Here is a 72,089-nt window from a genome sequence, read left to right on the forward strand (position 1 = left end):
CAAAAAGAGACATGTACCAAAATGTTCATAGCAGCCCTATATACAATAGCCCGGAGATGGAAACAACCTAAGTGTCCATCATCGGATGAATGGGTAAAGAAGATGTGGCACATATATACAATGGAATATTACTCAGCCATAAAAAGAAACGAAATTGAGCTATTTGTAATGAGGTGGATGGACCTAGAGCCTGTCATACAGAGTGAAGTAAGTCAGAAAGAGAAAGACAAATACTGTATGCTGACACATATATATGGAATTTAAGAAAAAAAATGTCATGAAGAACATAGGGGTAAGACAGGAATAAAGACGCAGACCTACTAGAGAATGGACTTGAGGATATGGGGAGGGGGAAGGGTAAGCTGTGACAAAGTGAAAGAGCGGCATGGACATATATACACTACCAAACGTAAGGTAGATAGCTAGTGGGAAGCAGCCGCATAGCACAGGGAGATCAGCTCTGTGCTTTGTGACCGCCTGGAGGGGTGGGATAGGGAGGGTGGGAGGGAGACGCAAAAGGGAGGGGATATGGGAACATATGTATATGTATAACTGATTAAATTTGTTATAAAGCAAAAAAAAATAAATAAATAAAGATGAAGGGAAAAAAAAAAAGAATAAAATTTTGCCATTTATGACAAAAAGAAAAAGAGGGGTCCGGATACCTTGAGGGGGGTTTTGGAGGACGGGCAGAGGTTGGGTCAGTGGCAGGAGATACCATTTACCCCTGATTTCTGGGACAAGTGCACGCATAGGTCTGACAGTTACTTGTGTTTTCCTTCAAACTGGTTTCCTTCAAACTCCGATGATGACATCAGAGGCTTCCGACCTTCCCGATTGGATGGACCAGACTCCTTGGTGCTTGGCAGCAGTAGTAGACAACAGAATCTCGCCAGAGCTTCTCTCCACTGACAGTTGCCCCGCAGCTTGGAGAAGGGACGACCACTTGTGTTTAGCCCAAGTCCAGAAGAAGAGTTGGGACAAAGCAGAGTCTAGGCTTCGAGGAAGGGAAGAGTCTGGGAGACATCATGGACAATCGTCAACCGACTTCCCAGGCTGAGGAGCTGAATTCCCAGTCCAGCTCTTCAGGGTACCCCCTGGAGTTGACTGTCTATGAAGAAAGCCCAGGACCGTCAGGTGAGGGAGCTGGCATGAGAAGGAATTTCAGAGATTTGACCAGTAAGGAGGAAAGGGTACAGAGGTCAGGAAGGAGCACCTGCATAAGGTGCCTATGAAAGAAAGGAGACGTTCAGAAAGCCAGGGATTGAGGGAGGAGAGCACAGGAGCTGGGGACACGGAACACCTGGGGAGCAAGAAACAGGGTTAGGAGATGAGATCCAAGGATGAGAGAAGAGGAGAGAGGAAACAAGGGGAGGGTTCTTTTTTTTTATTCCTGGTGGGAGAAATTATCTACCATGAGAAAGAGTTTCGAGGACGGGAAGCTGGACAAATGACAAAAAGAGTCAGGGGAGGGATAGGTAGATATGGACAGAGAAAGATGGAAAGATGACTTGGGGCAAGGTCAGCGGTCTGTGAGACTGGAAAGCACGGGGGTGCTTCGGGGCGGGAGGCGGAGTCGGGGTGGGGTTGGGTGGTCACCAGTGACTGAATTCCCAAGACGAGAGCATCATACTGTAGTCTCTTCTCCTTCGTCAGCTCCCTGGGCTGGTTGCAGCCCCCCGCCTCAGCGCCCCGGCTGTAAGAGGAAGAGGTCAGTGGCGTTCAGAGCGGAGGTGGAGGGCAACACGGCCGCTGAGGCCCAGGACACCTGGGTCGTGGAGTCGCTGAGTGGGCTCAAGATGAAGCTGAAGCGACAGCGGGTGTCTTCAGTGCTGCCTGAGCACCACGAGGCCGACACCTGGGTCGTGGAGTCGTTCAGTGGGCTCAAGATGAAGCTGAAGCGACAGCGGGTGTCTTCAGTGCTGCCTGAGCACCACGAGGCCGACACCTGGGTCGTGGAGTCGTTCAGTGGGCTCAAGATGAAGCTGAAGCGACAGCGGGTGTCTTCAGTGCTGCCTGAGCACCACAAGGTCTTCAAGTGGATGCTTGGTAAGGACCCACCGCCCTGCCCAGCAACCTCCAATCTTATACTTGAAAAACAAACAAACCAAAACTTCCCATGACTACACTTTCCCAGTGGAAAAGAATTCCCTGCTACTTGGTGCGCTCTCCGTCCCTGGCGGACTGTCTACGGATAAAGGATACGGGGGACACATAAAAGATACAGGATGAGGTTAGACTTAGAAATGATACAAGACTAGGTTAGATTTAGAAATGATACAGGATTAGGTGCGCTTGGTTTCAACTGTACCCGAGACTCTAGCTCTTACTGGCCTTTTGAATCTTACTGGCATGTTCGGGGTGGGGGGAGGAGGGGCTGACAAGCCATCTTCACCCCCTGACATGACTGTCAATTGAGACACTGGCTGAGAGTATCTTGATGCCCTCTGCAGGTACGTGAATGCATGATGAAGGGGCATCGCTCCCTGTCACTCGGCCCCCCCAGAAGGGGAGTCACCCCCTTTCCTCCCACAGTGAATGGTCTTCCCTCCCCTCTTTCCGTCAGCTTCACCCTGGGCCACATCTTGGCATTTCCCCAGGGGGGCGCGGTTCACCCTCTTGGCTCTGGAATGCTCCCACGACAGCCCTGTTCCCACTGGCAACATCTGCCCTTTTTTCACAGAGGATCCTGTCGTTAAGAAATTCCTCGCCTGGGACAAAAACCTGGAAGTATCTGACAAGGTAAGTCACCCACTGAGATGGATTCCTGCTCCAGCGCCTGTTCTAGGTGGGCACGCTGGGTGCTTTCTACACCCACGTTTCCACTCCCCTCCTAACCTCATGCCTTGTCAACACTTCCCTCCAGGGGCCTCGAGGTCCCCTCTGGGATCTGAGCCCCAGGAGTGCCCCTTTGGTGGTTGCTGCCTAAGTCCCCTCTCCTCTCAGCTCCTGGGGACTCGCCTTGGCTCCGGTTCAGCGAACACCGTCCTGTGCCCGCGGCCCTAAGTCCACGCCCTCAATCCCACAGCCTCCCATCCTTGGAGCGCCGCCAACTCTGACCTTCTGTCCTCTCCCCTTCCCCAAATAACCAGGCTCACCCCACACGGGGGTCTCTCCTCCAAGTGGCACCACCCATTCCTCGTCCCCTGCTCCCTTCTCCCTCCCACTCTTTCTCCTCTTCCAGGATGTGACCTCTCTCCTACGTTTTTTCCCCTCTTTCCATCAGTATCTCCTGTCGATGGTGATAGCGTATGTCAGCCGGGCCGGGCTCTCCCCCTGGCAATTCCAGAGAATCCATTTCTTCATAGCTCTGTGAGTACCTTGCTCCATCCCCGCCATCAATATTCAACACCCTGGGAGGGCAGAGGGAGAGACGTGGGGCTCTGACCTTTCATCTATTTTTTTAAACCCCTTTGTACTGACTCTAGGTGTGAAAATGACAGGATTACGGTACCGTGGTTTCTTTTTCAAACCATGTTCTGTTTTTTATAGCATTCATTGTCAAAACAAACTACCCTAATGTCAATTAAAACACTGAAAGAAACAAAGCAAAACGCGAAACTTTCCTAAGAGGAGAGGAAGAAAGAACTGACACCATCCTGCCCCCGAGTAACAGACTTGAGACGTTTCCGGTTCGAATTCTCCGGTCTCGGGTCTTCCCACATCAGCACCAAGTGTGATTATCTTCCGTTTCTGCGTTCCCACGACAAATGCCACAACTGGGGCCCGTATCACATAGCGCGGATTTGGTGTCAAATGCTCCCCACTGATGTTTCTTCCAAGTCTCCCAAGTCAGTTGGCTCTATTTGCCTGAACATCCTTCCAAAACACAGGTCTGACCGCTTCACACGATTTCATTGGCTAATGACATGCCAAATCAAGGCCAGAGTTCTGCGTTGGGATTTAACTCTCTCTGCAATCTCCAGCACACCGTCCTGATACTTTATTCCTGTGTTTCACTGCTCCTTCCAAATACCCTGCCCTCTAAGTTTCTATTGAGCTTTCTATCCAGGTATCTTTGCCATACATTTATCTGAAGAAAACGACCCTATCCTTAAAGTGGGTTCAAACACCAAAACCTTCACGATGCCCGATCTCCCTAACTTCTGCATCCCAGAGGCACTTTAGTTCAAATTGTATTATAATGTGATGCTTTGCATTATAGTCATTTCTTATCTCCCCACTTCCCCTTCCCCGGTCCCACTAGACTAGACACCATGTGGAAGGCAGGTCTCGTCAAAATGTCAATGCATTCCCAAAACACTCAGCACAATTCTTTTCATTGGGCAAATGTTTGTTATTGTGAGACTTCCAGGTAATCAGTATTGCATTTGGCCATGAGATAAAATGTTCATTCATTCATTCACTCATTCATCTAACAAACGTTATAAAGTACACCCTACATGCTGGGGAATATGAGGTGGTGGGAACAGAGATTCACAAAAGGCTGTTGAATTCATGCATCAATATGAACCAAGCCCTAAATGTGCCATCTGCTAGGAGAGGGATGAATGCAGAAACAGATCAGATCAGCTCCTGCCCTCAGGAACTGTACATGTACCTACAACATAGGAAGAGAGGTGTGTGCACATAAAACAAGTTGAAGGGAACGGGGGGTTTGGATCGTGTCCTCATCATCAAGGTGTGAGAGGCACCCTTCCGAAGGTCCTGCCTGGCAGTGGCTCCTTGATGACTGGGCGGCTCCCGGTGACGCTGGGCAGGGCTGGGTGGGTCGTGTGAGGATGCTCAGCCTGCTTCTTTTCTGGGAAGCTGACCTCAAGTGGAGGCCCTTCCTGTCCTGATGACAGCGACCTGATGTCTTTCCCCAGCTATGTGGCCAGCGACATGGAAGAGAACAACCAGGCCCCCAAGCAGGCCATCGTTTCGTTCCTCTATGGAAAGAACAGCTCCCAGCATGCCTTGTTCCACAAACTGCGTTCCCAGTTCATCCGTTCCGTGGGCTGGAAGGCACGGGTCACTCGGGAAGAGTGCGAGCAGGTGGGTGGGCTGTGGCGGTCTCGGGGAGGGGGAGGGACGGAGAGGAGGTGGGGATCATGGGGGACTCGGTTTGGGACTTGGGGACAGACGAGAAAGAACCGGAGGCGGGGCAACGGGAGGCAGCGGCATCCTCACTGCCAGGGGCTGTTTGTCTTTCCAGATCCAGGCTTTTGATCCAGAGCTCTGGGTGTGGGGAAGAGGTCGCGCCCTCTTGCCCCAGAGGCCCCAGGACCACGCAGGCCTGAGGTCATCGGCCTGCGCAAAGGTAGGTCTGCGTGCGCAAAGGTGCGGGTGGAATGACGTGTTGCCTACTGAGGAAATCGGAGGAATCCCACTGCTGGACCCGCATCACCTCTCACGCTGTGAAGGGGGCCAGCCAGGCACACAGCCACATGCCGACTCTGCGCCAGCCACGGACTGACAGCCACACACAGACACCAGCACCGCGGGGCCCGTGGGCACCAGACCTCGGGGAAACCAGTTTGTCCCAGACGCATGGGTCTCACTGAAGTTATTTCACCCAAAGCAATTGGGTCCAAATAACAGCTTTGACGAGATGGTGATTGTTTTCCATATACTGTGTTTCCAGTTTCTCTTTTTCATTCATTTTTGGCCTGACATCCCTCAGGGTTATGGGTTCTAGCATTTATCTACAACAAAGTAAATGTCTACAAACAGGATATTAGATAGAACAGCCCACACGTTCAATAAGAAAAGATGAACTATGACTAGCTTTATATTCATCCAAATTTACTTTCAAATTGCCTATGGCCAGATCACCTGTGACTCTTTATTCCCCCTGGCTCACCACTTCTGGACCAATGATTCCTCTAGTACAATGCACCTTTTCCCCCTCACGTTTATGGTCAAGGGGGTTTATCACAATGACTGAAGGTTAAGGAATGCCATCTTCAGCATGGCTTATTACAATTGACACATTAGAGTTCTAGATGTGGGCAGAGGATTGAGCAAACATTTGGTTTAAATCTTGCAAACTAGCTGTCTTAGTCCATTCAACCTGCCCTACTACAGACCGCGTTGCTTAGAAACAACACAGCACGGTCTCTTTTACAAGGGCAATAATCTCATTCATGAGGGCTCTACCCCATGACCTAATAACCTCCCAAAGACCCCACCTCCTAATACCAGCACCTTAGGGGTTAAGATTTTAAGATTTCAACATAAGAATTTTGGGGGACACAAACATTCAGCACATAACACTAACCAAGTTTAGGGCTCAGTATTATTTAAACATTAGGATCCAGGGACTTCCCTGTTGGCACAGTGGTTAACAAACCGCCTGCCAATGCAGGGCACACAGGTTTGAGCGCTGGTCCGGGAAGACCCCACATGCCGCGGAGCAACTAAGCCCGTGCGCCACAACTACTGCGCCTGCGCTCTAGAGCCCACGAGCCACAACTACTGAGCCTGCGTTCTAGAGCCCGCAAGTCGCAACTACTCAGCCTGTGCGCCTAGAGCCCGTGCTCCGCAACAAGAGAAGCCGTCAGGAGAAGCAACGGAGAGTAGTCCTCGCTCACCACAACTAGAGAAAGCCCACACACAGCAACAGAGACCCAATGCAGCCAAAAATAAAAGAAAGAAAATAAGTAAATAAATGAAAACTTAATAATAACATAGACATTAGGATGCAGGGTTAGGGTTAGGGATCCGGCCTCAGGTCTCCTGGTCCACGATGTTGACTTGTCAGTGATGTCTGTAGTGTGCTTCCAAGTTCAGAATTTAAGTGGTGCCAAAGGACCAAGGTGAGTTAAGACTAAAGCAGCATTCTCCAAATGCCAGCTCCCTGAGCAGAATCCCCTGGAGTCTGGGCTATAAAGCAGATTACTGGGCCTGACCTTGGGTGTATTCAGTAGTTTTTGGAGTCAGGGTCACCAAAGTCCAAGAATCGCACTTGAAAACAATGAATGGTTCAGGACTGGGGTTCAGAATGGAGAATTTGAGATAAAACTCCAATCATAAATGAGTCTCAATTCTGGTTAGAACTGACTAAGAATGTGAAAACCTTTATATCTGGACAGTTGCCACTTTGAAATCTGACATCCTTGCTCCTTCTCTTACTTCCAGATCACAGAGCCCAGGAGAGATGAGGATGTTCAACAAGAGGTCAATCCAGACACTGATGACAGCCGTGAAGAAGGAAGGGAGAAGCCTCTTGTGCAGATCATCGAGAAGAAGCCAGCATCTTCTAGAATGAGCGGAGGCGACTTTTCGTGTTATACTCCTAGGAGCGGGGCGTGCTTCTAGGAGTCTGTGGCAGGACAATAAGAAAACAGGGTTTATTCAGATTCCACCCTTTTGGAAGGCACCACCTCAATTTTCAGATCATTTCATTTCTATCTCCCCTGAGACGAACATTGGAGGTCCCATTTTTTATACACTTGTTTGCCCCAGTCTAGAAGCATTTGAAGGTGGAGTGTAGCGGCTCAGAATAGGAGGGAATAACATTAAAATATATAATTAGAAAAATATATATATATATATATAATTACAGCCACAGGGTCATGACTCATGACTTAAGTTTCACTGGCTTATTTTGAAAATGTCACCTATAAAATTATTGTATTTTTATATTTTATATTTATATATTTATTTTAAATAGTTTTGAAATAGTCTTCATTTTGAAACATCTTATTACTACAAACTTTTGTGATGAGAACTGTAGCTGTTGTATATTTACACATATATACAATTTTACTCACATTTTCAAGAGAGATTGTTGATTTTATCTATTACATATTGCCATTCTACTTATAGCATAGTGGGTATTTCCTCCCAATTCTTGTAAGCATAAATTTGTATTTTTTTAGTTCTCATTATTGAATTGTGGGAATTCAGTCGTAATTTTTTAACTTGCCTCAGCATGTTGGTATGTTATTTTAGATTGTTCAAGAGTACCGTGCGATGCAGCTTTTGGGGAACTACAATAAAGATGAAAGTCTTCTCACAGTCAGGATGTGTGTGGTCATTACCAGTCGGCTTCGCCTCTTTGTTGTCCAACGAGGTGTTGCTTAATGGCGTTGTGATTATCCAACCACATTTCTTAACTCTGAAAAATAGTCCTCAATTATTTTTCATGTAGAGAAAACTACAGAAGATGAGGCAGGTCTTGCATCATTCAGGACTCCAATACTGAGAGACAACTCTTGGGTAAAAGGAAAGATAGCTTTATTGAGGAAGCCGGCAGTCCAGAAGAGAGGTGGACTCATGTCCCGAAGAACCAACTCTCCCCTCCTGAAGTTTTGCTTGAGGACTATACAGGGAAAAGAGAAAGGGGCTACATGTTGAAGAGAGGGTTACAGGGTGCGTGATCAGCTCACGGTCATTCTTCTGATTGGTCAGTGGTGAGGTAACGGGGACTCAACAACATCAGCCTTCTGGTTCCAACTGGTCTGGGGTCTACGTGCTTGTGGGCAACATGCAGTTAACTTCTTCCACCTGCTGGGGGTTTCAGTCTCTGCCAAACAGCTCCAAGGACGTGGCTCAGAATATTACCCAATAGCCCTTGAGGAGGAACTAAAGGTCCTTGACTTTGTTTAACAGCCAAGAGATGATTATTTTGTCTTGGCTGTTTTTTCGGCCTCGCCACGCAGCTTGCAGGATCTTAGTTCCCTGATCAGGGATCGAAAACAGGCCTCTAGCAGTGGAAGCGCAGAATCCTAACCGCTGAAGTGCCAGGGAGGTCCTGACAGTAGACTTTAAAAAAAAAAACCAGACCAAAAGGAACACAGTTTTAAGGAAGCTTAACTTTCTCAGAAATGCAGAAATTTTGTTGTGCATTTACTTTCTTTCTTTTTTTCCCCCAATACATTTATTTATATATTTATTTATTTTTGTCTGCGCTGGGTCTTCGTTGTTGCACATGGGCTTTCTCTAGTTGCAGTGGAGCGGGGGCGACTCTTCATTGCGGTGCGTCGGCGTCTCCATGCGGTGGCTTCTCTTGTTCCGGAGCATGGGATCTAGGCACGTCGATTCCAGTAGTTGTGGCTCACGGGCTCTAGAGGTTTTTTATGTTTTGCAAGTATTCATCAAATGTTTATTGCTTGAATGAATGACAAATAATTTCTTCCAACAATCTTCAAACTGCTTAACACTATGACAATATTTAGCGTTTCAAATTTCACATGACCTTAGTCTTTCCGTGCTCTAGTTTCTAAAAGCATGTGGGATCTTCCCGGACCAGGGCTTGAACCAGCGTGCCCTGCACTGGCGGGCGGATTCTTAACCAAGGAGCCACCAGGGAAGTCCCTGTGCATTTATTTTCAAAAAAATAATACGGCCGGATGAATTCAGAACTAGGTGCAGAAACCTCTTCCAGTGAGATACAGAATCTCTGCTGTTTAGGCAGATTTAGAGAACAACTTTTCCAACCACAATACTCCATGAAAAAAATTTATCATTTGTACAGAGAGAAAACCAAACTCCAGCTTTGCATCAATATAATATTTGCTACTAAGAGAACCATAAGCTCTTTTTTGAAAATCTCTGGAATAAACATCAAAACTGAGCTGCCGGGCTTCCCTGGTGGCTCAGTGGTTGAGAGTCCGCCTGCCGATGCAGGGGATACGGGTTCGTGCCCTGGTCTGGGAAGATCCCACATGCCGCGGAGCGGCTGGGCCCGTGAGCCACTGCCGCTGAGCCTGCGCGTCCGGAGCCTGTGCTCTGCAACGGGAGTGGCCACAACAGTGAGAGGCCCACATACTGCAAAAAAAAAAAACAAAAACTGAGCTGCCTTCGGCTCAGACAAATAAAATTCCCTTTCTACCCGTCTCCTACAACTTTCTATACTCATTCAGGTTGTGTCCTTCACTATCCTCTTTCTGGTGCTGGAACAATCAGTCATTTTACTTTAGGACCAAACTATTTTTGTTCCTGTTAATAAACAAAACTACATCGCATTATCTTGCATACAAAGTTGTACCTCTCGGTTGCTGGAACCAAGCAGGACCATGCAGGGCCCTTCCATGTCCCCTGCCTCTTGTTTGTAAAATAGCTGCAGTCTCCCAGGCCTCCCCTGAGTCACCAAAGAACAGGTTCAAGCAGTTACTGATTAGGACAACAGCAGTCACAGAATCTTTACTTCCTCCCGAAGGACATAAGTAACAGTGTCAGACACACACTCCTAACTTGTTTTGCAGATACTAAAACCACTACAAGAGGAGAAAGCTAACTGTATGATGACCAGACTGGAGCTATGACACAAGCTGCTCCATCTTGAGCAGACCTGAACCAATGGCTTACACAATTCCAGGAACTGGCCTCAAGGAAATGGGAACAAACCAACACTGGAATTGAAGATTAACTGTGCCTGAAACAATCAACATGACACTGACCACACCGCTGCACGACCAATTTCAAGATGATGGTCAGAGCTGACTGTGCTACTCTGCATGGAGCCCCCACCGGCACAGCCCAGAGACTTCCCGTCTTTTCCCTATCAACCCCTTTTCCCTCTCATTGGCAACTGGGAGATGGTATTGGGGACACTAGCCCACCATCTTCCCAGGTTGCCAGCTTCCTGAATAAAGCATCTTTCTTCTTCCACCAACCCTTGTCTCTGGAACACTGACTTCTGAGCAATGAGCAGCTGAACCTGAGTTCTCTTCCAGCCGATAACATCACTATGGGTCAAGTCTCATTCATAGTATATTAATACTAACTTTGAACCAAAGTTACTTCCATTTCACAAAGAAAACTAGGAGTGAATGATTGACAACTGCCCATCACACATCAGCATTTCAGGCTAGCAGAGCTCATGAACACACATAACACAACTTTACACAGCCACAAACATCCCTTACACAACTTATTCAAGTGGCAGAGACAAACACATTCATTAACACACCCACAGACAGAGCCTCTAGGTAACAAGTAAACATATGCAGCAAGAGCATATAACTTGAGATTATGCTTAGTAATCAATGCCTCAGGTTTCTGTCTTGCTTAGAAATGACCCCGGTATCCAATGATTATCCAGTAAGTAACACAATTTAGTAGCAGTTCAAGGGTTTACGTAAACTGAAGATCTTGGAATTTATCGACAAGCTAACACAGTAGAAAACATAGTTACTGTTGAAAGAAAGTTTGTCAGAATAAAAACTAAATGTGGTTAAACACAAACTTACATTTTTCATAACCTTAAACATTAAGTAGAAGTAATATGAGCTTATTTGATGGGCACACCTATATAAATTTAGGAAGAACACACCCAAGTAGAATTGTTTTAAATGTATGCCTAATACTGATAAATAAGATACGAATAACTTTTTATGAAACCAAAAATATTAAACTAGCTTCATGTGTCAAAGATTTACCTAAATTATGTAAACTTGAAGTCTTTAAATTTCTGAGTTGATTTTTTTTTTTGGCTGCACCGAGGGGCTTGCTGGATCTTAGGTTCCTGACCAGGGACTGAACCTGGACCCTGGCAGTGAAAGCACCGAGTCCTAACCACTGGACCGCTGGGGAATTCCCTGACTTGATTTCAATAAGAATATTTTTCTAGCACATTTAAAGTATTAGAAGTTCTAATTCCTTTCTCTCTGAGAATTTTAGGGATATATAATTTTTATAAGCACATTTGTATCTTTGTAAGCCAATCAGGACAGAAACCCTTTAATTTAACAGACTCTACAATCTACTTTAATAGATCCAGAAGTAGGAAAACATTACATACTCGCACTGTCAGAGGTAAAGACCTTTTTGAATTACAGACACACAGACATACAGAGAAATGGAACTTTTACCTGCAGTTTTAAGTCTTAGACTTGGGTCAGGAATAAACAGTCACCAGTCTAGATATTAAAGAGCCGTTCTCATCCCATTGGGCAAGAGATTCTTAATTGATTTGAGCTTGTCAAAGTAGACAAATAGACAAACAGAAAAGACTAAGAAAAGACTAACAAACTAGATCCTCTGTTACCTCTCACCTAACTGAGATTAGTTCTGTAGAAACTTAATCCCTTTAGAGACCATCAAGTCTTCAAACGACAGAGCCAAACTCAGAATCACTGCTGCAACAAATGGGGAACCACTTAGCTGGAATCTGAAAACAAAGGAGAAACACAAAAGTAATAGAAGGGGAAACTAAAGAAACAGAAAGTGAGCCAAGTTCAAAGGCTGCTTGGGTTCACCCCTGGGAGAGGAGACAAGATGTACCTGGGCTTCACTGCCTCATGAAATACACCACTTGTTGCTGGGCTTTTACAGCTTTATTTACGTAGAACTGATATACAAAATCTAGCCCATGTTTAATGTATATAACTCGATGAGTTTGGACATATGCACACACCTGTGATACCATCACCACCATCACGGTAATATACTCATCACTTCCAAAAGATTCTTTCTATCCCTCTGTGTGTGTGTATGTGTGTTAGAAAGACGTAACACAGCACCAGGTACATGAAAAGGTGCTCAACATCACTAATCATCTGGGAAATGCAAATCAAAATCATCATGAGATACTACCTCACATCTGTTAGAATGCCTACAATTTTTTATTTTTTTTTAAAGATAAGAGTTGTCAAGGTGGTAGAGAAATCGTAACCCTTGCATATTGTACACAGGAATGTAACATTGTGCAGGCACTGTGGAAAACAGTATGGAGTTTTCTCAAAATCTTTTAAATAAAATTTCCATATGATCCAGCAATCCCACTTCTGGGTATACAGGCCCAGCTCAGAGACACTGCAGCTTCAGTTCCAGAACACTGCAATGAAGCCAATACCGCCAATAAAGTGAGTCACATGAAATTTCTGGTGTACCCGTGCATGAAAAGCTTCTGTTTACACTATACTGTAGTCTGTTAAGTGTGCGACAGCCTTGTGTCTAAACAAACAATGTACATACCTTTATTGAAATATACTTTGGGGAAGAGAAATATAGATAAATGGAACAGGATCGAAAGCCCAGAGATAAGCCCACGCACACATGGTCACCTTATCTTTGATGAAGGAGGCAAGAATATACAATGGAGAAAAGACAGCCTCTTCAATAAGTGGCGCTGGGAAAACTGGACAGCTACCTGTAAAAGAATGAAATGAGAACACTACCTAACACCATAACACAAAAATAAACTCAAAATGGATCGAAGACCTAAAGGTAAGGCCAGACACTGTCTAACTCATAGAGGAAAACACAGGCAGAACACTCTATGACATAAATCACAGCAAGATCCTTTTTGACCCACCTCCTAGAGAAATGGAAATAAAAACAAAAATAAACAAATGGGACCTATTCAAACTTCAAAGCTTTTCCACAGGAAAGGAAACCATAAACAAGACAAAAAAACAACTCTCAGAGTGGGAGAAAATAGTTGTAAATGAAGCAACTGACAAAGGATTAATCTCCGAAATATACAAGCGGCTCACGCAGCTCAATATCAAAAAACAAACAACTCAATCCAAAAGTGGACACAAGACCTAAATGGACATTTCTCCAAAGAAGATATAAGATTGCCAACAAACACATGAAAGGATGCTCAACGACACTACCCATTAGAGAAAGGCAAATCACAACTACGGTGAGGTATCAGCTCACACCACTCAGCATGGCCATCACCAAAAAATCTACAAACAATAAATGCTGGAGAGGGTGTGGAGAAAAGGGAACCCTCCCCCTGCACTGTTGGTGGGAATGTACATTGATACAGCCACTACGGAGAACAGTATGGAGGTTCCTTAAAAAACTGAAAATAGGGCTTCCCTGGTGGTGCAGTGTTTAACAATCCTCCTCCCAATGCATGGGACATGGGTTCGAGCCCTGGTCCGGGAAGATCCCACATGCCGCAGGGCAGCTAAGCCCGTGTGCCACAACTACTGAGTCTGCACTCTAGAGCCCACGAGACACACCCACTGAGCCCGCACGCCACAACTACTGAAGCCCGCATGCCTAGAGCCCGCGCTCCACAACAAGAGAAGCCACCGCAATGAGAAGCCCGTGCACCACAACACTGAAGCACCTGCTCGCTGCAATTAGAGAAAGCCCGCGTACAGCAACAAAGACCCAACACAGCCAAAAATAATGAATAGATAAAAATACATAAATTTATACAAAAAAAACCCAACTAACAATAGAACTACCATATGATCCAGCAATGCCACTCCTGGGCATATACGCTGAGAAGTCCATAATTCAAAAAGAGACACGTACCACAATGTTCACTGCAGCACTATTTACAATAGCCAGGACATGGAAGCAACTTAAGCGTCCACTGACAGATGAATGGATAAAGAAGATGGGGCACATATATACCATGGAATTTGACTGAGCCATAAAAACAAACGAAATTGAACTATTTGTAGTGAGGTGGATGGACCTAGAGTCTGTGAAACAGAGTGAAGTAACTCAGAAAGAGATAAACAAATACCGTATGCTGACACATATTTATGGAATCCAAAGGAAAAAAAGTGGTTCTAATGAACCTAGTGGCAGGACAGGAATAAAGATGCAGACATAGAGAATGCACTTGAGGACACGGGGAGGGGGAAGGGTAAGCTGGGACGAAGAGAGACAGTGGCATGGACACATATATACTACCAAATGTAAAACCGATAGCTAGTGGGAAGCAGCCGCATAGCACAGGGAGATCAGCTCAGTGCTTTGTGTCCACCTAGAGGGGTGGGAAAGGGAGGGTGGGAGGGAGACGCAAGATGGAGGGGATATGGGGATACAGGTATACATACAACTGATTCACTTTGTTATACAGCAGAAAGTAACACAACGCTGTAAAGCAATTCTACTCCAATAAAGATGTTAAAAAAAATACTTTAGGGACTTCCCTGGTGGTCCAGTGGTTAAGAATCCGCCTTCCTACAGGGGGCGCAGGTTTGATTCCCTGGTCGGGGAACTGAGATCCCACGTGATGTGGTGTGCAGCACAGCCGAAACAAAAAGAAAATTAAAAATACTTTACTGCTAAAAAATGCTAACCATCATCTGAGCCTTCGGCGAGTAGTAACCTTTTTGCTGATGGAGGGTTTGAAATAGTGTGAGAATTACTAAAATATGACACAAAGACAAGAAGTGAGCAACTACTGTTGGAAATACAGTGCCAACAGACTTGCTCAACAAAGAGTTGCCGCAAACCTTCAATTTGTGAAAAACACAAGATCCGGGAAGCACAATAATTATAATAGAATATAATGTAATAGAATATAATACAACATAATATAGCCTGTATATTCAAAGATAAGGAAATCAATATCTAGAAGAGATACATGCACCTCTATAGTCATTACAGCATTATTCACCAGAGCCAAGATAGGAAAAAAAATGCAAATTTTCATCCACAGAGAAATGGATAAAGAAAATGGGGTATATACATAGGATATTATTCAGACTTTCCTATTAGAAGGAAATCCTACCAGTTGTGACAACGGGGATATAAACAGAACACATTATGATAGGTGAAATAAGTCAGTCACAGAAGGACAAAACTGTGTGTTTCCACTTATATGAGGTGAGGTATCTAAAAGAGTCACCCACAAATTGTCAGGGGTGGGGGAGGAGAGAATGGGGAGTTGTTCAACGGGTATAAAGTTAGTTACACAGGATGAATACGTTCTAGAGAACTGCTGTATGACTAAGCATCTCTAGTTAACGAGGCACACTATTGTTTTCGTTTGAATTAAAAAAGTTTAATTCAAGTGTAACTGACCTACAACACTATGTTAGTTCCAGGTGCATAATATCAATATTTCTGTACATTAGAAAATGATCACCAAGATTAACTCTAGTTACGGTCTAGTTACCATCCGTCACCGTACAAAGTTATAATGCTATTGACTGTATTGCCCATGCTGTATAGTTCATTCCCATGACTCATTTATTTTCTAACTGCTTATCTGTTCCTCTTAATCTCCCTCACCTATTTCACTCATCCACCTACCCTCTTCTGGCAACCACCTGTTTGTTCTCTGTATCTATGAGTCTGTTTCTGTTTAGTGACATTAGTTCATTTGTTTTGTTTTTTAGAGTCCACATACAAATGAGATCATACGGTATTTGTCTTTCTCTGTCTGACATATTGCACTTAGCATAATACACTCTAGCTCCATCCACGTTGCCACAAAATGGCAAGATTTCATTTTTTTTTAATTTTTAAAAATTTATTTATTTTACTTTTGGCTGCATTGGGTTTTTGTTGCTGCATGCAGCCTCTTTTCTAGCTGCGGCGAGCGGGGATTTCTCTTCCTTGCGGTGCATGGGCTTCTAATTGCGGTGGCTTAGCTTGTTGCAGAGCATGGGCTCTAGGTGAGCGGGCTTCAGTAGCTGTGGTACACGGGTTCAGTAGTTGTGGCTCACAGGCTCTAGAGCATGGCTCAATAGTTGTGGCACACGGGCTTAGCTGCTCCGTGGCATGTGGGATCTTCCCGGACCAGGGCTTGAACCCATTTCCCCTGCGCTGGCAGGCGGATTCTTAACCACTGCATCCACAGGGAAGCCCCTCATTCTTCTTCTTCTTTTCTTTTTTTCTGGCTAATAGTCCATTGTGTGTGTGTGTACAGTTATATATATATACATATACATATATATATACGTATACATATAAATATATATGTATGTATCACACATTTTCTTTATCCATTCATCTATGGATGGACACTTAGGTTGCTGCTATACACTGGCTATTATAAATAATGCTCAATGAACAGAGGGGTGCATGTGTCTTTTTGAACTAGCGTTTTTGTTTTCTTCCGAAAAAATACACAGAAGTGGAATTTCTGGATCTTATAATAGTTCTACTTTAAAAGTTTTGAGGAATGAGGTGCACTACTTTTGAAACGAAGTTTACCTGGTGATGTTAGGTGAATCCATCCAAGATCTCTGTGAAGACCTCCAGAACTGTTAAAACATAAGGGTAGGGACTTCCCTGGTGGTCCAGGGTTAAAGAATCTGCCTTACAGTGCAGGGTACCTGGGTTCAATCCCTGGTCAGGACACTGAGACCCCACGTGCCACAGTGTAACTAAGGAATGGTGTGGAGGAGGTTAAGGAAAAGACCATGCCAAGCTCAGAGGCCGTTTCAGATGGCAACAAACTCCTGACATTGACTGCAAATCAAAGTTCTTTATGTGGAACAATCGAAGAGGCAGGATGGGTCCTGTTAGCAAGGTCCCCTGAGATGCCAGGTCACCTGACCCCCAGCTCCAGATGCAGAGATGTCCGGGACCCAGGCTTTCCTGGCCTGGGAAGGCTGAAGGTGCCCAGCTGCTGACAGGACACACGAGGTGGGGGGATGAGGGGCGCCGGGGGAAAGAGCTGGTTGCCGCCCAAGGCAGACGAGCGTCTGTGCAGAACTGCCTCGGCTCAGCCTCGAGAAGCCTGTCTCAGAAATCGACAGCAAGTCTTCCAGAAGCTCTGCACATACTCCATTCAGGTGTCACTGGTCACATCTGTGGCTGCCCGGATGAAGACTGGGGGCCCACTCGTTCACACACTGAAAGTTACTACCAAATGCAAGAGAGTGAGGGATCAGACCATGAACTACTCTAATTTTAATGCCTAAGTAGAATCACGCGCACCTTATTCTACTTTCCGGTTTTGCATTTGTAATTTCACAAAATGTGTGATTTGTGGGGCTTTTCTAATTGCTTGTCATTTTGCCTGATGCGAAAAAAACAGCACAATAAGAAAACATTATAGTTTTCACTGGTAATGGGCATAAAAATATACGCACTGTTCCTGCTTGAAAAGAGCATTAATGTGAACGTTCCAGATGATTTTCTATTTGGTGATGGGTTAAGCGGCTTGACCACATTCACTTTTATGTAAAGGGAAGATGAGAAAATTGCACTCTTCTCGCACTTTAAACCTTAAGAAAATGGATTTCGGGAAACCTGGATAACAAATTAAGAAAGCAATCAGAACTGCAAATATTTAGGGGTTTTAGGTTAGTTTCAAAACACAAGGGAACAACCCATGATGTACGTGTCTTAAAAGACCCCTTGGTACAGTAAGATTCCATAGACAGCCTTGTAATCACAGAACTCAGAACTGGTTACACATTTCCCACAAGCCACTTTCTCAGTGTTAGGTTAACAGTGTCGGCTCACTCCCCTGCTTGGGGGCAGAGAGGACCAGTCTCCTTTCCTTTCTGAGATTCCTTTCATGAGTGGCTAGAAAGCTTAAGCACTGGAATTTCATTAAAGAAAAGGAGCATTCCTCAGAGGATTGTAAATGACACAACCCCAAGAGGACTTTAACAGCTGCGTCCCTGTGTCAGAGACCTCCCACGCATGGCTGGGGCCCAAATGACACAGAACAGTGGAGGCCCAAGGGCCGCAGTCCTAGGATGCCGCTCCCCAACCAAAAGAGTCCTCTTGCTCCTCAGGGAAAAACAAAGGTGTTCTCAGACACACACAACTTCTGGAGCCAGGAAGTGAGGACCCCACCTGCCTGGCCTATCCCAGGAGAGTGGCTGATGCAGTGCCCAGAACCAGAAAGGGGAACTGAGACCCAACAGAAAGGGAACCACGAGACCGATGCATTCCTCCTCCCGCAAAGAAGCTGCACCCCAGTACTGACCAAGGAGGGTGCTCTTCAACTAGGAATCTTATCCACACAAATGGGCTGATTTTGAGAAGCTTTTGAAATGCATGGTATTCAACCTCTCAGAGTAAAAAAAAGTAATGAATTATATAGCAATGCTGGAAAATACAGGAAAATGACAATAAACCTTGGAAAACAATGTTTACTAACAGGACCCCAACGGGAAAAATTTAGAAACATTTAAGACGACTCTGAAAGCCAATAAGACAAGGAAAACAAAACAGAACAAAACAAAACAAAACAAGACAGTATTGGGGCAGGAAGACGGGCAGTGGACATGAACAGGCCCTTCATAGAAAAACAGAAAGACACCAGTCTGAAAAGACCACAGAATGAAGGACTCCAACTATGTGACATTCTCGAAAGGGCAAAAAAACACAGACAGTAACAAGACCAGCAGCTGTCAGGGGCTTGGGGGCACTGGTAGGGAAGGTGGCCCCCAGGGATGTTTCGGGCAGTGAAATGGTTCTGGGTGGCACTGCAGTGGTGGCTGCAGGTCATCACACCTGTCCAAACCTGAACAGTAGGACACAGAGAGTGAGCCTTAATATAAACTACAGACTCCAGGGGAGAATTAGGTGTCAATGCCTATCCATCACTGAGATGACGCGCCACACAGGCCAGAGATGTTACCAAGGGAGGGAACCCAGAGGGACGGGTATAGGAAAGTGCTGTCTGCTCGATTCTGATTCTCCTATAACCCTAAAACTGCTCTAAAGACTGTCTACCAATTAAAAAGAAGAAACAGCTTCTAAGCACGTGAAAATACTCTCAACCTCATTCATGATTCAGAAAAACCCCAAGGGAACGTCCATACTGCTTACCGGGGCCTAGGATGAGCGGGAACACGCCGCGGCCTCGCCCCTTCCTGTCGGGCATCGCGCTGGAGCCCGGAGTCCCCCTGACTTGACCCACCGCACCCCACCCCGCGTTTCATGCCGTCCACAGTCTCTACACATGACATCTTTTGATCAGATGACTCACTGTCCCAATTACAAGGTTTCAGTTTCTCCACAGGAAGAAACCAAAACCAGCACAGAGGGGAGGCTCTTCAGTCAACCTCAGGGTCGGCCTGCCTTCACGTCCCGCTCTTCCTGACGGGAGGCCCACATTCTAAGGAAGGAGGTCCTTACCAGCACCTCAGGAGCCTCATCCAGTCCACCTCACGCTGCTCTGAGAGCCTCGCCAACCTCTGCAGCTACCCAAGTCCTGGGCACTTCAGGGCCGTCCCCCTTCCCCGAGTCACTGAGCCACGTGCTCTGACAATGCATTTAAAACCAGGCTCTCGGACTTCCCTGGTGGCACACTGGTTAAGAATCCGCCTGCCAATGGTGGGCACACGGGTTGGAACCCTGGTCGGGAAGATCCCACGTGCTGCGGAGCAACTAAGCTCGTGCGCCACAACTACTGAGCCTGCGCTCTAGAGCCTGCGCACCACAACTACTGAGCCCTGGACCCACAACTACTGAAGCCCGCATGCCTAGAAGCCGTGCTCCGCAATAAGAGAAGCCACCGCAATGAGAAGCCCGCGCACCGCCACGAAGAGTAGCGCCCGCTCGCCGCAACTAGAGAACAAAGCCCGCACGCAGCAACAGAGACCCAACGCAGCCAAAACTGAATCAGTTAAATAGTAAACAAATAAAAAATTTAAATGAATAAATAAATAAATAAATAAAAGCAGGCTCTGCTTTGTCAGCACTCTGGATTTCCCTACATATCGACGGGCAGGATTCCCGTCCTCTCCTGTAATTACGTCTGTGAAGTGCCTTTCCTGAGGATAACAGAAGCTCCTGGAAGCAGGGAATTGCTTCTTAAGCTCACATGCAGAAACTGAAGACATTTGATGTTTATCTCAAAGATAAAAGACAGAACACTAGATCGTGTGAAGGGTCCTCGAGGCCAAGAGCCAGGCAAGCAGGACACTTCCTCTGGGGACCCTTCCATCAGCAGAGCAGAAAATGTCCATGGCCAGAACTGGCACTCAATTCGTTTGGAGCTGAGAAGCACCCATGTAATCACATAGGCTCCCCAAAGAGTAATTACTCCCACATTTAAGAAAGGAGATGGCTTTTCAGGCAGAGAAGGCAAGTACAGTCTTCCCAGCTGGCTGGACTGTGTGTGCTGATGGTCACGATGGAGCTGGGCTCCAGAGCTCTGCTCTCCCCTCAAACCCCCAACCTCACCCTCACCCTCAGCTGAGGAGCTGCTTCCCTGAGAACAGAGAAGCCATCGGAGGGCTTCCCCACCTGCAACCCTGCTCAGCCATCCCCTCCCCACTCCAGGACCACGGGCAGCAGCTCTCCCCTCCCCCACACGCATCTACTGGATCATTCCCACTGTTATTTCTCCCATCACAACACAACACAACACAACACAACATCCTCCCCGGACCTCAGCTCCTACCCCAGCTACTGTCCAGTTTCTATTTTCCCCGTCACAGCAAAATGTCTTGAAAAAGTTGGGACCAGAACAAACCCAGTTCTCCCACTCCTCTCTCCTAAGCCTCTCCCATCAGGATTTTATCCCACAGATCCATCCAAATGCATCATCAGCAAGGTACGACCTCCGCCCAGTGCTGGGCTCGATGGTTAATGGCTCCACAGAATGGCAACCTCGTTTGTCCAGTCACCCACTTGCTTCCCACTTGCAGACAAAATGCTGTGATTAATATTTTAGGAGAAATACTCAGCGTGGAGAATACAATTGAGCTGCTGGACGAAAGAGGTAGCGGCACAGAAAAAAAGTTTCTGTAACTACAGAAATGAACAGATAAGCTGTTTTAATGGTAGCAAGTATGGGATGAAGGAGAACGAATAAAAACCATTTACAATACGACATTAACAAGCCTCACACTACAACGTGGTAACAGAGGATGGAGAAGGACTTTGAATGAACTCATTTTTCTGGGTAGGTGACAGGCTAGATGATGCAACGATGAGCCGCCAGGGACAACAGGACAAGGCAAGGGGCAGGGGAGCTGTAAATAATCATTTCTGGATCTACTGGATCTAGTAATCCGAGGTGCCCTTTGGACAAACTCCATAGAGATGCTGGCAAGTGGCTGGACAGAGGCATCTATCTGGTCCAGGTGGGAGAACTGACAGAGTTGGAGGTGAAAAGCACCAGAGGGTGAGATCAGACGGGTTGAAGAGTCATGAACCAAGGGTGAAAAGACAACACACAAAGAGGGCGGAAGAAAGAATCAGTCAGGAAGACAGCAAGGAGAGATCTGTCACAGAAACCAACAGAGCAGACTCTGCAGATGGCAAGGCGACAGTGGTCTGAGGTGATGACTGGCAAATCTCCACTGCTTTGTATGCTGGATGCCAGGTCACCTCAACCGGATCAGGTTCCGTGGAGGGGCAGAACCAAGACCACAGGCTGCACGATACAATTCAGCTGGGAAACAAGAATCTTTGCCAGAGACCTCACTGCATGGTGTGTAACGTGACCCTCTGAGATTGTAAGAGACAAAGAGCGAAATTTACTGGAAGGGTGACAAGGCTGTTCTTCCAGATGATCCTCATTGCATCCCTCGACTGAGCACTGAAAACAATGTACCTATGTGACAACGGTGTTCTACTGAACAGACAAGTTATATGCACTGAGTGCTCCCTGGACAGCACGCTCTCGGCTTACAGGAAGCACAAGGAAGGCACCAATGTCAACACGTTAGGGGCTGTCTCTCATGAAGGCTGCGGCCTACAGCGGGATCCTCAAGGAAACCTTTTAACGCCCGAGAACAAAAGTGATTTGGCAGGACAATGTAAGTCAAGCAAGGGATGGTGTTTTGCCACAAATGTCAAGAACACGAGGCTTGTACTGTGGCTCTAAGAGGATCCTGGGATCTACACGTAGAACTTGCCAGAAATACTTGGTACTGACCTGCTCCTCTACGCTTTGTCTTACCACATCTTTTACCTACTCCTACTTTCCCATTTTAACTTTTGAACTATTCGCCTCCCAAGGTGTTATCACAAAAGAACAGCAGCAGGTAAATACGTAAACAGCAAAACTCACCAGAGGCTGATTCATTCTCCGCTGCTCTTGGAACAACGTGCAGGACTGTGACAGTGGAGGCGGACCTGGAGAAGGAAAACACAGGCAGTGAAGCTACGACTGAAGCGGCTCGGGGTGCACGAGCACCCGCCCCGCGCTCCACAAGAGACACCTGTGGGAGACCCATCCTTTCACCTTCAGAAGGGCCTGTGAGAATAAGGAGGGAGCAACCACCCTCAGGTCTGTGACTCCCACGTGACTGTGGTACCTGAGGGGATACTCTATTTTTCCGTAGCGAGTGTACATTGAATCCTATTAAAATAAACCTCCGTCATTAAATATGAAATTTAAAAACGCTTATAGTTTACCTCTTCTCAGTCTGTTAACAACTTAGATCAGAAAATCCACAGGATACCCAGAATAAAGGGACACACTCAGGTGCGTTTCAGTCTTGCAATGATTTGTACAAACTTTACAAACTTAAGTGCGACACTCAAAAACATCTTTTATTAAAACTGACTTTAAGTGGACAGAACACCTGCCCTAGGAGTTTGGAGTCCTGTGAGCGACCCCACGTGCACACCCGGTGAGGCTCTAGGACAAGTCATCTCCCTTCTCAGGCCCAATCGCTTCCTTCCTCAACCAGGGCAGGACAGAAGCCTTGCAGACTCATCCTGCACCAATTACACTGTGCGATTCCACAGGGCACAACCCAGGGGGGCAGCGGACGCTTATATTAGACAACCAAGGTGCTGACGCGCCTTGAGACACACGTGCGAGATGCCCAGATGGCGACAGGAGGGGGAGGACGAGGAGGAGGATCGGGGTTGGACGGAGGGGAGGACGCGGCATGTCCCGGCCGAGCCTGTGGACCCTGCTCCCCCAGGACACCCGAAGCTCACAAGTCCCAGGGGAGCCCCATCAGGAGCAGCAGGCCCTGTCCTCCAGCCCAGCCCCTCCACCTCCGGGAAGCAGTCAAACCCTCCCGGTGGCTCTACTGCGGGCCCTGGGGCGGGCAAAGCCAAGCCCCACTCTCCAAGCCGCGGTCTCCCAAGCCCTGCTCTCCAAGGGCCGCAGGCTCCACAACCGCCTGCAGGCCTGCAGACGCAACACCTACCCCGTGGGGACTCGCTCACCAGCCCCGGGCTCCCGAGGCTCCGGTCCGGGGGCTGCTCCTCGGGCGCGCTCCTCTCTCGGGGTCTCTATTTTTAAAATATTTATAAGTAACCCATTTTGTAGAAAACACCTATCTTTCATCGTAAGAATTATGACACTTTATACTTTCATTCCAGCCTAACTTTTATACTCTATTTGCTACCATTTGGCAACTTATACCCTACGCTCTAGTCAAAAAGAATCTCATTTACAGTCACTTAAATATATTGTGTTGGTTCTCAAGTCCAGGATGTTCCTTCTGCCTGGTATGCCCCTGACCTTCTCTCCACGTGGAACATTCCTACTGACGTTCAAAACCTAATTCCAAGACCCCCTCATTGTTGGCATACTCTTTAATATCCCCTAGAAGGGTTACTGACTCCAAGTTCTGTTTTACAAATTTATATTTTTATGATTTATTTATTTAATAGCCTATCCCTATTCGATTGTAATGAGTTGTTCATGCATCTCTCACGCTCTCTTTTGAGTTCCTCTGGCCTTTATTTTTTCTTTTATCTCTTACCCATAAGCACAGTGCTTGCCCCATAGTACGTGCTCAACGTGTTGGCTGAGTGAAAAAAGACACCTTTTAGCTCTAATCATTTGTGAAATTTCATTTAAAATGACATCAGATTACCCTTTGTTTCCTAACTTAATTTCTAGTACTATAGAATGTACACTCAGAACATCGTCAGTGGCCTACAGAAACAGTGTTCTCACTGGACTTCATGCATATAGTCAACCCCCTTATAACTTTCTCTGGCATACAACTGCCAGACATGTTATTAAGAAAAAAAAAAAAAAAAAGATGTACCAACCCCTCACCTACTAGAAAACTTCCAGAAGCTCTCCATTCCTTATGGTATCTTTTCTACTTGATTTTTCAAATACCTCTGTCTTACTTCATCTATTCAGAACTGCCTTTTCCACCTTTGGCTTTCATTTTCAATTTCATTCATATCATTATCTGCACTTACCCATAGAACCTAAGCATATTTCAGTTTCTTATGCAAGTTTCCTCACTAGAGGTCAAAGGGGCAAGGACTATTGGGATAAAATATTAAATAAATAGACGATAGGACTTTGTTCTATTGGTCTGGGAAAATTACTACCTGAAACAAAATAATTCTGGAAACTGAAGGGATCAGACCAGTCAGCTTTGTTTACTTCAGACTCAAATCAATGTCTTGTCTTTACCTGAGCTCTGGTTACATTTAGAAAAAAGTACTGTAAATACAGTGAATGAGCAAGGCCACTATCTGAGACGTGTCTGGGTCCTTAGTATAGTAACTGGGGGAATGGTAAGCGTTGGTCAATGTTTGCTGATTGATGACTCAATAGATCTGGTTAAGCCTCACCATCAGAATTCCAGATTTTTTAACAAGCTTCTCAGTCTTTTCAACCCAGAGAAAAAACTAAAGAAAACTAGATGACAAGAATTTCAAATTGTAAAATATCCTGGCTGTCAAATTTAAATAGGGATATCCTGTGCAATGGAGAGGCTGGCTGGTGCCAATTTCACGTTTTGTTCTCTAGTGTCCGGACGAAGCCTGCTCTGCCAGTGAGCTGACAGGTCGAGAGCACTCCAGCTTCCACAGACACCTGAGAACTTTCTATTTTTCATGGTCTTCCTGCCTTACCTAAGGGAAGGACTATATTCACAATGAAAAGAGTTATGATTAATCACCAATAGAGAGATTCTTCCACTTTCTGGATGACCACGTTGAAAGTCTGGTATAGTCAACACTCCCTCTAACATAGATCGTGTATTGAAATGAGAAAACTATCACCTAATATGGCCAGAGAGATGAAGGGACTTGGCCCAGCTGAGCCCAGGAGACACCTCTAATTCAAAACCTCAACCATTAACATAGTGATTGTGATCAAGGAGACTTACAGCACATAAGAGATTCAAAAAGCATATTAATCCACCTCCGGCAACACTGCCAGTTTAAAAGAATGATTAACCTTCTCTCCCACTTGATTCAACCTGGCTATGTATTATACCACTCTAAATGCTAGCAGACTCTATGCTTATGGCTTCCATTAGGTAGCACTTAGTATACACGAAAACTTTCTTCAAGAAGTAATTACTTTTGGGGCTTCCCTGGTGGCGCAGTGGTTGAGAGTCCGCCTGCGGATGCAGGGGACACGGGTTCGTGCCCCGGTCTGGGAAGATCCCACATGCCGCGGAGCGGCTGGGCCCGTGAGCCATGGCTGCTGAGCCTGTGCGTCCAGAGCCTGTGCTCCGCAACGGGAGAGGCCACAACAGTGAGAGGCCCACATACCGCAAAAAAAAAAAAAAAAAGTAATTACTTTTGAAACCATAAACGTTTCAGTTGGGAAAAGAGAAAAAGAAAGGAGGTGCAAGTAAAGGGAACTAGGAAAAAATAAGAAAGTACCCTCAAATACAAACATGTTCATTCAAAAAATAATTTAAAGGGGATTTAAACGATACTAGGTGAGCATTTATTCTGTTTCTGCTTTAAGTAAAGCATTCTGTTCTATTTGTTAGGTGTTGTACTTGTTTAGTATCTAATGTCTGTTAAAAACCTCTCGAAAGAGATGTATTCATTCTGGTATCCTAAGCACCTATCTGGATGAACAGCACAAGCAATGGGAAGTCATGGGGCATAATGGACCTTGCAAAGCCTCTGGAATCCATCTCTTACTTATGGTCTTTGAGACTCAGGCTCCTCCTCTATGTAGTGTTCATAAAACTTAGTGGAGATAGAACACTAGGGACACAGAACGTCAAAGCAGGTATTTACTACGACTTTTCAAATACCTTCCTTTAGGAAAACAAATATATTTTATTTGCAATGAGGCTTTCTTGTGAATTTTATTCTTCTAAAGAAAAATATTTTTAGTGAACAATTGATTCGTTTGCCTCCCTGTGCTACTTTATTGACAATACTCAGGTAGGGGTGGTTTTCTCTCAAGCAGTTACCTCCATGTGATTTGTATTTCAGACCTTCCTAAAAGCATGTTTTCCTGTTCTTTCTTTCCACCCCATCCCAGCTCGACTTAAAATATTGTGATCCTCTATTAAAATGCACAGAACCCTATAAGGAGAAGCAAAATGTTTGTCACTGCCAGCTCTGGTATGCATATATCAGAGAATAAATTATAACTGATGAAGACAGAAATGGGACCCATATCTGTCTGACTTCAGAAACCACAAGTGTAGGGCTTCCCTGGTGGCGCAGTGCTTGAGAGTCCGCCTGCCGATGCAGGGGACACGGGTTCGTGCCCCGGTCCGGGAAGATCCCACATGCCGTGGAGCGGCAAGGCACGTGAGCCATGGCCGCTGAGCCTGCGCGTCCGGAGCCTGTGCTCCGCAACGGGAGAGGCCACAACAGTGAGAGGCCCGCATACAGCAAAAAAAAAAAAAAAAGAAACCAGAAGTGTAGCTACTACAAGCTGATGAATTGGAACTCAGATCAAGGCCTAGAGTGGAGAGGAGTCTTCTGATCAGAAGGGAAAAGTAAACAAAGGGCAGCGTTTAATTATTTAATAATAAGTAAGAGAATGACTATGGTGTTTTTACAGAACAGGATATAATATTGAAATAAAACCCCCCAAAGTGACACAGAAACATAATGCAATCCTCTTAAGCTACAACCCTTCCTAAACCAAACCATACCATTCTCTTCACACAGCCTGGAAACTCAAAAGAAAGGGGATACTGATCTGCATCACACTGGCATTAGAAGCAGATCTAGTTTTAATGAACTTTTACTTCATGGACTGAAGTTTCCCCCCAAAAAGGGTAAGCTTTTTTCTCAAGAAACATCACTGTGTAATAATCAAGGAGCCAGGGATGGTGGTATTAATTGTTCTAAGTACAGGGATTTGTTTTGCAGAAAGAAGTACCAATCAGAAAGAGAACTGACCCATAATTACTTAACAAAACTGCTTCAGAAGTAGATTTCTAAATCTACTTTTAGATTAACTGATAGTTAGAAAAATCTGACTAAGTTTATTCATTTAGAGGAAATCTGTGCAAGCCTGTGAAACCAAGACGTATTGTATCAAAAGAGATAAGGTCACTAGACACTTATGTAAGAGCTACTTCTTCCTCAATGGCCACCATATAGTCATTTCTGACTATTACATTACCAAGAAGTAACAATGCACCTTTAGGAAACTAGTATGAAAGAAAAACATAATTAAATTTTTTGCAGGTGACTCTTTGATCTCATAGTTGTGTGTTAATTTTCCAAAGTTCGGACTGGATCCCGCCTTTACAAAATGCTCCTTGAAACATCGCATTGAAAATCTTCTCTTTTACTCCTTATTGTAAACACTGTATATGTTTTTAAGAAGACCAATAAAAAATATGGACTATGGGGCTTCCCTGGTGGCGCAGTGGTTGAGAGTCCACCTGCCGATGCAGGGGACACGGGTTCGTGCCCCAGTCCAGGAAGATCCCACATGCCACGGAGCGGCTGGGCCCGTGAGCCAGGGCCGCTGAGCCTGTGCGTGCGGAGCCTGTGCTCTGCAACAGGAAGTGCCACAGCAGTGACAGGCACGCGTACCGCGAAAAAAAAAATATATATATATATATATATATGTGTGTGTGTGTGTGTGTATATATATATATATATATATATATACATATATATATATATGGACTATGAAATTATTTTTCCAGTAGTGAAATTATGGAGAGTATGACTTGCATTTCTACTGTATTCCCGCAAAAAGAGGAAGTCCTTTTCCACAAAGATTGTCATCAATGTTAACTCTGGGAGAAAAGTATTTGTAGTTGTCTCATGCTTTGTGGTGAGAGACTCTCACTTTTCCCGTCTCTATTGTGGGAAACAGGGCACACTTTGGGCTGAGAATTCATGCTGTGGTCGGAAAAGAAAGAAACGAAAAATACCCTCATTAACACCGCTCTTTAACAAGTTCAGCAAATGGGCCTCAGGCATTCTAAACAGCAGCAATTAAAAAATAACTTTAGATTTCATACATTTCTTCCAGTAGGATGAAAAGCTGAGGTATGTTAACTTTAATTTTATGGTTTGGGTGAATACAGAGTTCGATTACTCCCTGTCAAAGCAGAAATCAGCCTTTTACAGGGAATAAGTGCTAATTAAGCAAAACAGAGTAAGCATGTTATATGAAGTATATTTGTTTCTTTCCTGTGCACTGTGGCTGCACAAGCTCTAACCACAGTTTCCGGAGGGACCATCAGTGCTCCCTAAGAATGCCAATGCAGTGTTCCGTCCAGTTAGTGGGGGGCAGAGACCAGTCAGAATGCTGATGCTTTCCACAAAGGACATGGGGCTAGGGAGGCAAATGCAATCAGGGAGTATTACCTCTGTCTTGTGTGCCTGCTACAAAACAGTGTCCTCTCAAGACTACTCTATCCCTTCTTTGCTTTATACGTGTATGTGTAAGTTCGTGTATGTAAGCTTTACAAGTCTCTCATAAGAGAAAACTAAAAATGCCCAGGAAAAAGACAAAACTGCTTCAACAGAGAAAGGTCTCTCTGTTCCAGTTGAAGAGGATATAGAGTTAATAACAGGAAATATCCATCCCCTGAAACTGTAGGAAACATGGATGCTTCCACAATTTACTCAAGGTCTCACTGACCAGGCTGTAATTTTAATTATTATTTCTTATGATTATGGTAGATAAAAAGTCTCAGTAGTATGCTAAAACTCTTTAACACTTGTTGACCTTTTTTCTTGATAGCTTTCCTCCTGCCAGGCTCCAGCCAACAGTAGCAGTAACAGATATCCAGATCTTAAGAGGATAGAAGTATAATGGTGCACTGAATATGGAAAGGAAGAACCAGTAATGGTTCCTATACATTCATAACGCGAATCAGCATCAAACTAAGGAAAAAAGCTTCCCCAAGAAGTTGACAGCAAATAGTTTCGCCTCTTAATGCATTGAGGAAACAACTTTGAAGTTATCCGTAGCCACCACTTCTGAAGCGACCAGTAGCTTTGCAACTATTAGTTTACTTGTATTAGATTAATTTATATTAGAGTTTATTTAATGTAATTGCTCACAAATTTTAAACCATTTTGTAGAGTAGTGTTCTGTATCTGTTTAAATGAAATGCTTTCCTAAGCTCAAGATCAGTGTTTTTATGTTGTGTAAATTATGAAATTACTGTGGAATATCTGGTAAACTTGATAGGAAACCCCAGATGTCAGCACTTTGCTGGGCAAGATTTAAAGTGGCCCACACCATTAGCCCTCATCAGGAGCAGTAGCAGTGGGCTAAGTCATAAGGGCACGCCCATCCATTACATTCACCCAGGATACCGTGAGTGAGAATCAAAGGGCAGTGAGACAGAGACCTCTGTTCTCAGATTCCACTGCCAAGAAATGGCCTAAGTCAGCTCTTGTTGTTGAAGAAAATAACCCTTTAGGAATCAGACTGAATCCTATTTTCAGTTTTAGAGGAGGAAGGATACTATTTAAACATTGATGAAATGTGTCTCTCTTTTTTTATCAGCATAGAAATTTATTTGAATTCAAAAGAATATGGTTATATTTAGCATAGTGTAATAATTATCTAAAGCACGTATCATCGCTGGCTCTGAAACAGTTCTAAAGATGTCATTCTTTTGAAGTAAAAAATATGCAGTAAAAATGTACAAGGAAGCAAAAATATGAAAAAAACAGTTTGCTGAGTATGGGAAGTTGTTACAAGAGGGGCACACCAAGATAATTGTAAGAGTCCAAATTACATAACATGCAGCAAGGAGTTCTCTTGCTTTAACAACTCCTAGAAAATAAACCAGTAATCTCAATGCAAGAATATCACCACTGGGATAACAGGACAAATTTTCTGAGGCACACAGGTAGTAATTCACTATACTTCCCCTTTCTCTAATACCTTTTCTCACACCAATTTCTTTTCTTTCCTCGAGGATAGATTTTATCCTGTTGAAAACAATTTTAGTTTTATTTGTAAAGTGGAGTAAATAATATCCTGAGTGAAGTAGGCAGCGTTTTAGCTGAAGATGCTCAGGAATCAAACTTTTGAAAAAGGCCAATCAGCTAGCTAGCTAGCAGTTACCATCAGTGGCTTGCAGAAAAAAAAATTACAGATGATATGTTTGTTAAATAGATAAAAAGAATAAGCAGTTTAAAATGGGTGAAAAATCCCAGGATCTATTGTGACCTAGACCAGAGGTCCCTAACCTTTTTGGAACCAGGGACCGGTTTCCTGGAAGCAAATTTTTCCAGGGAGGGGAGGCGGGGTGTGTGGGGTTCAGGCGGTAATGTGAGCCATAGGGAGCGGCAGATGAAGCTTATAGCTGGCTTGCTTGCGACTCACCTCCTGCTGTGCAGACCACTTCCTAAGAGGCTGTGGACTGGTACCCGTCCGAGGCCAAGGGGTTGGGGTCCCCTGACCTAGACACTCAAAAGCAGACAGTTGACCTTTGATTAAGCCCATTTTCCTGTGGAGTGAGCCATAAGGGGCTCCAAGACACAGTTTGGTTTCAATGTTTCAGTGTTCACAGCCAGAGGGCAAACTCAGAATGTCTCCTCCTCTTGCAAAAACTGGACCACGAATGAGAAGTAGCCCTTCACGCACAACATCCCTGCAGATCTGATGGGCTTGACTGCCCAGAAGGATTGGGCTCTTCGTGCTGGTAGCAGAGCCTCATGCTAATCCCAGATCCTTAGCCATGAGTGTTGCTCCAAATCCGCCCTGATAGTAATTAGCCAGGTGAACTCCATCCATCACCCCAGGTACAGGATTGTAAGTGTCACTTGACCAACATCGTCCTAAGCTCGTATTTAGGATTTTAGCCAAGAGTATTGGGTCAAGCCCTAACCTGAGTCCCAGATTCATAGCTTCAGCAGTTCCAATCCTACTAATAGCTAACAGCAAGTGTTTGCAGATCTTCGAAGCCTGGCCAGTCCCAACAGCTCCACGATGCACCACATGGGAGCCCATGCACCACAGCAGCTCAACCCCTCCCATCCTAAATGTGAGGTTGCCAGACCGAGCCGTTCCCACACCACCAGAAACAGGGGCATCCGAGAAAACTGCTCCCATTTTCTCAACTTCTTTGGCCAATTCTCTCAAAACCATAGGATCAACAGTACTAGAATCTATTAATAGTCTTTCTTCACTTTTTTTTTGATTCCATTTGCTCCAGTATAAGCTTCTAGCGCATTGATGCACTGTAATAATTCTGTCACCTTTTTCGGCTACATCCGCTGCAGAAGACACTACCGGGTTCACTTGCATCTAGCAGCTCTTTGCATGCATCAGGGAACACATCAGCAATAGTGAGTGGCTAGCCATGTTTCAAGAGCTCTTTTGCCATTGGATTCCCCACGTTGCCTACTCCAATGAATCCAACTGGAGTCTTGGAAGCTACTGACCTAGAACACAGCACTGCAAGGCTGGCCACCGACGGCTGCTGTGGACGACTCCCTGTACCAGAGGCAGGAGGTGGCTCCACGGAGACGGAAGGAGGCTGACACGTTGCCCGCGCCCCTCCTTCCCACGGTGACCTCCTCGACTCCCGGCTCACCCACTGGCTGCTATAGGGTGCGTGGTGCGGAGGGCCGGCTCGGCTGTGGCGATTCTTAATACCTCTTTGGTACTAGGTTACACATACAATTTCACCTAGTGAGCAATTTAACAGAAGGAATTTTTTTCTACGGCATTTTTGTGGCACAGCAGATAGAAGCGAGGTCACTATTTCTTTGAAAAACTGAACTAAAAATTTATAGAAAGTCATGATTCATTCTACAAATATGCTGAGTCAAAGAAATGTGGAAATTGATGCGATGGAGGAAGAGCGCTAGACTTCCCTGATGCTCAACTGGGACCTTTCTTCTGGTGTCCGAACATGGTTGTGTAACTCCTTTAATCCCAGTGGATTTTCCAAAAATTCCAGAATCTTCAGATTTTGGTAGGCCCTGTTTACTGCCTTTGCCCCTCCATGCCAGGCCCCCAACCCACCCCGCACACATTTATTTTTTGCCAGTTGTCCTCCGGGGGGCTTTTCTTTATATAGTTATTGCAGCAGTTTGTTAGACTACTGACCCCCAGTGAAAATGCCCCTCCCCCCGTTTTCTCACCCTGTGTAGTTTTGTTCCACCTTGACCTGGGTTTGGTCACATGACTTGCTTTGGCCCAATGGCATATCAAGAGCTGAAGCTTGGAGAGTACTCGTGCTTTAGGGCTTGTCCTCATGGAAACCTGACATGTTAGGAAGCCTGGCTAACCTAGTGGAGAATAGGCCCAGGCCACAGCCAGCATCAATGGCCAGACATGTGAAAGCAACCAGCCCCAGTCCAGCAACCAGATGATGGCAGCCTCAGTAGTCACCTCAGGTGAAAGCAAGATAGATCCACCCAGGGGATCCCAGCCCATTCTGCTGATTCACAAATTGTGAGGAGATAAAGTGCCTGCTGTTTTAAACCACCAAGCTTAGGAGTAGTTCATCACACAGGAAGAGATATAACTATCTTCACCGTTAGATTATCTTCCCATTTTATACCATGTTTCCCCTCAAACCACTGCTCCTTTATCCAAGATTCTAGAAAAGAAATAACAACTGATGAGGCTGACAGAGCCTTAACATTTTTTAAAAGCCTTATAAACTTTTAAAATAACTATGTTAATAAAATCAATATTTATTTGATCACAAAATTATTTTCTTCAGTTGCCTTAAGAAGTAATGCAGAATTGTACTAAGTTTATAAATCTGGAGGCTCTAAAAATGTGTTATTCCTTGGATTCAAGTCCTAGTGTACTTTATGTGGGCATTCATGTTTGCAAAATGATTCCAGGAAATTTGCGATTTCATTTTACAACTTTGGCCTAAGGAGTCTTATGATATTTTACCTGAGAAAAATAATACATTAATTCCACTTTCAGCTATTAAACCCATGGCTTCCTGTATTTTCTAAATTCCCTATCAGTAAAGAAGACTACGTATAGCGTACAAGACTGTCATGATTAAGAGGAAGGTAGTACAGAAAGAACCTGTCAAATTAGGCATTGCCCAGTCATGTCAGTATACTAACGTGGGGAGCCACAGGCAGCTTGAAGCCTGGAAAAAAGACAGATACAATGTAATGATTATCCTAAGGATCCGGATAATGATTCCTATGATTTTCTTTTAAATATTAATGGCAGAGGATTCTGGGGAAATGATGGTGGCTACAGAGAAGATTTTTATCCCTGAATATGCCACCCCTCCCCTAAATACACAAGCCCCCACCCCCACAAAGAAGAAAGAAAAGCATCTAGAATAGCAAGATCAAAAACCCACAGACAACATCTACAACAAGGTGTCCACATTAACTGCAACATACAGCCAGGTAGGAACAAATCAACAACAGGAAAAAGACCTACATATGTGTATCCCAAGGTGTGTGGGAGGAAGACGAGGGAAGGACTCTCTCTCTCTTTCAGGAGAGCCAAAGGTTACTATGGTTCAAGAACTCACTGAGATTGAAAAACTCACTGAGAACAGCGACAGAAACCGGGAGTGAATGTTGCAGGCTCCACTTTGCAGCTGAGTGCAAGAACTTTGAAATGTTCTGAGGATGCCAAGTGTTCTGGGGTCTGTGAAACCTTGACACCTATCAAACCAAAGCACCATTCCAGAACAAATCCCCATACTCAACAAGGACAAGAAAGAGGAGCCCTGGGTAAATGGGCAGAGGAGGGCCGAGGAGGAAGATTTTAGAAATTTTAAGGTCATTTTTAAAAATTATGTTGTGAAGATAATAGAAGATAGTGAGCCCTGGAGTTCTGAAGCTAGAAATTATATTCTGATCTATGATTCCCTCCTAAAGTGGAAACTTATTTCATTTAAAAATGAGTGACAGAAGAGTATTCCACTCACATCCTGTAGAAAATCAGTGAGAAAAAGAAAGAAAAAAGAAGGGTGAAAAGAAAGTTCCAGCAAATCCTGAAAACGTGACAGAAAGACACGTCCACAGAACAAATGAAATTTATTGCCTGATATTGCGGAAAAAGTAAAAGAAATTTTAAAAGGAATAGAAACTGGCTTTAAGAAAAACATAAAAGAAATTAGAAAAAATCAGAAATGAAGTGATTGGAGAATAGCAAGATTTGAAAAGGTGAAAAAATTCAGTAAGTAATTTGTTTAAAAAAAATCATGTCTCGAGAGAAGGTTAAACTAGAAGGAACACAAGTTTGAATAAACACAGTGGATAATGCCTCCTTGGAGAAATAGCTGATTTCAAATCCAGCATAAGAAACGAACTAGATGTTCCTGTTACACCTTGTCGTACAAGAGAGCTGGGAAGACTTCAAAGACTACTGTGGTTGTGTGGAAAGGACTCAGGAGCCAACTTGAACAGGATCCGTGAACCTAAGAGGGGACAATCTCTGCATCGATATTTATAACAACCTCACTGAAAACAACAACAAAGAAAGAAAATACCTCATTAGTCATCTTCGGAAGCTACTTTGCAGTCAACCTTTCTCTCTCCTGTTTTTTCTTTTTTTGTAAAACTGGTAAATAAAATAAAAGAAACATTTATTCTTCCTTTCCTAATTAAACTGTAACTCAGGGCAACCAAGTAGTTGATGAAATAATCTTCTAGCTAGTAAATGAATAATAATCTAATTAGTAGAATATCACCATTTGGTACCCTTAATAAATTAATGGATCTAGACATTGATCATTAATGGCTGCAACGTCACAGTAAGACAGACACTTTATAGTTCCTTTTGGAATTCATCAATATTATCTATGAAGTAAACTTGACAAAAAACCACACCTGAATTATGTCAGTGCTCTAGATCTATCTACCAACTGACAGTAAATACATGGGCCAAAGGAGCATGATAAATATAGAAGCATAAAGGGGATGCAATCAGCATAATCCAGACAGTTGGGAACCCTACTGGATGAATGCTTTGAATTCAATGACAAATACTTGCAAGAAAAATGAGCAAATTGAGTTCTTTTAAACCTATACTTTAAAAGAAATTGTGTTCGGATCAGCAATCAAATAAATAATGGTTATTAAAATAAAAATACATTTATAGGACAACCAAGGAAACATGAACTGACTGGCTATTTGTTGATATTAAGGAATTATTATTATTTGCGGATGTGTGATAATGACATAGTTGAGCTTAAAAAGGGCAGTTCTTGCATTTTAGAAATATGTATACTGACGTTTTCACTGAGAAAAAGAAATCTGGGATTTGCTTTAAAATTGCTGGGGATTATGGTGGTAGTAGTAAGAGAGGGTATAGAGAAAATATATTGGCCTGAAATTGACATTTGATGAGAACAATTGATGAAAGTTTCTACTTCTTTCTTTTTACTTCTGTAGATGTTTGAAATTTTCCATACTAAAACATGTTTTATAAATGTAGATGGCTTGCAATTTGCTCTTCTGAGCTCTCAGAAGGCAAAAAGCCATTCTTAAATTAGGAGCTTTCTTCTCTAGCCAAGAATTCTAATGATAATTGTGTCCCAACTGGCCAGTGCACTCAGATTGCTCTGAGATCTGTTGGTGGAAAAAAAATCAGCACAAACAATAAAGAGGCTCTTTAGTCTTAGAAGAAAACAACAAAGAGTAAAGGCTGCTGCTAGGTCTAGGGCAATAGTGTAGCATCAGTATAAGGCAAAATATTAGTTTCTTCCAAAATCCACTTGTTACTACTGTGTATACTTTTGCAGCAAAATATCTTTTCTACATTGTCAGCATTAAAGTAAATTTACTATTTAGGTGGCATTTAAATTGTCATATGCTCAAAGCCTAGAAAGAATCCCCTAGGCTGAAATGACATTAAATCTTATTTTGGCCGTTGTAGTGTATTCTCCAGTCCTACTTGCTTTGTCTATAACTGTCCTAAAAAGGTGTGAGGAGATCTGCCAATATTAATGCCAGGATTCAAAATGAGTTCTTTGCAGCTTGCTTCCTTCAGGATCTTCTGCCCTCAGACCCATGTATTTACTTAATGCCTCAGATTATTGTATATGTCACATCTTTCCAACTAGAAGACAAGCTCCTTTAAGGGCAGTGACTAGTCTCATCAACATCGAATTTACTCCAACACTAGTGCTTTCAAAATGTGTGTTGCTTAGTATATGTCTGACCGTAAGAAGTTATAGAAACAATTCTACTCTAACTAAATAATAATGATACTACTACTACTATTTCTACTACTACTGCTAATAAAATGTATGAAATAGAGTATACATGGGAAAATAAAGATAACACTGGAAATCCCAGACTATAAAATGAATGATCCCAAAGCCACTGGCCAATCCATTGACTGTAAACAGTTACTTGTGAATTGGTCAACATTTAAATGCATAATTGAGAGAAGGGTTAAAACAAATTTTATTACCAAAAAACACAATTTTTATACCTACAATTTTTGAGCTCAACTAACCTGTAGTTTTCACAGAAATAGATGAGATTCAAAGTATTCATTCAGGTTCCTAAATGATCCATTCCCTATCTTTCCTTATGAAACAATCAGTTATAACTCTAATAATTTCTCAAGGATTCACCAATCTCTACTTCCTTTATTTTCCAAGGTTTGGTATCATTACAAAATCAAGTCCTTTGGCGGAATTTAATAGTTTCAAAATCCCTCATCAGTATTATTCACTGGGATAAAATAACATGAAAATTTAACAAACACTGACTATGTGCTGAGAAATGATCCTTCAGTGATTCACTCAAGGTGGAGACTAGCATTCAGGCTGCACCTGAGGTAGAATTTGAATTCCAAAGTGGACCTTTAAACCACAGCTCATCTTCTCTTTTTAAAACCATTAGAAATAAGCCTGTTGCCTGACCTTTGAGATTCTGCAAAGAGACCATATTTACATCTTTTGTCTCTTTTAACTTCCCTAGTCCCCTTCTCTACTTTCAGAATAGTGATTCCCAGATAAGTACAATGAGTTCAAACAGTGTGGTTAAAGGGGTAATTAGTCTGCTCTGCAGCCAAGTTACTCACAGAATAAATAAGTTGGCTTTCACAGTTGTTAGTTTCTTCCTGGGCTTTGTTTAGAGGGGTCTCAGCTCAAGCAAGCAGCCTGTCAGCAGCCTGAAATAACTCTGTGGAAATCTAATGGCATATATGTAAAATATGTCTATGAAACCTTTTATTCAATCTTAGGTGCATAATTTTACTACTTCTTTAGGCCTGGAAAAGGATATTCAGCTACAAAAGGACAGAAAAGAAAATGTGTATAATACCTCATGCCTGCCTCACACCCTAAAACCTTATTTTACCCCTGTTTCATCAGAAAATGATGTATGCTGTAAGAACATTTTTTTAATTATTTGATCAAATATTTAAGTGCACTAAGTCTCTCTGAGTGAGTTTCTGTTTCTATAGTGTCCATTGACAGACAAATGAATAAAGAAAATATGGCACATATGTAGAATGGAATGTTATTCAGCCTTAAAAAATAAGGGAATCTTGCCATTTGCAACAACTTGGATGAACCTTGAGGGCATTATGCTAAGTGAAATACGTCAGAGAGAGAAAGACAAACACTGCATAATCTCACTTTTACGTGTAATCTAAAAACGCTGTTCTCACAGAAACCGAGTAGAATGGTGGCCGTCAAGGGCTGGGGAGTGGAGGAAATGGGGAGTTGTTGGTCAAAGGGTATAACCTTCCAGTTATAAGATGAATAAATCCTGGGAGTCTGATGTACAGCATGGTGACTATAGTTAACAACACTATTGCATACTCAAAAGTTTCTGAGATAGTAGATCTTACATGTTCTCATCACACACACACACACAAAGGTAATTAATTGTGTAAGGTCATGGATGTGTTAACTAACCTTATTGTGGTAATCATTTTGCAATATATACATGTATCAAATTATGATGCTGTACACCTTAAACTTATACAGTGTTATATGTCAATTACATCTCAATAAAACTGGAAAGAAGAAAAAGATTCACATGGAGAAGGGTAAGGCTGGTAGAAAAAAGCCACCGCCTTGAGCAGTACCGAGGTGGGCGGAAAGCCATGGGGCTCTATTAGCACTGCTGGGGAGGCTCTGCTCCCACGTGTGGGGAGGGGGTAGGACAGCACAGCTGTGATCCTTATTGCAGACCCTAGGCAGCCTCAGGCAACTTTTCAAAGTTAGATGCTGAAAACCAATAAATGTAATTATAAGGAAGAATTACAGAAATGTCTTTATTCTACTTCTGGTCCTCTTGGCAACTTTTTCCATCTAAAAGCTGCGCCCTGCAGTTCTCAAAGCGGGAACATTAACATGGACCAGAAGTTTCCAAACTTTTCATCATCAACCCCTACACCAAAAGAAAAGTTGAAATTTTATGACCCCTAGTATATGAAGTATCTTGTGTGTTTTTAATATTTATCAAGAGAACATTTAACGGTTACCTACTATGTGCCAAGAGAAAATAAAAATAAGACACAGACTTTAAATGCAGACTTTGCTCCGGTATTATTCTTCCTTTTAACTTCAGTATAAGAACTATTGAGCTATTTCCTGTCCCAGTAAGGGGATAAGCAGACGATTACAGAATCCTGTGATCTCTTCCCAAGTTTGCAACTATAGGGTTGGTCCTAGAATTGCTCAATAACTTTGTATTTTGATTTAAGGGGAAACTAAAAGAACTTCCTGTCCCAAAGTAACTCTGCTTTGCGGAGACTGGAGGTGCCGTGCAACTGACTCAAGATACTGTTTATTTGTTTAAACAGTTAAATAAGTAGTTTCTATTTAACAAGTGAGCACAAATTTTCACAACAGTACCTACCCCATGACATAACTCAGACAAAAACTCTGAGGGAAAGGAAAACTATATGGGCAAAAAGTCCAGGTTCCATCCACTGTACGTGGGATATTGATAGGTTTGTAAAACTTACAGAGGTACCTGGGGGTACCCAGGAACCCTGGGTATTTAGTATACAGATCAGCAAAGGATGGTGGAAAATAAGATGACACCAGGTCAGGGGAGAAATTAAGCAGGTGAAGCTGGTCTTTTATATTCTTTTCCCTTCTGATACACCACTGCTCGTTCATGTCCAGAATATGTTCTGTATCCTCAGTAGACCTACACACACACACACACACACACACACACACAGACACGTGTGTAGCACACAAACATGCACACATGCATGCATGTACACATACATGCATGTACACATACATGGAGTCCCCAGTCTTCTCAGTTAAAATTCAGCTTGTAGTAACTAAAGAAAATTTATAATGTCCTAGATTTTATAGATTTTAAAAATACTTGCACTTTAAGAGAAAACTTTTAATGTCTGAAAATCCCTTATGACGAAGGAAGTTATTTCTGATATTGGAGGTTGACAGTTTCACAGAGATAACTTCAGGAGCACAGAGACATGCCTGACCCTCTCCCCACGCACCATCTGGGGAGAATTCACCAACACAGAGGCTCAATCCCTCTGCTAAGTCAAAATCAAGTATACCAACATCATTATTTCACAGAGAATACCCTACCTCATGTTAGGCATTCATATGTATTTTATTTGTTGAAGAGAGGAAGAAGATATAAAGGAGGGAATCATCCGAAATTACAGAGTACACCATTTAAGTCAATATAGATATTTAAATTTAAGGTAAAATTCAATGATAATTTGAAATTATATGTGGAGTTTTATTTACTAAAGAATATTTTGCAAAGTTCAACTCCTATTTTAACTTATATTTTCAGAGAAGGTATTTGGTCCAAATGAAGAATACCTTCAATCATTGTTCTTTTATTGCAAGCAAAAAAGGATTTATACTTCTTTTCATGAAATATGGTTGTTTGACAACAGAAGGATAAATATTTTATATTTTTAGAAACAACAGTCAGGCTACTGATATTCTTAATTAGTTTTAATAAATCTGAATGCTTCTTATCATCTACTCTTTAGCTTGTACCTGAGGAGTTGAATACCTCCGGGAAGATATGTGCTCCAGACCCGTAAATATGCAGTTCACAGAGCCCACCACCAGAGGGCAATAAAGAAGTCAAATCTTGAAACCATGGAGTGAAAATAGTGGGAGTTTAAATAAAAGCAACATTTCACAGTATGCTTTTCTGACCAACGTTATATCTAATAACTTAATGGATTGTATGTACATGGATTCTGAAAAGTCAGCAGCACACGTCACTGGTCAATTTCTATGATAAGGAGAACGTAATTGGAGTGTAGAAAAACAGTATACTTACATCTTAAAATTCCACCCCTACAGAATCTACTACTCACTACTGAAAAATGGTAAGAAGAATAGCTTTCTGTGTCTCAGTCACCAGTTAACATTTTCAAGAGTAGAATTTATCTTCCTATGATGCTCAAATACACAGGAAAAATGCATATCTAGGACAATGGATAAACTCTATATGACATATGAAAATAATTCTTCAAATGGAAAAAGTAAAAGATCTACAAGGAACAGTTTTATATGCATTAGTGTGGATATATACATAAAGAGGCTCTAAGAAACATAAAAATCACTTCCAGGAAGTAATTTTAGGTAGAAGAGAATTAACATGGATGAGGAAGAAAAGAGAGTTGGTTTTAAGATAGTTTCATTTACTTGTTTTTTTGTGTTTATTTATTTGTTTTATTTATTTGGTCTTTGGAATATAAGGAAACAGTGGCTTTCACATCCGTATCCCAGTGGAACAAAGGGACTGAGGTCTATACTGGAGCCCAGCCATTGTTTGACTATCTTGTAATAATACTGGTGAAATACAGCCAAATCATTTGAACTACAAGCATCCTCTCTGACAATAATCTTAAGACATCAACATTATAAATTAAAGAAAGGAAAGAGAGAATACTGTTTTCTTTTTTTTTTTTTTTTTTTTTTTTTTTTTTTTTTTTTTTTTTGTGGTACGCGGGCCTCTCACTGTTGTGGCCTCTCCCGTTGCGGAGCACAGGCTCCGGATGCGCAGGCTCAGCAGCCATGGCTCACGGGCCCAGCCGCTCCACGGCATATGGGATCCTCCCAGACCGGGGCACGAACCCGTATCCCCTGCATCGGCAGGCGGACTCTCAACCACTGCGCCACCAGGGAGGCCCGAGAATACTGTTTTCTTTAGAGAGAAAATACAGATTCTGGATCAAATCAATAATGTCAGCAAACCTCATGGCTGTAAAATATTCTGCTGCCTATCATTTAGATCATGCCTCTAGAAGAGGGAAACTGGGTGATAATTTCCCCAGATTTTATATTTAATTCAAATATTTTAGATAAGAGGCATCTCTAGTAAAACACTGTATCATTGATTTTTTCCAAAATGATAGCTCACAGGAGTTCCTCTTTCCTTCTCAAATACATATGGGGAAATGGAGGTGGGTGGGTTAGAGGAACTATCTAAATAGAGCATAGTCATCAACAGTTTGATTTTTTAAAATAGAAATTTCTATTTAAATTGTTTCCAGAGACAGAAACACACAGAGACAATTCCATGTGACAACAGTGGAACGGACCAGAGTGATGCAGCTGCAAATCAAAAAATGCCAACACCAGTGATTGATGGCCACCACCAGAATCTGGTTAAGACAAAGAAGGATCCTCCCCTTGAGGTGTCAGAAAGAACATGGCCCTCTCAACACTCTGAGTTTGATCTTCTGGCCTCTAGAGCTGTGATAAAATAAATTTCTGTTCTTTTAAGCTAACAAGTTTGTGGTATCTTGTTATGGTAGCCCTAGAGATAACAGTATTTGATTCCTGAGATGGCAACTGTATTCGGACTATGTAATGACTATTCCAAGATGATCAACAGACACAAAGATAAAGAAAGGCAAAACTGAGACTAAGCCCAGTTCTTTTTATTCCCAGAATAATAAATGATTTTTTAATTAATTTAGATCTCTTTGTCTAACCCCTCTGCTTTTCAAAAGACTATGTGCGACCAATCAAGTATTAATATGTTATACTTTCATTTTAATTCATCTCAAATTATTTCTAATTCCCCTTATGAGTTCTTACTTGACCCATGAATTATTTAGGAATATATTGTATAATTTCCATTTGTGATTTTCAACAAATTTCTTTCTGTTAACGATTTCTTATTGCACTCTGTTGTCATCTGAGAGCACTCTTTGTATTGTTTATATCCTTTAAAATGTACTGAAATTTGTTTTATGGCCTAGCATATAGTATATCCATGTGCATTTGAAAAGAATGTATATTCTGATGCTGTTGGGTGGAATGTTTTATAGATGGCTGTTAGGTCTAGTTGATTGATAATGTTGTGCAAGTTTTTTAATTTTCTTGTTGATCTTCAGTCTGTTCTGCTATTGAAAGAAAGGTATTAAAGTATCCAACTATTATTGTAGAACTGTCTGTTTCTCTTTTCCGTTGTGTCGATTTTGCTTCATTGTATTTTGAAGTTCTGTTGTTAGGTGCATATAAGTTTATAATTATTATACATTCTAGATGGTATAATCCTTTTATCATTTTAAAATATCTTTGTCTCTAGTAAAAATTTTCATCTTAAAATATATTTTTTTCTGATATTTTCTTAGCCACTCCAGTTTTTTTGTTGTTGTCTTGTTTTGTTTTGTTGTTACTGTTATGGTATATCTATTCCAACCCTTTTACACTTCACCTATATATTTTCTTGACTCTAAGTGGGTCACTTTCTTGTTGATGTCATATACATATATAACTGTATATTACATTCAAAAATTACATATATAATAACAAATTATGGCAGACTTTGAACTGGACCTTTTATTTTTTTCAGTACGCGGGCCTCTCCCGTTGCAGAGCACAGGCTCCGGACACGCAGGCTCAGCGGCCATGGCTCACGGGTCTAGCCGCTCCACGGCATGTGGGATCTTCCCAAACCGGGGCACGAACCCGTGTCCTCTGCATCGGCAGGCGGACTCTCAACCACTGTGCCACCAGGGAAGCCCTGAACTTCACCTTTAAATGAGTATGATTTAGACAGTAGAGCTTCCCTACCAAATGCAAATAACTCACTTGAACTCTCTTTTTTGTAAAGGACAGACCAATTCTTCCAAGGGGAATTCTTGAACTCATTAAATATGTGATATTCATTATAATTAGTTGCATTTAACACCACAGAAAGGACTTGATCAAAGGCTATTTTACTCTTTTCTTCCTCACTGGATGATTAGCTAGGTTCATTTTTAAATGGAAGATATACTCTAGATATTTAAATGTAGGGCATCTCTTCCTTTCAAATCTCAGAAAGAAAGGTGTGCTTCAGTTTCCCTGCAGAAAGCTCTAGTATCTTACCCCCTTTTGAAAGAGGAACTAATCCTTCTTTCTCTATTCTTCTTTGTCTTCTTCCCTTCATCAGCAATGAGCCTCTTTATCATTTTTGTCAGCCCAAAGAATAATTTTTCTCTTTCCAGGCCATTCAAAAATTGTACACTACAAAGTAAACAGAAAGAGCTTTATTTATAAAAATAAAACAGCTATGGCATTAGTTCTTAAAGAGTATAAAATGTTGATCCCTCATTCCAACAAAAAGTCTTGTTAACATTTAGGGTTCAATGAGAGGCAATAAACAAAAATGTTTTGGTGACTCATTTGACATCTTTACTAAAAGGTTTGAACTCATAATGGTGAATATCAGACAGAGTTGTGTTAGGCAATTAAAATTAAATTATATCTAGACGTATTTTAAATTACCACATTAACATTAGCAAGTAATCTTAGAACTCATCTTGAAAGTAAAAGGTACTTTTATACTTTATAATGAAAAAATCAATAAAATGTGCCTTTATGAAGAGAAAATGTAATTATAATACCAATTAATGTTAACTGGTCACTTTTTTATTGAAGTAGAGTTGACATACAATATTATGTTAGTTTCAAGTGTTCAACATAGTGATCCAACATCTAAATACATTTGAATTGGTCACCATGATAAGTCTAGTAACCATATATCACCATAAAAAATTATTACAGTATTATTGACTATATTCCTTATGCAGTAGATTGCATCCCCAAGACATTTATTTTATAACTGGAAATTTGTACCACTTAATCCCCTTCACCTATTTCTCTCAGTCCCCATCCCCCTTCCCCTCTAGTAATCACCAGTTTGTTCTCTGTATCTACAAGTTTGTTTCTCTTTTGTTTTCCTTGTTTTATTTTTTAGATTTCACATATAAGTGAAATCATACAGTATTTGTTCTTCTCTGTCTGACTTATTTCACTTAGCACACCTAGTACTCTAGGTCAATCCATGTTGTTGCAAGTGAAGATATTTCATTCTTTTTTAGGACTAAGTAATATTTCATTATATATGTGTGTATATATACACCACATCTTCTTTATCCACTCATCTATTTATGAACACTAGTTCATATCTTGGCTATTATAAGTAATGCTCCAACGAACAGAGGGGTGCATACATCCTTTCTTATTAGTGTTTTTGTTTTCTTTGGATAGATACTCAGAAGTTGAATTGTTGGATCATATGGTAATTCTATTTTTAACATTTGGGGGAACCTCTGTACTGTTTTCCATAGTGGCTGCACCAGTTTACATTCCCACTAACAGTGCACAAGGGTTCCCTTTTGGATGATGGCCATTCTGACAGGTGTAAGGTGATATCTCACTGTGGTTTTGATTTGCATTTCCCAGATGATTAGTGATATTGAGCATCTTTTCATGTGTCTTTTGGTCATTTGTATGTATTCCCAAAGCAATGTAACCCCTATCAAAATACCAATGGTATTTTTCACAGAATTAGAACAAATAATCCTAAAATTTGTATAGAATCATCCAAACAAACAAACAACCTCCAATAACCAAAGCTATATTGAGAAAGAAAAACAAAGCTGGTGGTATGACATGCACTGATCTCAGACTATACTACAAAGCTATAGTAATCAAAACAGTATGGTATTACCATAACAACAGACACATAGGTCAGTGGAATAGAATAAAGAGCCCAGAAATGAACCCACAGTTATGTGATCAATTAATCTACAACAAAGGAGGCAAGAACATACAATGAAATAAAGACAATAAATGGTGTTAGGAAAATTGGACAACTACTTGCAAAAGAGTGAAACTGAATTATTTCCTTATACCATATATAAAAATAAATTTAAAATGGATTAAAGACTCACATTTAAGACCTGAAACCATAAAACCCCTAGGAAAAATACATTGACATCGATCTTAGCTATATTTTTTTGGGGTCTATCTCCTCAGGCATGGCCAACAGAAGTAAAATTAAACAAGTGTCATTATATCAAACTGAAAAGCTTTTGCAGAGAGGAGAAAACCATCACAAAATGAAAAGGTAACTTACTGAATGAAAGATTTTTTCAAATGATATATCTGATAAGGAGTTAATATCCAAATTATCTAAAGAAATCATACAATTTAATATCAAAACCCCCCAGATATTCCAATTTAAAAATGGGCAGAGAACCTGAACTGGTTACTTTTTAAAGTGTTTGATACAGTACTTAGATGCATTCTTTTTTCATTAGCCTTGAATATCAATACTCTTAACATCTCCGTTTATAAATGAAGAAATTAAGGAATGGAGAGATAAATGACTTGTCTAAGGTACAAAGCTTATTACAAAAAAGTTTATACTAAACCAGACCTCTGATTCAGATTCCTATACTTTAATCATTATGGCTTACTGCAGAAGATTAGAGACAGAATTTGACATTGAAAGCTTAGATTCCAGTTTTTAATGAGACGTCTTCACCATGCCTTTATGTCTAAGGGAAAAAATTCTGGTCTGTACTGCCATTAATGATAATACTGTTTTAGAGAAATGTTCTGGAGGGAAAGGATATTATTCAAATTTATTTTTAAAGTTTTGTTTTTGGTTTGACTTTGTTTCTTAATTTTATCATGCTAGGATGGGAGGGCAAACAAAACCTAAACTAACAATACCAACTATACGTGTGTGTGTGTGTGTGTGAGTGCGCCTGTACTTATAAGTATGAAAATACAACTTACAAGAAAAGGCAAGGCCAGAATCTATAAGGCTAAGGATTTTGACTTTATCTTAGATGCAAGAGAAAGCAATTAAATGAAAAGATAGTTGTGTAGATACTAGGCTGTTCAAGTAAAGCAAAGGAGAAATGGTAGTGGCTAAGATGGTGGCAATGAAGATGAAGAGAAACATTATATATGTGATGAGAGAGAGAGAGAGAGAGATGAGATTCCAGAGGACCTAATGATGCAGTCTATGCAGAAAGTGAACAAAAGGAAGGAACTGAGGATCATTCCCAGGTTTTTGCATGGAGTTACTTTTTGTGTGAATCATGGCACCATTCACTGAGGAAGAAAAGATTTGCAGGATGGAAAAGTTTGGAAGAAGGAATAATTGAAGTTTCATTTTAGACATCTTAGTTGTAGAGACGTCAAGCAGTGTTCCTCATATTTCTCCAATGAAAAGAATCACCTGGGGATCTTATTGCACATACGGATTATCACTTTTTCTGCTAGAACTTCTGGTTTGGTAGTCTGAGTTGAACACAAAGTACTAGATTTTCTCACACTGCAGAAGAAAAAAAACCACACTGAAGGAGGTGGGAAAGAGCTAACCTAAGTAACTTTGGAAAACAGTATTTTAATATACTGTAATTAACCATGCACAATATATACTGAAAAGCTAAAGACAAAAAGAAATGTACACAAATATTGAACTTGTTAGTAAATTTATTTTTCACACGTGTACAGTTTAATGATTTTTAAATATTTTATGTGTATTCCAGAATTGAGCAAATGAATAGACTGCAAATAATGAGAATCAGGTTTCTAATTGTTAAAGAGTGACAAATAAGGAAAGGGTAAGGGAGGCTAGAATAAGCCCTGTGCTGTTGGATTGGAATCAAGTTATCAATTTGAATTCATATATCAATTTGAAGTTATATATATATGTAGATAGACAGATGATAATGTGTGTGTGTGCACACGTGTGTGTATATACACACACACACAGATAGATAATATGAAAATAGAGATACTTGTATATTTTTATGTATTCGTATATATATTTTTAGCTCTCTCTGCTGAAAACACAATGAGGTAGCTTGGATAGCGATAAATCCACCTCATACCAAGATTCTGGTTTCTGAATACCATTATTAATGCAAGGAACAAGAACTCCATGGAGAAAGGACTGATTCAAGGCTGAGACAGAGGAAAGTAAAAGATGGGTCTGGAGCATTTTGTGGTGTTAGAAAGTAAGATATTACTCCAAAAATTGTATGGCCATGTAGGAAAAATATAGGAGACAGCTGGAAGGAGTACCAGTGACCAAATATGGAACACTTTGAGAAACAAAACAATTAATGATAGTAATAAATTTTAACCCGTAGAATAAAATAATTATCCACAAGTTCACACTGATGTATGTATATATATATGAACAAATAACCAGATAAATACATAAATGAAGGAGAAGAACAGCTCTTTCTTATACTCAAATTATAGTTAATAAATGTAGAGGGAATGATGGGAATAGAAAATGAACAATCATCAAACACCACAGTAATGGGTGGAGTCAAAAATTATTGAGGGATGCTAAAATTAGTATGGGAAAATTAAACAAGAAGCAGAATATTTGAACAATCTCAAATAATTACAAAGGGAAAAATAGTGATTTTGCAGCTATCATTATAACTAAGTCATCAAAGTTAGCATCCCCAGTAGTGAGACATACAGATTTGTTTGTACCTCTAATATGTATTGAAAATGGCATAATATCTCTCCTGAAGTGTTCTTGTTAAGAAATACATATCCTCAGTCTAACCATGAGAAAATATCAAACAAACCCTATTTGAGAAAAATTCTACAAAATGACTGGCTAAGATTTTCCATTAGTTCAAGGTCATTACAGACAAAAAAAGACTGAGGAACTATCCTAGATTAGAGAAGAATGGGGAGATATGACAAGCAAATGCAATAAGGGATCCTAGATTTGAATCTGGACCACAAGACAATAGGCAATATTTGAATACGAGTCTATAAATCATTAGTAGCATTGTGTCAATGTAAACTTTCTGCTTTCAATAATTATACTCTAGTAATATAAAATGTTAACATTTGGGGAAGCTGAGTAAAGGGTATATGGGAACTCATACTGCTATGTTTGAAGTTTTTTGATAAATAAGATTTGATAACACAGTTTTATAAAAACTTAGTTTGGACATTTCTGAACCTCTTTTTTGTTTCCTTATGGAAGAAAGTTGCTTGTTTAGGGATAATACTAAATCAATGGGGGTAAGATTTACACAGGACCAACCCTAACATTCATAGTGTGTGGCACAGGAAACAACTTTGAATGGCCATTTCAAGGAACAATATACTTAAGTGTATACAATGAGTAAAATGGATGAACTACACAAATTAATGAGTTGAAAAACCATAGAATCATAGAATTTTCTCACTGTAAAGGCTCTTACTTTCAGAACTTTTCAGAACTTTTCAGTTCCTATGGGTAAATACCAAAGAGCAGGATTACTAGATCACTGTATGGTAAAAGTACGTTTATTTTGTAAGAAACTGCCAAGTATCCCGCTAGCCACAAATGAGAATTCCAATTGTTCTGCATCATCACCAACTTCGGTATTTCAGTTTTGGGATTTTAGCCATTTAAATAGGTGTGTAGTGGTATCTCATTATCGTTCTAATTCAAAATTCACTGATGACATGGAATGTGTAGCATCTTTTCATAGGCTTATTTGCCATGTGTCTATTTTCTTTGTTTAACCATAGTAGTTTTGTTGTTTTTTTTTTAACCAAGGCCTGCTAACTCTTGTCCTCCTATGTCTATTTATGTTGTCTTTTTTCTTTCTTTCTTTTTTTGAACTTTTGATCATTTAGTCTTTTTCCTGGTTATGTCCAATTATTTTTTATACTAAAATTGGGCTTAACTTATTTTAGGAAACTATAAAGATACCTCCACATTCTGGATGTTGTTATCTTTCTCTTGAAAAGATTTACTTTGGCCCATGGCAGACAGTTACTATAGGGACTGGTAACCTTAGTCCATTCTCAGTTTGAGCTCATTCAAAGCCGTTTTTCAGTCTGTGTGAAGGTTGGTCTATTCCTGTCTTGTCCTTCCTCTACGGGTGTTGCCCTTTGGGATTACCATGTGCAAGTTTGGATTCTCCCTATTCCCAACTACCCTTGTATTTGTTAGGCTTTAAATGTAATGGTTCCCGCAGCCCTGTGAGACTAAAGATACACTTAGCCTTGTCATTCCATTAGTTGTTGCCTTTTAGCTTGAGCTGTTGCCCATTGGCTTCTGTGGTTAGAGTCTTTTGAACTCCTTGGCTTTTCAGTTCGTAGGCTGTAAGATTTGAATCAGCAAATGCCCAAAGGAGAAAAGCTGCACCAAATGTCAAGCTTGTGTATGTGTTTCCCTTCTCTCCACAACTTGGCCCACGTCTTGGTGTCTCTCTAACATTCAGATGGCAGCGAACAGATGTTTTCTTACTTTATCCAGCTTTTCTAAAATTTCTTTAGACTTCACCTGATCTTATGTTATTATTGAACTATCATCTCCATTACCCCTAGGAAGAAAATTTACAATTTTATGTTTTATTTTTTTATTTTCTATATTACCTCAGTTTCTGTAGAGACCTTTTACCTCACTGTTCGGTCTAGTTCCTGTGTTAGCAGTAAGATGGAGAAAAGGTGGAGGCTAAGAATACTGGGGGGAAATCACTGATGAATGATATGTCTCGTTCTTTTTGTTTTTCCTCTCCTTATTTATTACTCTGGCAGCCTACACCTGCCTTTCTTCATTTGACCCACTTGCCCAAATAAGAAACCCACTCTGGTAAAGACCAGACTTTACTCTCATAAATGTCTGCATGTTAGGATTAGCTAGATGATGAACACCATGCCAGAGTTCTTTGTGTGAGACTTTTGCAGACTTTTGTTAGCCCTTTAGTTTGCCTCTTGCAAACGCTGCTCAGATTGTTGAGGTTTTCTAAGATTCTGTAGGTCAAACCTCTCTACCTGCATACCAGATGAGCCCTTCTCTCTTTCCTGACTTCACTTGTGGGAGGTTAGCCCTCGGTTCTTCTTTTTCCCCATCCAATCATAATTGTTCATGAATTCCAAAAGGCCCTCAAAGTATCTGTCGTCCCTTTCTCTCTTTTCTTTTCTATCAACACTGTTAAATATTAACCATATATTTGCATACCTCTTTCTTACTTACAGTGGAATATTGGAAGGCTCGATCATTAAGTGTGAGCCCCACCAAACTAGGACTCATACAACACTCTCCTCCAGGCCAAAACTTTTGATATCCACTGGGTTTTTTTTAATACTATCTTATATGTATCTAAATTTGTAAGGATTTAGTTAATGCCTGAGTTATGTGACAATAAGAAATCAGTCAAATTAGCACTACAGAAGTGCAGCTTAGACCTAGGGACCAGAACCAAGGACCACAAAAACCTGTTAACCAATAAGTTTCACTTGTACTTCATGTTTAACAACTGCTGAGGGTGAATGGGAAGTGAGGGAAAAAGAGTTTAACTTCATATCACAGAAACTTGCACTAAAATGAAGAGGAAAATGACCCAGTTCCTGGTTCAAGTCACTGTAATCTGCTTCAATAAATAATAACAGCACACAAGGAAAACAAACACTATATGATAGGAACAATGGATAATTAATTACCAGATCAGGGAGGACAGATTACACTTGCTATGGGATTTCATTAAAGAAGGATTCCAAAAAGTACTGGCTTCTTCTGAGAAGACTTCTCAGAACAGGTAGCATTTAAACTGAGTCTTGAACAAGTATATAGAGGGTAGGGAACAGGCCTTCCGGGCAGGGAACAGGCACAGTGTCAGGAATGGCACAAAGGGCTTATGGAATAGGGGACAAAACTGGCTGAACACAGGAGTGCTACGTGTTGGGGGATATGGGGGAAGGCTGGCTGAGGTTGGTTAAATGAAACATAATTAGACGGAAGAGAAAGTAGGTGCAAAGACACATGGAAGACTGTAGAAAGCCCCTGAAGATGGAGGTCAGCATAATAATATGAAGAACTCAGTGGTACTTTGACACTGTATGAATGTCTAGGTTTAAAAAAATCAGGAAAACACAATAAAAGAATAAACTACTGATATAATGATATGTAACCAGAGGCCAGATACCAAAGAATACACACTGTGTGTTTCCACGTATGTCATATATGGTGATAGAGGTCAGCTTAGGTGTTGCCCTGGGAGAGTATGGAACAGAAAGAAGTAACAGAGAACCGTGTAGGGTGTTAGAAATATTTTATAATATCTTGATCTGGTGTTGGATACATGGGTGCATAGAGATGTAAAAATTCAGTTATTAGCAATGCAGTCAACCTACTAGAGTTTTTTTAATATATGCGTACATTAAAAAAAACTCTAGGAGGTTAATTAGGCTGTCAGTTGTATGAAGTAGATTTTGGTCAAGGAATAGCCAAGGTAGTAATGCAGTAATAAGTTATAAATGTACTCACTGTGCTCTAGAATGTCACAATTGGAATACAAGAAATATGTGTAAGAAAAAAGACAAATATTCAATATTGATGGTTAGATGAGCTGAATAAGTTAGATCACTCTACTTTCAATTTAAGAACTTAGCCAGTGTTTGGATACCTTTGAACAAAGAAAAAAAAGAAATACAATTTTTATTACGCATATGCTATGTATCAATCCCTGACTTATATTTTGACACATATAAACATGGGAAATATTGCACCTTGTAACTGAGACAATGAAGATGAGTGAGGTAGCTGGTTTTGACACTAGTGGCTGAGAAAACCATCAGCTCATAATTGTAAGAAGTCTGAAGTCGGAGGAAAAGAATCAAGAGGAAATAGTGGTAAGTGCCAGGAGCTTCTGGAAACTACATCAGAGATGAAGACTCCAGGATTGTTGAGCTTTCTAAGAGTCCCAATAACTCAGATAAAAACAGAGGGCTTAAAACTGAATCCTGGGATATATGTATGCATATAGCTGATTCACTTTGTTACACAGCAGAAACTAACACAAAACTGTAAAGCAATTATACTCCAATAAAGATGTAAAAAAAAAAACCAAAAAAACTGACGCCTGCAAAGTAACAGTTGTTAGGACAAACAGTAAAGAATTATAAGAAAAATAATCACATGCCTGTCCCAACAGAGAAATATCCTAAGCTCCATCTCACCATTTCTCCGATTGGCCTTTCACAAAATACAGTCCCATCAGCTGAATATAGGTTTGTCAAGTAACTGTGAGTAAGACTGAATTAAACAAAAATAAATCAATTCCTTCCTCCAAAACTTTTCAGAGTATATAATGAAACAAAGTGAAACTTGAATTTCATGTCGGGATGTAGAGTACAGTTCTTCCCAAATGCTTCTGTCTTGTAACTACATTAACATCATCTAAAACCAGTGTTCTGCAGGACAGAGATGGTGAAACGCTGCTCTCATCATGTAAGATATCAAGTCTTTCTGAAAATCCATTCTTCCTTCTGCCCTTTCTCCTGTTGTCCCTGTCACCTGGAATGTCTGTCCTAAGCTCCACCTGCCAAAACCCTACCCATTTTTAGGATCCAAGAGATAATAAAAGGCTTACATTACTGAAAGGCAGAGAAAGAAATCCCTTCCTAGGGATCTACATTTCCTTCCTAGGGAAAAGAAAAATTGTAAAGTATACCACAGTGACCTTAAGTCTGTGAATGTAACTATGTTGTGTTACTTTGAGTTCTGTAAAAGTCAATGTGCTACAATATACATGGATATGAATGTTTGATCTCTTACAAGTAGAACCTGCTGATAACTTTCATCATGAGCGAGGTTAATGATTAAGGGAGCCACTGTATTTGGCTCAGCCCTTATAACTAGGGAATATTAAAATTGGAAAGGTCCCTAGATATTAGCAAATCTATCCACCTCATATTCTAAGTAAGGAAACTGAGACCTTCATAGATTGGATACTTATATTAACAAAGGAAAAGGATATAAGATTGGCAGACCTACCTTTTAGATTAAGAATTTTGAGATTTTTATAGACTACTAGGACATTATGTCCACTGATATTGAGACAATGTGTTTCTTAGTCATCATTTCCTATTGCACTGACCAAGCGAGGTGGCAGTCAGTAGTTGTACAAAGGGAAAAAGAAAACTTTAGAAACTCCCAATTTATATACACAGGGAAATTCATCATTCATGTTATTTAAGCTAACTGGATGCAGTTTATCAGCTACATTGAGGAATGGTGAAGTGAAGTGTCTTTACAATTAACATGTTAGTTTGTGTCATGACCTCCCTGTTGTTCAAGTGAGTTAACGGTTAGCACTCAACTAGGCACTTAAGAGTCCATTATAAATCTGGACTAAACATTTATTTGTGGCATCTTTATTCTTCTTTGGTGCCCTTAGGCAGAATTAGCCCTCGTATGTTTTGATAAATTCAAGTATTAAACAGGGCTAAGGTTTCACAAGTTCTTTGGCCTAAACATGGGGGTAAGGGAGACCAATGAGCTGGAGTACTTCTAGATTTAAGAATGGTCAGATTGAGGAAGAAGAGTCTTATGCCAGAGGTGAAAGAAGACTGATTATAATTACCTATTTTTAAAAATTCCAACCCTTTTCAATGTTCTAAAGTGATCAGGAAGTACATGGGTATGCTAGGAAGTAAGGGAGTCAAGCAAGAATATTCTCTAAGAGTTTGTGGATGGCAATGAAGAGGAAAGGAAGATAGAGACAATCCTGGAAAAGGTTTTGGTTGGCCATAATAATGAAGTCAGAAGGAGAAGAAGAAGAAGAAGAAGGACACATGCAATGGGAAAGAGAAAGCAAGAATAGAGAAGCAAAAGGGAGAGTAGAAAAATGAGACAAATTTGGAGAAGGAAATGAGGAAGAAAACTGGGTGAAAGAAGGAAGCACTGATGGTAGACCACCTGACACTCAAACATTAACACGATGCACATTTAAGATGTGTCATCAATGGCCACGGTCATTACCCTCAAATAGTTTACAGTATGTGTTTCAGAGACATTTATAAATTGAAAATGCCATTAAAATAAGTGCCAGGGTATAAGTATTCATGGAATTGTATGGGAGAATAAAAAGTCCCCCGTCAAAGAGCCTTCTGAGACATCGGAAAAAAAGGAAAAACCTAAAAAGCATATGACTCTTCCTATTTTCATTTCCAATGATACATCCCAATCTTGATGATCAATCAGCGATTTAAATATCAACTATAAACACAGTATTTTATGAGCTGCTATGCAGTATACTATACTAGAGCAATAGAACAGAGAGGACCTCAAACCCTCTGTTCCCTCAAATTCAAAGGCAGGCTTCCTGACCTCTCCAGACCACTACTGGACACAGGGAACACACACTAATGTTTCAGGACCCCAACCAGCAGTCACCTGCTTAGTGATTACTTCCATGACACACCCTCACCAACACCACTGACTTTCCTGCTCCTACGGGACATGACATATATTTCCTATTTTAACACATACCACAGTGCATTATGATTGCAGGTAGATGTTCTAACAACTTAAAAGAGAATGATGACTTTTTTGCTCTTTACATCTTGTTATTTCCCTACTCATAATATTTCTTGAAGAGAAACCATAAAAATATAAACAAACACAAAAAACAGATAATATACAAAACGTGTGCTTTGCACCTTAACACAAACTTAAGTAAAATTAGTTCTGACAGTATCCGGCATGACAAACTTCCATGGTACAAATGAGAATGGACCAAGGTTTGAGCAGGTACAGGAGACAATCCAGGCATGAACAACACCAAGGAAAGGTAGACAGGAAGTAACGTGGTGTGTAGGAAATCACGAGACCAGTCTGATGGGAAGAGACTTAAACAAGACTGAAACTCACTTTCTAAACCTCCATCTCCAATTGGACAATTCACAAGACACAGGTGCACCAAAGTGGCCAAATATTCAATCCCTTTAATGGGGAGGAACAGTTTAAAATTTTATTGCTTTAGTTTGCCCAAAAGCAACGATCAAATGTTGGCAGGACACAATGAAGGCTTACCTTTGTTAACATAGTTAAGTCTCTCTCTCTCACAACTAGCCCACTTGGCTCCATGTTCCTTAGCGCACCCGATGCACTTACACAGCATTGATGAGCTTTACACAACTGGAAGGTCACATCTTTATTTCTTATTGCAGGAACACAACATCTGGAAACTTTATTTCTATCAGAAGCTAAAGCAAAATTATTGTAAAATGAGTCATTTAAACCATACATTTTATCACCGTTAAAAAGCATCTGCTCTGTGCTAAGGATTAGAAATGACTCCTGTCCTTAAAGCCTCATTAAGGAGGAAGATCTAGAAACTCAAAATTTCAGTCACATGAGATAAAGAACCATAACCTTTAAGCACAGAAGTGCCTATGGAGGCCAAAAGTTATATCTAAGTGACGGCTTCATGATAACCCTGAAGTACAGTCTAGAAAGATGAGGCTATGCAGAGTTGGAGTAGGAGGTGCATTAACTGCACAGGGAGCACCTGTGCAAAGACACTCAAGCCTGACACCTGCTGGGCACTGTAAATACTGCAGGTGGGGATGACTAAAGACCAGGGGTCCAAGTGTGAGAAGAGACAGAAATGAAAATAGAGATGCTGGCCCAAGCAAGCCTGGGAGAGAGCATGGCTTGTATCCCACAGGTGATGAGGCCTGGGGCTACCACTGGCTGAGTAAGGGTGCCTCCGCTGATTAGAAAAAGGCGCCCCGCTGCTGAAGGACCAATTAGATAAAGGGAGTGATCACAAAAAGCTCCCCTTCCTCAGGGCCAAAGAACTCCAGGAGGCTTGGCAAAGCACAGTTCAGACTACAGGCCTCTGTGCAGAGCACACGCTGGGCGGCTAGTATGCACTAACTTTGTGTGGGCAAGCCATTAGCAGCATTATTTTGGTTTTTTTTTTTTTTTTTTTTTGGTGGTACGCGGGCCTCTCACTGTTGTGGCCTCTCCCGTTGCGGAGCACAGGCTCCGGACACGCAGGCCGAGCGGCCTAGCCGCTCCGCGGCATGTGGGATCTTCCCGGACCGGGGCACGAACCCGTGTCCGCTGTATCGGCAGGCGGACTCTCAACCACTGCGCCACCAGGGAAGCCCAGCAGCATTATTTTAAGCACATCTTTTTCTGTTAGAAGATCACTTAACCCGAGGAGGCAGATGAACTTAGAGGAACTGAACCCAGGGGCCGTGAAACCACCCAGGAGTTTCTGCCATAGTCTGGGCAAAATGTAATATGGATGAAGAAGCAAATTTAGGAGGAGGCCAAAATTTACAAGCTAGACCCACTGGATGAAAGTCATAAAGAAAGTTCAGTGAAGGAATTCTGAAGAGAATGGGCTCTGCATTTTTCTTACAATCAATGTAAAATATTAGGCAAAATTAAGTACAGTGGCTTTTAAGGTCCCTTCCAGCTCTAATTTCTTTTGATTTCTAACTTATTACTCTGGTTAAGTAAAGTCCCTTCAGAGGTACAGAACAGTTCTTATACCTGAATGGGACGCAAAGAATCATCTGACTTCTCTTCACCAGGGGATGAGTTGAACTGTCCTTGCAGAAGAGGTAACACATGGTGCGAACCCCAGATCCTAGAAAAGGGCCAGGCACACGATAAGTATTCAGCTTTTTGAAAACAAATGAACAATCATTTCCTCTCCTAGATCCTCACACCCTTTCTCTGCTGGCTGCTTTCTTTCAGCTTATAAACTTCCTCAATATACCCACTTAAAAAGCCCTCAGACCTATGATTCTTTGGATCTTCTTGTGGGTAACCTAAGTCTCTACCATGCCTTCAAACACCTGTCCTCCCAAAAAGCCCAGATCTGTACCTTGGGTCCAGACCCGTCTACCAGGCCCCTCTAAAGCACTGAAGATGAAGTAAGGTCCTCTCGCCACCCCCAATCCCTTCCCACTGTGCTCTGTATCTCTCAAAATGATGCAGCTGTAAACTGTCACCCACGCTTGCTGCCCTCCCTTTTCTAACTGGTCACCAGGCCCCACCCATTCTCTCTCAGATCTGCAAAATCCAGTCCAACCTTTTATAACTTAAGTGGGAACCTTAGATTACAATTCACCCTGCACCCAATCAAGTGCCTTGCACATGGAGGTCCGAGTAAGTCTCTAAACCAGAAGTCCATCTCACTGTTCTTTAGGGTTTCCCACAGCCTTCAGGATAAACATCTAAACTTCTGACAGGACAAACAAGGCCCCGCTCTGTTGGGCCCCACTAGGTTTCCAGTATCAACTCACATTTCTTTCCCAAACCCTGAGTTCCAGTCCTATACCTTAGTTTTGCCATATTTTCTTATATTTCTCAAACTTTGACACACACTGCTCCCTCCTGCCACCCCAGGAGCTTCTACATATCCTTAGAAAGGATGGCACCTCCTCCAAGAAGCCTACCCTGAACTTCTCTTCCAAGATTCTGTGCTCTGCAAAGGGGAAAGGTGGGGGGGGAGGGATACATTAGGACTTTGGCATTAACATAGACACACGACTCTACATCAAATAGATCATCAACAAGGACCTACTGCACAGCACACGGAACGCTACTCCATAGCCTGGAACAAACTGTACGGGACAAGAATCTGAAAAGGAATGGATATATGTATAACGGAATCACTTTACTGTACACCTGAAACTAACACAATATTGTAAATCAACTATCCTCCAATATAAAATAAAAATTAAATTAAAGAAAAAAGAGATTCTGTGCTCTATAGCACCAGAACTCACTTCTTCCAGAGCACTGACTACTGTGCTTGTGTTTACTTGCTGCCCAGTAGAAGGGAAGATTACCTAGGGCAGAAGCATCGTCTCCAGCAGCCCTTGGTTCTGACAACTCATTCAAGAGCCAGGCTACGTTACACACATAACCTGCTTAATTAATTCTAAGAACCCACAGAAAGAGTGGTTATTAATGTCATTTGACAAGTGTGGGGATTGTAGTGCAAAAGAAACCTGCCCAGGCCACAGACAGCATAAGCCCTGGAATTCAAACCCTAGGCTGCCTTCACACCAGTGCTCTTTCCACTATATGATACGACTACTGAAAAACAAATTTTTTTTTTCCTGAGCCCTGTTTTAATGGAAAGGAAATGAAGCTGGGATATATCCATTTCCTAATCGCTTTGGTGTGTACCAGGCAAAGTCATTCAACAGACCAGGTAACATCTGTGCAACAATTAACGATGCTCCAAACTGTGCTAAGTGTTCTACTTTGTAGAGTCTAGAAGCATTAACACAGTGCATCCTTGTAACCGCCACAGAGACTGGGTCCTATTAAGCCCACGCTGCAGATGAGAACACTGAGACCTTGAAGCCTTAAGGCACTCGGCCGGGGTCACCGAGCTGGCAGGAGTCCTAGGCCGCACGCCCCGTCTAGTGCACGCACACCCGGTCACTGGGCGCTGGTTCTAGTGCCCACCCTCCACCTTGCACCATTTAAAACCCCGCTTCTCAGCGCCCACACGAGGGGCCCTGGAAGCGGGAAGTACAAACCTGTCTCGACAAGCCGTGGCTGGAAGAAGCTCTGGATACAGATCAGGGGCAGCGGGTGCTCAGGAGCGGCGCCCAGTGCACCCCGCGGAGGCACTCGGCCTTAAGTCCAGCAGGCCCTCCTGTAGGGAAGCGCGCACGGAGGGCAGAGGCACCGAGTCCTGCAGCGCGCACAGGTCCTCAGAGCGCGGAAAGATATCGGCCACGCTGTCCCCAAGTGATCATGGCCCGAGCGCGGCCTCGGGGACGCTGGCTGCGGACACGATGCCCACACCCGCCTGGGGGCCCCGGCTCGCCTCCCGGCCCCTCGGGCGCCCACCGCCCGGCGGTTGCGGCCCCACAGCGTGCGCAGGACCGGCGTCGCAGCCAGAAGACATAGGGCCACGGGCCCCAGCTACGCCAACCCCCCCATGCCGCGCTCCGGAGACCCCGCAGGGCCTGGTGTGGGCGCACGCATCTACGCCCTCCACGCCGCGGGGCTGCCGTTTAAGTCAGCGGGCGGGACCGTGGGGGCGGGGCTCGAGGACGTCAGCACGCTCGCCGTGCGTCACGTCCGCATGCAGCCCTGTCTCCCATGGTGACGCGGCCTGAAGAGTAGGGGCTTGAGCTCTGAGACTAAGGCAGCGTGAAACGTTGGAGGTGTGGAGACTTTGGGGTTTCCAAAAAGCGTTTGCTGACTCATCCAAACAAAAGTGAGACCTGGTTGTATCAACGCATTTGAAAAGTAAACTCCCGTAAGTGTCTGTGCTCCCCCCGCCCAGGAGAGAGCGTGTATTCCGTGAGGGACCCACGAAAGGCTGAGTGAACGTCTGCCTGTGGTCCCTTACCTGGTGCACGGGTGTGTGAATTTATGCGGAGAGCTCTTAATTTCTATAGTTTCTGCTAACTTGACACGGTAGTTGGCAAATGGTGACGTGTTCCATGCATTCAGGACATGATCGTGGTTACTAATAATCACTTTGTTTTGTACTGAGAACTCCACAGAGAATTTACTACTGAATATCCACTTTACAGAAGAGAAACTGAGGCGTAGGAAGTGAAGTGACCGAGTAAGAGTAAGGACTCAGACAATTGGTGTTAGTAAATGAACCCTGCAAGGAGGCCGTTAGCCTGCGGTGGCTCTAGTGATGCGGCCGCCTACATACAGCAACCAAAATCTAAGCCTGTCAACGCCTCAGGGTGACGCACAGCGCTGAGGACAACCAGTCACAAACCACCAACTAGGCTTTAAAGCGATAGCAAGTGAGTCATTTCCTTGCTTTGCTTCTGCCCTTTGAAACTAAAAATCTCTGCAGCTCCTGTGGCTGGAGCGCTCCTCACCACTTCCGCTTTGGCGGTGCCTGAATTGAATCTATTTTTGCTCACGTAAAGTCTTCTTTTAAACATGCCTCAGTTTGTCTTTTAACATTGGCCGTAGAAGTTGGATTTGTGTCCAGTTTCTAGAACAGTGGTCGTCCTCTGGTGAGGCCTTAGGCGTTATGCATACAACGTTCCTCTTCTACCACCACCTTCTGGATGCCTCCACCCACTACCAGCTCCCGCGTATCAGATGCCCTAGATGTGGTCAGCAATGGCTTTCACATGCAGCGTGCTCACATTATAACATCGCAGACACTCCTCCCTCCTCCAGCCAGGGTGTGAACTGAAACATTACCATTCCTGTTGAAGAGCCTGCTGTGACCACTTTCCCAAACACAGCCACTCCCCAGCTGACCCTGGGTAACCACTCTTCTGAACTTGGTCTCCATCACTGCATGGATGTCTTTCTATTTAGGCTACATTTTTAAGTATTCTTAAGCCTCATATAGTATTCTACTATGTTTTCTCTTCTTACTTGCTTTTTTTAGTGTTATCTTTGCTAGGTTCATCCATGCTGACACGTAAAGATCTGTCTAGTTCATGTACTTTCCTCACTATGTAGGATTCCCATGTAGGGAAATACGATAATTTATATGTGCATTTTCCTGTTGATGGACATTTAAATTGTTTCCAATTTTCAGTATGATTTCTGTTTTAAAAAATTTTGTATACTTTTTAAAGGATACTTTACATTTACAGTTATTACAAAATATTGGCTATATTCCCTGTGTTGTACAATACATGTTTGAGCCTGTCGTACACCCAGTAGTTTACATCTCTCACTTCCCCACCCCGTATTGCCCCCTCCTCCCCCTCCGCACTGGCAACCATTAGTTTGTTCTCTACATCTGTGACTCCCCTTCTTTTTTGTTATATTCGGTAGATTGCTGTATTTTTTAGATTCCATATATAGGTGATATCCTACAGTGTTTGTTTTTGTTTGACTTATTTCACTTACCACAATGTCCTCCAAGTCCATCTATGTTGCTGCAAATGGCAACATTTCTTTCTTTTTTAAGGCTGAGTAGTATGCCATTGGTTATATGTACCACATCTTCTTTATCCATTCATCAGTTGATGACACTTAGGTTGCTTCCATATCTTGGTAGTTGTAAATACTGATGCTCCGAACATTGGGGTGAATGTATCTTTTCAAATACATGTTTTTGAAAACACGTGTTTTTGTTCTTTTTGGATTTATACCCAGCAGTGGAGTTGCGAGGTCATATAGTAGTTCTATTTTTAGTTTTTGAGAACCCTCCATACTGTTGTCCACAGTGGCTGCACCAGTTTACATTCCTACCAATGGTGTACCAGGGTTCCGTTTTCTCTAAAAATTGTAGATTTTCTTCCTAGGGTTAATTGAGATGATAGTTGAATAATAACATAAGATCAGGCAAAGTCTAAAGAAATTTTAGAAAAGCTGGATAGATTAGGAGAACTTCTGTTCGCTGGCGTCTGAATGTTATAGAGACACCAAGACATGTGGGCCAAGTTCTGGAGAGAAGGGGAAAACAGACGCAAGCTTGACATTTGGTGCAGCCTTTCTCCTTGGGGCATTTGCTGATTCAAATGTTACACCCTAGGAGCTGAAAAGCCAAAGAGTTCAAAGGACTCTAACGGCAGAAGCCAAATGGCAAGAACCGTTTTACATTGATAAACAGCATTTTAACTATGTAGAAGCAGAAAATGAAAAGAAAGAACTTTGCATTACATTTAATACAAGTTTAGGGAGATCTTTGTGGTATATTAGTGAACTTATTTGTGGAAATTTAGCCATGTACATTGTGTTGGAGAGGCACCAAGAGTTCAAGATTTCTCACAATTTGAGGACACAGTTGCCTTAAATGTAGGCATGGTGGCATCCATTTACATAACAATGATTTGGAGGATGTTGTGTTAGTCAGCTCTTGCTGTGATAATGCTTTGGAACAAATCACCCCAAACTCAGTTACATAAACAAGAATTTATTTTTCTTGGACCTATGGGCTAGCTGCAGTGGCTCTCTTTTAGACCTCTAGGTGGCTAGTTTTGCTCCGTGTTTTGGGTCAGTTTGCGGTCTGTCACACACCTCTTCGTCTGGAGCCCAACTGTGAGGCCGCAGCTCCCAGGCCCTGTCTTCTCTAAAAGTTCACTGAAACATAGGTGAGCCCAACCGCACAAGCCCATTTAAGGCCTCTTCTGCTCATTTAAGGCCATCATGTCTGCTCATACTTCAGTGACCAAAACATGTCACAGATCTAAGCTGTATTTAGAATATGTGTATTTGTTTAAAATTGGGTGCTCTCACAGAAGAATATTGCATTTTGGACAGTGTTAGCTTAGCATTTCCATCGGCATTTGCAAACGTGATAAACGTCGTGTGCACTTTTTCACCTTTGAGAACTTTTTGAAATTGTGGGACAATTTCTATGGGGAAAGAGGAAGGTACGTTTTAGAACTCAACTCTAGTTATGGCAGTGTTGGGAGAAGAATTAATGAGATAAGGTCAATACAAATGAAAGATTTGGGATTCACATATTCATAATTAACATTAGCATTCGAAAGAACATTCCTGGAGAATTGTGATGCTTGCTTTACGTGACTTCTATCATAAATCATTATAATCTGAGCAAGCCACTTCAGTAAAACATACATCATACAGTACATCGCATTTTAGTTTTTCCTACCACTGCACAACTTATCATCAGGCACGAAAGGCTACATATGGTATGGTTCCATTTATACGAAATGTCCAGCAGTGGCACATCCATACACACGGCAAATATTATACATTAGTGCTTGCCAGGGGTTTGGAACAGAGGGAAATAGGGAATGAGTCCTTAAAATGGGTGTAGGTTTCCTCTTGGGGTGATGAAAATGTTTTGCAGCTGGACAGTGGTGATAGTTGCACAGCATTGTGACAGTACTAAATTCCACTGAATGGTACAGTGAATTGTAAAATGATCAAAATGGTGAATTTTGTGTTCTGTTCATTTTACTACAATAAAAAGGAGAAAGCATTAGGGAAAGACTTAGAGTTTGGCAAAGTAAGGTGAACTGGTCAAGAAAAAGACAGCTCTACTGTTCAGTTTTCTCTCAGCTCTCCCAGTGCATTAATCCTCAGCAAAAAGTAGCCTGAACTTGTAGATGATAGTCATTCAACACAGTGCAGGGAAAAGTAAATAAAATAAAAGCCAACTCTTCTTCTTTAGCACATCTATGAAAGGTTAACTTCCTGCTCAGCCACATGGACATTCATGAAGACGTTTCACTTTAGGTGTCCTCTACTTCAGTACTTTACTCACAGCTCATTCACACATGTAGGCAACAGCATTCCTTAATTTGATGGACTCTGCAGTGCTGGTTGTGATCAGTCTCATGAAAAGAAAGGGAAGGAGGAAAAAGCCTCCACATTGACTTGGTGGTCTTGACGAAATGGATGCAGAAGACAGCTTGAGTGTCAAACTGGAAACTTTTATTTTCCTTTTCCTTTGCTTTTTATCTTTCCTATCAGGTCTTCTGCCCACTTCCCACCCCCTTCTTTCAAACAGGAGAGACACTAATTAGCTGCTTTTTTGTGTTTGTGCTAAAACAACTATTGTTTTGGGTTTCTTGTTGTTCGGTGAACATTATTATTTTTACTGCCAAATGAGCTTTGGTGGTTGATGTAGGGGGTCTCTTGGGAACTTAACTTTTTCCAGTTTAAGTGGAAAAGCTTTTTTGTTTGAATGGGCTTTTACTGGGTGCTTCAAGGTTTGCTCTTGGCTCTTTGATGGGGGACTGGATAGCACTGTGTTTCCTTTGAGGTTCTGATAAATAAAGGATCCTATGTCCTCCTGGGCACTTTTTGTTGATTTTGCTGTGTGTCCTCTCTAATAGCCAGATGCAGATTCCAGGAAAATGACATATAAATGAATATAAGTAATCTAATATTTTTAGAATTTGCTTTGGCCATACTCCTGGTCTTATTCTACTTGTAGCAGAGCATTAGTTATGTATATATTAACTATAATATACCAATATTAAATATTATATTGATATATAAATGTAATATACTAATATTTATATTAATGTATAACAATTATGTATTATATTAATATATATTTTTGCCTAGCATATATTATATACAAAATATATGAGTAATGAAATGTATTTATATGGTTAATATGTTCATAATATTAATATGATATATCCTGTAATATTGATTATAAAACAATTATATCATAATATATAAATTATAAATATATATATATTTATATATATATTATAAATATATAATTATTATTATCTGATATAATACCCTATAGTTAATATATTCTATATAACACAATACCTAATGTATTAGTATAAGACAATTATATTATGTAATATAAATATAATACATATATGAAACTATATATATTTTAATTATACATTACACATACAAGTATGTATAGCTATTTATAATTTTATTTACATAGGAATCTGTTCATCATAACAATTGATGTAAAAATATGCAATATTTTCGATCAAATAGGCCTTATCCTCACTTCCGACACATAACTACTTTTACAATCGTGAACCCTGTCTAACTCATGTTTCCATATCTCTCAACCTGCTTTTCTACACATGCACATAGACACACATTTATACACGATATATATGTATACTACCAGTTTTCAGTTCAATGTATATAACTATATAATATATATAATTATATTCCTGTGTATGTATACAAATGTAAATCAAAGGTATGTGTATAGGTATGTATTTCATATGTTTATATAACTATATCATACAAATAATGTATGTGTATATAAATACATGACTATATACATACATACACAGAAATATACTTATTTAAACAAAAGGGACCGAAATAAACATAGTTCTCTAAGAATAAAACTAGTTATGTCTCACTGTTTCAATAACAGTTTATAGTTTTCTACTGTATGTGCTTCTATAATTGTTATGAACAATTCCTATTTGTTGAATGCTAAGTTGTTTTAATTTTTTGCCATTATTAATGAAGCTCTAAAGAACACGGTGGGCAAGATTACTTGAAAAACTCTCCTAAAGGAAAAGGGTTAGGTATGCTAGGTTAAATGTACACAACTTATTTTTAAGTGCGTGGTTGATTTTTGAAGTATGCAGTAGAAATTTCCAGGACCCATGAAAGAAGGGTGGTACATGTGTGAGAGTTATAGCTATATTAGGAGTGGATTGAAGATCTTGATAGCTTAGAACAGAAGCTGGAAATCCTGTTTTTATGGAGCCAAGTGGCAAATATTTTAGGCTTTGTAGACCAAAGAGGCAAAATTGAGGATATTATTTAGGTACTTAGGTAACCATTTAAAACGTTCCCAGTTAAAATGTGTAAATTCTTCATAGCTCATAGGCCATAAAAATAGGCATCTGTCTGGATGCCTTAGTTTAATGACACACCTGACATAGAGACTTGTTTTTAAATGGCCATGACCACATGAGAGGCAGGAGGTAAGACTCCATCCCTACTAGATGGGAAGTTAGAACTAAACCTATCTATCCCTAGCTTCACCTTCAATGAAAGGGTGTGCCAGGAGAAAAAATATCTGCTGGCAAAGGGAGACTAAGACCAAATTCTCTTGGCCTCTGCTCTGGGTGGAAACAGGTAGGAAATCTTCAGAATTCTGAACCCCAGATCTGTGTTCCCAGTGTTTGGGTTGCAAATTTATGTGCGGTCTTGCAAACAGAAGCTAAGAAATTAACTTAAAATGCTCCCAAGTTGGTGGTATTCCAAACACAAAACTAAACCCTTTCTGGAGAGGTAGACCTTCAACACAGGCCTATAGCATTCCCACAGATAAAGTTTAGCTAAACATGAGCTCATGATCTAAATTTACACAATAATGAAGAAATCAGCTAGAAGTGAAGAGAATCAGCAAAAAGCAATCAATACCAGAATTAGATTCCCAAGACCATCCATCAGATGTTGGAATAATCAGGTGCAAGGCAGAAAATATACATAAAACTAGAACTGAAACAAGGAACAAGGATGTTTTAAAAGACTGGGTAGGATCTTTAAAACATTTTTCAAGTACATGTCATTGATAAAGCTAAAAACTCGAAGGTCGTGTAATACAGCAGATTAATCATGGAGAAGAGTGAATTTATGCTGTTTTTAAAAATATGGCAGATCAGATTTTCTGCCTAATTATATAAGTAGATTTATCTTTTAAAAATACACATTATTTTAAAGACTTATTGGCTGTAAAATAAGTTAAGGGCATTTCAAAGGGCTTCTCTCCAAAGAAAAGTGAGAGGTAGCAAAACACAGAAAGTCGAGGATAAAAAATGTCAATATATACATTGCGATAGGGTGAACTAAGCCTTAGGCTAGCAACAATGTGGACGAGCTGACCCTTAGATACTTACAACTAAGCTGGAATCTTCAAAAAGTTCAACTATTTATAACTAAAAAGATTTCTTAAAATTAATAATCAAGTGTTTTAATTGATATCAGAAGAGTAAAACAATAAACCCTGAGAACATAGGAAAATAGATAATAAATACATGAGCAGAACTTACTAAAACAGAAAAAAGTATAAAATTGAGGTGATTTAGTAAGTCAAAAGGATATTCTTTGAAAAGATTTAAAAAACACACTTTGATTAAGCAAAACAAAAACGTAAGTAAATAGTATACAGAAAGAATCAGGACAATGTTATAGCAGAGAGTACAAACAGAGAATATATAAAATGCCATTAAATTTGAACATTTCTGTAAAGTGGACAATTTCCTAGCTCCTAAAGTTTACCAAAACTGACACAAGAGGAAATCTATAGCTGGAGTTCTTTCACCAGTAAAGGAATGAAGTCAATAGTTTACAATCTTTCACCAAGAAAATACCAGACCCAGCCAGATCATTTGGGAGGTCAATTCTATCGAACTTCTATTAAACAGATAACATTAATATTAACAAAGAAAAACTTCTAGAGAAAGCGAAGGAAGAATGCTCCTTTATTCATCTTCTGAAGTCTATATAATCCTAATACTGAAAATAGATTAGGACTGTAAGGAAAAAGAAATTTACAGGTCAAATTTACTTGTAAATATAAAAGCAAAAATTTTAAACAATGATATTAGCTACCCAAGTTCACTAGAGTAAGAAAAAGCATGAGCAAGTTAGGTCATCCAATGAATGAAAAGGTAGTTTAAAGTCAAGAATATATATCAATAGATTGAAATTACCACATTTTATTTCTTTTCATCTGTCTCTTTAAAAAATTGATAAGTACTTATATTGATCTCTCTTGTACTAGGCACTGTGCTAAGTCACTTACATATTTACTCCTTTAAACCTTCTATCATCCCTGTGGGAAAGTTCTATTTTGCTTCCATTTCTTAGCTAAGACTCTAACTCCCAGGAAAGTGAAGCAACATTTGTAAGTTTTTGTGGATGGTCAGTGATGGGACCAGTACAGGAACATCCAAAGTCTGTGCTTGGAAACAGTGCCCCATGTTGACACTCACATTACAGATGAAAGGAAAGGAACCATGCACTTACCATATAGATTAAACCTCACATTACAGGTTAAAGGAAAGGAACCATGCACTTACCATATAGATTAAATCTCACATTACAGGTTAAAGGAAAGGGACCATGCACTTACATTATAGATTAATACCCCCATAACAGGTTAAAGGAAAAAGAAACATGTGCTTCTCTCAAAAGTTGTAAACAAAGCATATCCATTTCTTAATATATTTCCCAATTTCTTTTGCTTGCTTTCGGACCTTTGTAGTGCATTTTGCCATGAGGCAAATTTTAATTCTTATATAATTAAATGTATCCTTTTTTCTTTGTATCTTAGAAAGGTATTCCTCATGAATACTTTGTTTCATGTCTCCCAGGTTTCTGATACTTTTACAGTTTCATTATTTTTTTAACTTTTAACTACTTGCTGTATCTAGAATTTAGTAATGATAGCCATATTTTCCCACTTTTGTTGAATAATTTTTGCTACTGATGCAAAATGTGAATTTTAGTTTAATCTCAATTCCCTTATGCTCTTGCATTTAATTTTAAGATGCTTCCTGTTCCACTGGTTGTTTTGTCTATCTAAAACAAAATGCTACCTTAATTATAATGTAATTATAATGTAATAAATGTAATTAGTAAACATAATACGAAATATAATAAATAGCATATATAAAATAACAAAATATAATTTACCATATAACAAGGTCCAAGGAGAGCCAAACTATACAATCACTTGAAATAGACCCCAAAAGATAAGTTTATAAAATTCAATATTCATTTGTAATTTAAAAGAAAGAGTAAAATAGGGATTGATGAATGCTTCCAAAATAAGAAGAAGTTATATGTCTAAAAGAGAAAGAGGTAAATGATAAACTTTAGTAACACTGGCAATAAATGCAGGACAAGATGAGGATGCCTGATATAATGTTAAAAAATAAGTATTATGTAACATTGTTTTTGCAGCACTGATGAGTTCAGTGAAAAGAGAATCTCATAGAAATGAGTATCTCATTCTTCTTAATGTCTGTACACTTGTCCATTGCATGAACATAACAGCTTATTTAGCCAATATGTTACTGATCTGCATCTGGATTTCTAGGTTTTCATTGAATTTTATTATGCACAATTGTTTCAAACACTCGGACTTCCTCTCATGTTTATATCTTTTGAAAGAAACAATATCACCACAGATGATTTGTCTCTGCTGGCTGCTAGCTGACTTTGGGTACTTCTCAGTTCTTCCCTTTACCTTCCTTGTCAATATGAAAATGGAAGGCAAGAAGGTCTCCTGTTTAGAGACTGTAAAGATAGATCTTGGTGATAAAGTCTTGGTGGTAAAGGCTAAAAGTATCAACCCAGAACAAACGTTTTTCCAGCTGTAACTCTGTGTGATTCCCTTGGCTTGATTCCGTAGAGGATGTAAGACAACACTGTAGAATCTGTGTCAAAGTGCTTCCAGTAGGATGGGCTAAGTCAAGTATGGTGGCATATGTAATTCAAGAGAAAATATAATGTCTCCTTTTCTCTCCTAGCAAAACTTGGTGGAGTGAATGTAGAAGTCACTGTATGCTTTGAATTAAAGGAACACAATAAATCTTGTTTTGGAAGGTAAGTATTCTGGTCTCTTTGTGGAGATGAATTGGAAATTGTCTAGAAGAAGGAAAATGAGGTTAACCAAAGTTAAACTCATAAATAATTGAGCATTAATTAAATAACTGTAGTCTGTGTTTGTCTTTGATCATAATTTCTCCCAATTTATAGACCTCTTTGATACTTGATGAATCCTTGTCAAAGATGCACTTAACAATGATTATTACTTGTGTATTAGGTTTTGCCTGGGCCCTGAAGAAAGTACCCTAAATTACCAGCTATGATTGTCACTTGATTTCCTCACAGAGAACAATCAGAACTCCTTGTCTTAAGTGGCTTGGAATGTGAAACTAGTTAGTCTCTTAGATATTGTTAGAGGACCCTACAGAGCCCATTGGTGAAAGTTTGGAAAACATTGGGCTTCTTAAAATTGATTCTTGTAGTGCTTTAGGAAAGATCACTGAACCAAAAGGATAACGGTGTTTCTGGTTCTGTTGTTAGCATTCTCCATAGAAACATTGCTGAAGCTTCTGGACTCAATTTCCTTGCCCATGTGTGAATGTCACTGAAAATATCCAACTCCATTCTATCCCCATATAACTTCAGAAACTAAGCAAAATGAGGACTCAAAATTCATTTCAAATAATGAAATGAATATATAACGTAGAATGGAACTGGAAAAATACCTGGTTTAAATTCTGGAAAGTACCAACTATACAATTCTGGATAAGTTGCTTACTCTTGCTTAGTCTAATTTAATGCCCATCTCACAGGATGTTATGATGCTTAATTTAATATCTTTGTATAACACACAGTGTTATGTAATTTCTTCTTGTTTTTCTTGAGTAAATTCATATCCTTAAGCAACTCAGTGTAAACAATAGTTACTTACTTGCTTAAATTACCCTTATCTTCTATTATCACATGAACTGTGTCCTGCTCAAGTTAATATGTGGAAGTCTTCACCCCCAGTACCTCGTAATCTGACTGTATTTGGAGATAAGGCCCTTAAATAGGTAACTGAGGTCAGATGAGGTCAAATGGGTGGGCTCTAATTCAATATGACTGGTGTCCTTATAAAAAGAAAATATTAGGACACAGACATGACCAGAGAGAAGAGCATGTGAAGACAAAAGGAAAACATGGCATCTACAAACCAAGAAGAGATACCTCAGAAGAAATCAATCCTGTTGACGCCTTATCTCAGATTTCTAGCCTCTACACCCGTGAGTGAGTAAATTTCTGTTGTTTAACCTCCTCAGTCTCTGGTACTTTGTCATGGCAGCTCTAGGAAACGAATACAACTTTTTATGGCCTCCTTGTCTCAAGTTGAAAGTTCAATATTTGGCATCACAGCTAAGAAACAAAACTATCATCTACATTCCTTGTTGTAGTCTTTCTTCCCCATTCTCATTGCTAGTAATTTTCATATTTGGGTCTGTTTTCTGTATCTTGTAAACAGAGCGTTACGCTCATTTCTAGTCTTACTGCTAATATACAATAAATGTGCAGATACCGAATAGATTTTGGAGAAGTGCAACATATAGTTGGTACATGTGTGAAATGTGTGTATTCATATAATTTATACTTTTTCTCTATTTTCTTCCTTTGGTGTGAGCTAAGATTCCCTGCTTTTGTGACTAGCGCTCCTGAATACTAATCCCTGAATTTAATTCACCAAAAATTGTCAAAAATAATAATAATATGGGGAAAGAGAGAGTGATAGAGGGAGAAGAACAAACAATCAGGCAAGGGCAGTACTGTGAATTATTAGGGTCTTATTAATAACATTATGTTAGTCTAGAGGAAATGACCGTAAGTATCATCTCATCAGTGAGCCCAGTTGGTCTTTACTGACTGCTAGACACATCCCTGAGTTCTGTTCTTAGTCTCCAACTGTATGATGACTACTGTCTGGAAGTATTATCTGAACAACTAAAGTCACTTAACGGAAAAGGAATATGTCTTTAGAGAAGCAACAGTAATTTTTCTATCTGATTAAAAAGCAATGTTGACTGTCTGGAAACCTCAGTCATATTTGTAAGCAGAAAAGCATTGGCTATTAAAAGTGGATGATGTAAAGAGATGAGCAGAAACTTTGGCGATAGGTATACCTGGATTTAATTCTCACTTCTACCACTTGGCAGCTGGATGGCCTTAGGCAAGTTTCATACCTTTCTGAAATTCACTTAATTCAGTCTGTAAAATGGCATAATAACTTATTATAGCATCCTTTTAGGAATTTGAAATCAGTTATTGAAATAAAAGTACACACTATATAGACAAGTATGGATTCCTCAATAGGTGTTTGACCTTTCATTTCTCCAGTATCCCACCCCCATGAAATAAAGACAAATACTTTTTAAAATTTATGAATATTTCATTGTTCTAAAGTTAAAGCCATAAAAATAAAAATAATCAAATGGCCTACTATCATACCATTAGAAGGACAAAAAAAT

At 41.0% G+C, this 72,089-nt stretch overlaps 1 protein-coding gene and 1 pseudogene across 2 annotated transcripts; one reads left to right on the plus strand and one right to left on the minus strand.

Moving 5' to 3' along the window:
* Positions 1 to 1,028: 1,028 nt before the first annotated feature.
* Positions 1,029 to 7,263, plus strand: LOC307070127 (speedy protein E4-like; the record flags this gene model as incomplete). The annotated part of the gene is made up of 7 exons (XM_079728714.1): positions 1,029 to 1,137; positions 1,657 to 1,878; positions 2,684 to 2,742; positions 3,227 to 3,312; positions 4,830 to 4,998; positions 5,159 to 5,263; positions 7,084 to 7,263. 7 exons carry the CDS (start codon positions 1,029 to 1,031, stop codon positions 7,261 to 7,263), a joined length of 930 nt encoding a protein of 309 aa, XP_079584840.1.
* A 23,967-nt stretch (positions 7,264 to 31,230) lies between these two features.
* LOC307070121 (3-hydroxyisobutyrate dehydrogenase, mitochondrial-like) lies at positions 31,231 to 35,150 on the minus strand (annotated as a pseudogene). The gene is made up of 2 exons: positions 35,139 to 35,150; positions 31,231 to 32,253 (listed from the first exon to the last, which is right to left on the minus strand). The product of its transcript is annotated as a 3-hydroxyisobutyrate dehydrogenase, mitochondrial-like (transcript).
* Positions 35,151 to 72,089: the final 36,939 nt, after the last annotated feature.

The sequence above is a fragment of the Hyperoodon ampullatus genome (assembly GCF_949752795.1).
Source record: "Hyperoodon ampullatus genome assembly, contig: scaffold_433, whole genome shotgun sequence".
In the NCBI taxonomy this organism is placed as follows: domain Eukaryota; kingdom Metazoa; phylum Chordata; class Mammalia; order Artiodactyla; family Ziphiidae; genus Hyperoodon; species Hyperoodon ampullatus.